The 71753-nt window shown below is 41.1% G+C and overlaps 3 protein-coding genes, 1 long non-coding RNA gene and 1 pseudogene across 5 annotated transcripts; all 5 read left to right on the forward strand.

Moving 5' to 3' along the window:
• Positions 1 to 7002: 7002 nt before the first annotated feature.
• Positions 7003 to 10723, forward strand: LOC148127126 (lysozyme C, milk isozyme-like). Its single transcript, XM_087925532.1, has 4 exons — positions 7003 to 7410; positions 8184 to 8345; positions 9406 to 9484; positions 10423 to 10723. The coding sequence occupies exons 1-4, from the start codon at positions 7275 to 7277 to the stop codon at positions 10481 to 10483; spliced, it is 438 nt and encodes a 145-aa protein (XP_087781658.1). The 5' UTR covers positions 7003 to 7274; the 3' UTR covers positions 10484 to 10723.
• A 4821-nt stretch (positions 10724 to 15544) lies between these two features.
• Positions 15545 to 16200, forward strand: LOC148127127 (uncharacterized). Its single transcript, XR_015741953.1, has 2 exons — positions 15545 to 15582; positions 16166 to 16200. It is a non-coding gene; the product is annotated as an uncharacterized LOC148127127 (long non-coding RNA).
• Positions 16201 to 24483: 8283 nt separating this feature from the next.
• On the forward strand, positions 24484 to 32363 carry LOC113443296 (lysozyme C, milk isozyme-like). Its single transcript, XM_026711413.2, has 4 exons — positions 24484 to 24627; positions 30050 to 30211; positions 31246 to 31324; positions 32255 to 32363. Exons 1-4 carry the CDS (start codon positions 24492 to 24494, stop codon positions 32319 to 32321), a joined length of 444 nt encoding a protein of 147 aa, XP_026567198.1. The 5' UTR covers positions 24484 to 24491; the 3' UTR covers positions 32322 to 32363.
• Positions 32364 to 44706: 12343 nt separating this feature from the next.
• On the forward strand, positions 44707 to 63401 carry LOC113443220 (lysozyme C, milk isozyme-like). Of its 2 annotated transcripts, XM_087925530.1 has the most exons (5): positions 44707 to 44842; positions 45409 to 45564; positions 57852 to 58007; positions 59048 to 59126; positions 62495 to 63401. In XM_087925530.1, the coding sequence occupies exons 1-5, from the start codon at positions 44707 to 44709 to the stop codon at positions 62556 to 62558; spliced, it is 591 nt and encodes a 196-aa protein (XP_087781656.1). In that variant the 3' UTR covers positions 62559 to 63401. The 2 variants fall into 2 exon arrangements, with proteins under 2 accessions (XP_087781656.1, XP_026567064.2); XM_026711279.2 differs by lacking the exons at positions 57852 to 58007; positions 59048 to 59126; positions 62495 to 63401 and adding exons at positions 48587 to 48665; positions 50264 to 50575.
• On the forward strand, positions 54481 to 54593 carry LOC113443455 (U6 spliceosomal RNA; annotated as a pseudogene).
• Positions 63402 to 71753: the final 8352 nt, after the last annotated feature.

Consider the following 71753-nt stretch of genomic DNA (forward strand, 5'->3'; position numbering starts at 1 on the left):
TCTTATCAAGATTTAACACATTTGGGTATATTGATGCTTCCATAGTTGATAACCAGATTGGAATTTTATCATAATGATTTCTTTTTAATCTTTTCCCAAATTAATAGAAATGCATTTCTTATTTGGTGTCTTTGGAAATAACTATGCATCTTGTTTTTCCCATCCCATAAAAATGTGTGCCACTCTATTTTTATTTGGAACTGCAATTGGTTATTTTACAACTAGAGATTAAGGTTTAGAAGAACCTTGAAGATTTTGAACTCCTCAAAATGAGTTGGAAATTCACAGCTCCTGGTTCTTCAACTTCCACTTCTTCCTCTCCACCATCTGGAGGACAACGCTCATCATACAGACAATATTAAGGCAAGAAAAAGAAAACTGACCCTGCAGATGATTATGCAAGGAATTCAAAATATTCAAACAAGATCAGAGGATATTGAAAAGAGAATATAGAAACATTGAACAAAGAACAGAGAATATTGAACAAAGAACAGGGAAAACCAATGAAAAGTGGAGAACATCCAAAAATGATGATGAAGTGCGATGAGAGACTCAAAAATTGAAGAAGATAAACAAAGAGACAAGAAGATTGAGACATTGATAACAGATTAACTGTGGTTGACAAGATAAAAGTGAAGTAAGTTGAGATGGGAGATGGACAGATCAGAATTTTATCTTAGATTCCAAAACATAGAGGAAGAAAAAGGACAAAATCTAGCTGAGATAATGATAGAAAAATATTGGCTGAAGCTTTGGAAATAACTGAAGAGAAGATGATGGATGGAATAAATGAGGTTTATCAAGTCTTCACAAGATACACAATGGAGAAATAGACTACCAAGAGAAGTTCACATCAGATTTACAAAGAAAGCCATTAAATGCAAATATTGCAAGTGGCAAGAGAGAAAACATTGAAATACAAAGATATGAGATTGTGGTCTTGAAACAAGTATCCAGAAGAGTGAGAGAGATGAGAAGAGAAGAGAATACCGATTCTTGACCAAATTGTTACTTTAAAAAGAGGTGAATTGTAGATGGCTGATTCCAGAAGGTTTAATGTTCACGTGGCAAGAACAGATACAGAATTGATTCATAGTTGAGAAAGCTGAATCATTTTACACAGAATTTTTCAGAGGGGAGGAAGAGGCAGAAAAAGAAATTTCACTAATTTTGAATTCCAAGAGGACTCCCAAATGACTCGACTGAAAAAGAAGAAGGTGCAGTAGGTGGAAAGGGAGGAAGTCAAAGAACAACATGAACCAAGATCCACGAGAGCTGTCAAACCTAATTACAAAATATAACCATGGAAGAGAAAAATTGATTACAATTAATATAAATGGACTTAACTCAGCTTTTTTAAAAGAAGGAAAATCTTTCATAAATTAGGAGAAATTAAAATTTGATATAATCTGCCTACAAGAAGTACATATTAAAAACAATGTGAGCAATTGTTGATACAGCCAAAATTAGGAAAAATATTGACTTCCTTGACACAGTGTAAGAAAAGAAGAGTGGTTTTATATATTAAAGAGACCATCTCAGCGAAATTGATTTATACATTATGACTACAGAAGAATATTAATGGTGGAAATAATGGACATAACAATACGAAAACACTCCTGATTGCAATCTATGCCCCAAATGACAATCAAGAAGAATTTTATAAAAATTACATATGAAAATACTTGAACTGGACTATGTTAATAAAGTTATGATGGAGATTTTAATGGAATTGTAGACAGTAAACTGGGCCACACAACACAGAGAAAACAATAAAGTAATATGAAAGACTTCCTCCCTAAATCTTTTTTTAAAATGGTAGATGAAATACACTTAAAAGATACATGGAGAGAAAGAAATGCTAAAACTAGACAATACACCTACTGGGCAAATAGACACTTATCATGGTCCAGAATAGATATGATATGGATATCAACAGAATTGTTAACTAATATTCCAGAAATAAATATTGAAACAAGTACTTGGGCAGATCACAATCCAATGACAATTAAATGGAAAGGACAAAGAAGAAGATCTAGATGGAGGTTAAATAATACTATTTTAAAGGAAAGACTTGGCAGTGGATGGAGAAAGAATTGGCCTTTTTCTTTGAGAAAACAAAAAAGAAGATACATCAATCCAGAATGTATGGGATACAATGAAGGCATATGCCAGAGGCTTGATAATAGATTATACAAGGAAAAGAAATACCATGAAAAGATTAGCCTCTAAGGCATTAGAAGATGAGTATAAAGGACTTGAAAAAGAGCTACAGAAAATGCCACAGAGAAAGGACATTAAGTTAAAAATGGATATAACCAAACATAAAATGGGTCTAATAGAAAAAGAAGAATTAGCACAAAAAATAGAGGTGCCAAATAGAACTATTTTGAAGATGCAAATAAACCAGGTAGATGGTTTGCATATAAATTGAGAAAGGAAAAGAATCAAGGAAAATATTGCAATTAATAGATGACCAAGTTTGCTATGGTAGTAAAGAGAAGAAGTAAATTATTCAAGATTATTATGGGAAACTATACACACAAGAGAATATTGATGAGGAAAGAGTTAAACAGTATTTACAGAATGCTAATTTACCCCAGATACTTAAAGAGATTGAAACAATGTTAGAAAGCAATATAACGATGATGGAGTTAACTGAAACACTTAAGAAACAAAATAATGGAAAGGCACCAGGCCCAGATGGACTTCCGGCAGAATTTTACAAACATTACAAGAATCATTGAATTTTCCGTTGCTAGAAGTTATGAATGAAGTTATGTTAAAGAAGAGGATACCTAAATCATGGCCAGAAGCTTATATCACACTTGTTCCAAAAGAGGAGACCAATCCATTACAAATCAAGAACTATAGAGCTATCTCCCTACAAAACGCGAGATTATAAAATCTTTTCTTCAATATTGTCAGAAAGACTTAAAAATATTTAAATAATTTTATCCATCCTGACCAAAATGGATTTCTGCCAAAGAGACAAATCAAAGGCAATATGAGAGTAATCTTGGACACTTTGGAATACTACGGGCACATCCCAAAAACAAATGGCTTTGATATTTCTAGATGCACAGAAGGCATTTGATAATGTGAATTAAGCGATTCATGTTATTACTGCTGGAACAGATGGGCTTTGCTAGAAAATTTATACAAGCAATAGAAGCTATATATCATAAGCAGACGGCAAAGGTAATGATAGAGGGAGAACTGACAGAATCTATTGATATGAGAAAAGGAACAAGACAAGGGTGCCCACTATCACCTCTGTTGTTTGTGTTAACTTTGGAAGTGCTAAATAGAAATATTAGAGATGAAAAGAATATAAAAGGGATGAAAATTAAAAAGGAAGAATTTAAGTTGCAAGCATTCACAGATGATCTGGTTTTTATCTTAGAAGACCCACTAGAAATAGCATCAAAATTGATAGAAAAGATAGAGACACATGGAAAAGTGGCTGGTTTGAAAACAAATAAAGATAAGACAAAGATCTTGACAAAGAATATGCTATCAAGACAAAAGGAAGAATTGGCAGACTTATTGAAAATTCAGGTCACAAATAAGATCAAGTACTTGGGGATGTACTTGATAGCAAGATGCAGTACACTAAAAGAGAATAATTATATCAAACTTAAACAGCAGATAGCGCTAGATTTGGCGAAATGGGAAAATTTATAACTGTCATTAATAGGGAGAATATCAACAATCAAGATGAATGTATTACCTAGAATTTTATATTTGTTTCAAGCAATTCCAATTAGGCTTCGAAAAGACTACTTTGAAGATTTAAATAAAATTGTGTTGAAATATCTATGGCAAGGTAAGAAAGCGAGAATAAAATTAAAACTTTTGCAAGATACTAGAATAAAAGGAGGATTTGGTTTGCCTAATTGGGAGTTGTATTACCAAGCTACAAGTTTGATGTGGGTTAAGGAATGGATAACATTAAGAAATACTAGATTGTTGACATTAGAAGGACATGACCTGTTGTTGGGGTGGCATGCTTTTTTATGGTATAAAGGAACTAAAACACAGGGGTACTTTAGAAGACATTATATACGGGAGTCTCTGTGGTTAAATTGGGAGAAGATTAAAAGAATGTTATTTGAAAATTCCAGTCTGGCTATCGACTATTGAAGCATTTTCTTATCTTATAATATACAAAAAGGAACACAGTTAGATATGGTGAAATATTGAATGAAAAGGATGAACTCAAATCTATACAAAAACTAGAGGAACAAGGTATAAAAATGAATTGGTTTTCATATGCGCAAATACATTCAAGGTCTGATGATTCTAAAACAGGAGGTTTCTATGATAAACTGACTGACTTAGGTAAGATTTTGACAGGTACTGATGAAAATGTGATTAAAAAACTCATCTTCTGCAATAGTTTGAATTCAATTTATAGAATACAAATTAAAGAACCCTTTTCCAACAGTGACCACAACATGATTGACCTTTGTCTTAACATACGTCCACACAAAAATCATCACAATGACAAAATCCCCAATTATAACTTCAAAAAGGCAACTATGATCTTAATGATCTCTCTTCCCTTGATTGGTAATTTCTATTCACTGGATGCAATACTGTTGAAGACCATTACAACATGTCCTTACTAGAAATAAAAAAAACATCAAACTATATGTACCAATAACAACTCCCAAAACCAGGAAAAACAGATTACCCATAACAATAGGGAAACTTCAATCCAAAAAGTGATCACTTTGGTGAAAAAACAAATCTGGTCACGTTGCCAACTTCAAAAGCCGGTACAAAAATCTATGCCACCAGATAAAAACTGAATGCACTAATTATCACATTAAACAAGAGGAAAACCTTCTATGCACAAATTCCACCCGTGCTTTCTACAATTTTGTAAACAACAAACTAAAAGACTCAAGGTCCATCCCACCCCTGAAAGGACCTAATGACAAAGACTGCAATGACGACACCATCAAAGCCAACCTCTTTAACACATTCTTTGGTTCAGTATTTGTAAACAGCAATGGATCAAGCCCAGTACTTCCTCGTCGAACCACAGACAACTACAATGATCTAATACATATTAATTTTACAGAAGACATTGTTGAAAAAGCACTGCGCAATCTAAAACCATCCCTATCTATTGGACTGGACAGAATATGTGCCTACTTCTTAAATGATCTAAGTGCTAGAGCCCACTGTAACTACTTAGCCAAAAAGGCATTAAGAGTTGTTAATCTAATCCTATGTAGCTTCTTCTCTGGTAATATCACACTACTAACTAAAGCATACAAAACATTTGCTAGATCTATACTTGAATAGAGCTCATCAGTCTGGAACCCATATTTTGTATCTGATAGTAACACAATTGAAAAAGTCCAGAAATATTTCATAAGAAGAGTTCTGCGCTCCTCTACTCATTGCAGAATACCTTATGCCACCAGCCTTGAAACTCTAGACCTAGAAAACTTAGAACTATGCCACCTCCAGTTGGATCAAAATATAGTATATAAAATCATACATTGCAATGTCCTATCTGCAAATGAATACTTCAGCTTTAATCATAACAATGCAAGAGCACACAATAGATACAAACTCAAGGTTAACCGCACCAAACTTGACTGCAGAAAATACGATTTCAGCAACAGAGTGGTCAATGTTTGGAATAACCTGACTCTGTGGTTTCTTCCCCAAACCCCAAAAACTTTAACCTTAGACTGTCTACTGTTGACCTCACCCCCTTTCTAAGAGGTCTGTAGGAGGCATGCATAAGCGCACCAATTGTGCCTACCATCCCTGTCCTATTGTTTTTTATTTCTCTTATAAGTATCTATCTCATGTATTCAAAACTATATTTATTCTTACACCTGTATCTTGTAAGCGATTGACAAGTCAAATAAATACTAAAAAAAAATACTAAATGCAAGGAATTTGCCTTGGTGCAAATGCTCTCAGTATACATAAAAGAAAAGATACATTCATCAAGAGTCAAGAATCATAAGGTACAACACTTAATAATAGTCATGGGGTACAATAAGCAATCAAATCATACTAGAAAATAGTCAATATAAATTGTAAGGACAAAGTTACAGTCATACAATAATAAGTGGGATGGGATGGGTGATAAGGAGTGATGAGAAGATTAACAGTAATAATAGTGCAGACTTTGAAAATAGTTGGACAGTGTTGTGGGAATTATTTGTTTAGCAGAATGATGGTGTTCAGGAAAAAAATGTCCTTATGTCTAGTTGTTTTGTGGTGCAATGCTCTATAGCATCATTTTGAGGGAAGGAGTTGAAATAATACAGCAACAGAGAGAGATACTCTCCAACCAATACATGACAATGTTTGTAAATTTGTAATTGCATCTATGGTATACTCAATGTCTTTTTTCTGAATAAAATGCTTCTTGCTTTTTGTCACAGCTAAGCAGAAAAGCACATGTGGACTGTGCACCATTGGTTTTGTGGGGTTAAATACAAAACTTCATACAGAACAACAACTAAACTGACTTATGTCCATTCCTGCCTCTGCTGCCCATTGTACTTTCTCGGTAGTCTTCCAGGACAGCCTATGTAGAGTTCACTGCAGTGACTTATACTGTGAATGATTCACAGAATCCAATTATAGAATTCAGCAATTTCAGATCATGGACAAAAATTATGTGGTCACAGAGAGTGGATGATGACTTGACACATGTAAGAAGGGTAAAACAGCAATAAAACCAAGAAATAAAATACTGTTCACTGGGTGATTTCAATATGTTGCATTACTCCACAAACTTCATCAGACCAAAAAATATATACTGAAACCAGAGTTGTATTGATACAAATAGAAACCTCAACTACATGTTGAGTTCCCCAGAGAGAGAGGAATGTCTATGGGATGGAGGTCTGAAAAGTCAAGAAGGCAGCAATCACCACACAATAAAAGCCCTCTCCCTTTTTCACATGCATCAAATGTGAGGCACATAAAAAAGCTTGTGGCTTCAATCACACAGTTGAAACCAGCACTTGTTCATTGAACCAATATCTGTCAAGCATTTTTAATTTGTTTGTTTTGGCTTCTGATAAAATTGAAAGTGGTAATTATTATTTCTCCTTGATCTTTGCCCTCAGCACTCCCTGCTTATCAGTTGATATTAATCTCAGGTAGGGGATTATTGCTACGTACCTTGTTTACCACTTCTCCAGAGGTGCCAGTTTCTCAAGCTGTGACTATAAAATCCTGTAGCTGTCCTGGCAAAGTCAGACATCGTCCTCCAAGGAGCCGCAGCAATGAAGGCAATAGTCCTTGCCGTCCTCTTCCTCTTTATTGCAGCCAATGAAGCCAAAGTGTACTCCAGATGTCAACTGGTTTCAATTCTGAGACGAAATGGCATGGATGGATATCGTGGCTACAGCTTGGGCAACTGTGAGTTTACTCAATTTTTTTCTCCACCTGAGCAAGTTCCAGGTTTGCAAGGGGGATCCAAAATGGAGCAGATCTTTCAAGAATTAGTTCAATCAACCTTCCCAATGAATCTTTTGAATCTTCTTAGAATGAGAATATATGTTTTCTTCGCATCCCAAATGATTAGAGATAGCTTCTCCAAGGACTAACACCCTTATTTTTATCAAGATAGTAGATTTCCAATTTGTTGCCTGATTGGAACAATTGCAGAACTGAGATACGGTTATGCCATCCTGGTCTCCGTGTAGGTTTCTTTTTTTTTACACTTATGGCTTTGACAATATTGTATTTCCTCTCTTAAGAATAAGGATTATTATCCCTACCAGGATAAACATCCTCTCAAAGGTAAGATCTTTCAAATTCCATCATTTAAATTTAGTATATGATTGAAGGCGCCATCATAGAAGATTTTCTACATATGCAGATTGCCAAAAGATGTACAATGAAAATGTACCTCGTCCCAGGAAGGCTCAAATTAGGAAGAAGGGGAGGTGGCTTTTTGCGCCATTAAGAACTCCAGGTATATTTTGGAGACAGAATCAGATTTATTCGAAATTTCCTGAAGATTTCCAAAATATATTGGACTTTTTGGGTCCTTCCTTGATTGAGGGAAGAATGAGAAGATAGTTAAGCATTATGTTCTAAATGTTCTATTTAAAAAAAAAATATCAGGATGGCTTTTTAATTTACAGCACAGATCTTTTATAGCCCATTCCCCATTTGCTTTCTTCCAGGGATATGTATGGCTTATTATCAGAGCAGATACAACAGCAGATTTGTGGGGCCACAAACTTCAAATGGCAATCGTCAATATGGGATTTTCCAGATAAGCAGCCGTTGGTGGTGCAACAATTACCAGGGTCCCACAGCTAATGGCTGTAATAAGCCTTGCAGTGGTAAGTCTGACAGGCTTCCAAAATTCTGTTGCTATTATGTTCTATGACACAATGGGGTAATATGCCTATACTCCTTGTTGGGTTTCAGATGGATAGGATTGATAAGGGCTCATCAACACTGTCTATAGAAATTGTTTTGAGTTCCTGCTTGGCTCAACAGTGATAATATCTAGCCACTCTGCTTTGTGTTGGCCTCTTGGCCTTTTTCTGTTTAATGTCCTGCTACCCAATTTGTCACAACTACTCTAAATTCCTCCACACAGTTATATCTCCATTTCTGTCCCCAGAACATCCACCACAGTATTATCTAAAGAGCAAAAGACTTCTATGTGGTGAAGTCCCCCTGTCCCTCTCACATTAACTATCTCACACTCTCTTCAGTGCTTTTTAAAGATTTCTTCACTTTTATTACTTTTATAAACAACTCAAGGCAGCACACATACCTCGCACTCATTCTTTCTCCTCCTCCTATTTTCTGTGAAACAAACTTAACTCTGTGAATTGAGTTGGGCTGAGAGGAAGAGACTGGCCCAAGGTGAGATTAGAGCTCACAGTCTCCTGGTTTGTAGCCTGGAGATTTAACCACTTGACTAAACCTGCTCTCCATGTTGTACAATGAAAAGTGTTGCTTATAAAGGAGCCACATGATCCTATCTTCACAATAATTAATATCTTGCTAGAGCAGGGGTCCCCAAACTTCGCAACTTTTAGACTTGTGAGCTTCAATCCCAGAATTCTCTAGCCAGCTATGCTCAATCCAGTGTTTTCTGCCCATTGTCAGAATTTAGCAGTTAAGTGAGATATTTCCTCTCTGGCTCCTTTCCAAGAATGCAATACTGCTGTCAGGATGCCTTCATATCCAGCATTTTCAGTCTAGAGTACAAACAAACTCTACATTTTTCAAACATGTTATTCTCCATGTTCAGAGCAGGAGAAAAGGCATTTCATGGTTTACACCAGCTGGGTAAGAATCTGTTTTAAACAATAAGTTTATGGAAATCTTTGGAAATACCTTTGAAACATCTGGAATTTGATAAATTCTAATTTGCTCTTTTGGCAGCTTTCATAAATGATGACATCACCGATGATATTACTTGTGCTAAAAGAATTGTGCGTGATCCCAATGGGATGAATGCCTGGTGAGTCAATATCTCATTATCATCTTATATTTGGAACATTGGCTAGCAACTGAACTTGTACTCATGAAATTTAATTAGTTTCTTTAGACTATTGTAAGACGTCTTAGCGTTGGTAGTGAAATATACTATCTGAACATTACAGATTGTGTTTTTATTGCTACACCTGCATTCTGGTTACTTTATAATATGGGTTTAAGAAGTCTTTTGAATCCTGGTTTAAAAGTAGCCTGAGACACAATTTAAGACACAACTGTTGATGCTGGTTATAGCTGGGTTACTCCTTCTCAGTCATTTTACTTAATTGTCCACTTCTGAGCTTGTCAGCTGTTAAAAAATCTAGGATTTAGTACTGAGTAGCAGAAGAATTAGGCAGAGGATCTTTTGAACCCAAGGATTCCGTGGACAAACTCCATGGGAACAGAGATCTGGTAGGTAAAGAACCTACCAGCAGTACTATGAGAAATAGGAAGAGATCATTCATGAAGCGTCCAATTATAGAATGAATAGTAAGGGGCGGGAGAGGCAGCAGAAGATCATGAGATCAAAAACTTTTCAGCTGAGTATCTAGAAGCAAAGAATAAAAATACTTTGTGGTAAATAATCTGAATTATATAAAAGTATTCTGTGTGCTGTTCTGAATAGAGTCCAAAGTATCTATTGGACATTATGGCATGTAAGCTTTATTATGAGAAATAAAAAGCCAGGACTTTTTTAGCTAAAACTATTGTTTTAATCTGAAGGATAGGAGATTTATTTAAACAACTAAGAAAAGAACTGTCAATGAACAGGAAAGATGAATGAATGATAGTTGCACTAGCTCACCTCGATGTTTCCTAAATCTTTCCAAGTAGAATTACGCCATTTGAAACTGTTAAAAACACTATCACAAGTGTGTTCTACAAAAATGTGCATTTTTCTTATTTTTATTCTTTCTTAAGGTATGCCTGGCAAAAAAACTGCAAAGGAAAAAATCTGTCAAGATGGACCAGAGGCTGCTAGCTCTGAGTTTGATGATCCTGCATTTCTCTTCCTCCTTCTGTTGTGACAATGATATTATTCCTTATATAACCATATTGAGCAGTTTGATTCCAGACCTGTGCTCCACATGTTGGGAAGAATGAGTTTCTTTGCACACAAAACAATGATTTTTAAATGATTTCTGGGTGGAAAAGAGGGAAACATAATGCTTTTAAAAAATCTTCAAAACTTGCTTCAATAAAACGAGTATTGTGCATTAAACCCTTCTCTGTATCATGATTTGTTTCCTTTCATCCTTCATTATTCCAACATAATTGAACTGGCTACCAATCATTTGCAAATGGTAGATTGGCATCCAAGCACGGCCAGACAAATTCTATGGTCAACGTCCAGTTATGTTAAGGCTTGACTTTTGGTCTTTGCTGTAAGAAAAAAATGAGGTCTGCAGTTAGAATTAGGTGGCCATTTAGAGTAGAGTAGAGTAGAGTAGAGTAGAGTAGAATAGAATAGAATAGAATAGAATAGAATAGAATAGAACAGAACAGAACAGAACAGAATAGAATAGAATAGAATAGAATAGAATAGAATAGAGTAACAGAGTTGGAAGGGACCTTGGCGGTCTTCTAGTCCAACTCCCTGCCTAGGCAGGAAACTTTACACCACTTCAGACAAATGGTTATCCAATTTCTTCTTAAAAATTTCCAGTGTTGAGCATCTAGGAATATCAAAGCCATTTGTTTTTCAGGATGTGACAATGTGAATTGGAGATTTATGTTACTTCTATTGGAACAGATGGGTTTTGCCAGAAAATTTGTCCAAGCAACAGAAGCTATTTATCATGAGCAAACAGCAAAGGTAATGATGGAGGGAGAACTTACAGACTTTATTAATATAAGAAAAGGCACAAGACAAGGATGTCCCCTATCTCCTTTGCTATTTGTATTGACTTTGGAAGTGTTGAATAGAAATATTAGAGAAGACAAAAGAATAAAAGGAATGAAAATTAAAAAGGAAGAATTTAAATTGCAAGCCTTTGCGGATGACCTAGCCTTTATTTTGGAAGATCCTTTAGAAACAGCTCCAAAGCTATTGGAAAAGATAGAGACATATGGTGAGTTGGCTGGTCTGAAAATAAATAAAGATAAAACAAAGATCTTGTCAAAGAACATGCTACTAAGACAAAGAGAAGAACTGGCAGACCTGTTGAAAATCCAAGTTACGAACAAGGTCAAGTATTTGGGGATATACTTGACATCAAGATGTAGTACATTAAAAGAGAATAATTATATTAAATTTAAACAACAGATAGCCTTAGATTTGAAGAAATGGGAAAACTTACAATTGTCATTAATAGGGAGAATTTCAACAATCAAGATGAATATTTTACCCAGAATCTTATTTTTGTTTCAAACAATACCAATTAGGCTCAGAAAAGACTATTTTGAGGACTTAAATAAAATTGTGTTGAAGTATATGTGGCAAGGTAAGAAAGCGAGGATAAAGCTAAAGCTCTTGCAAGATGCTAGAATTAGAGGAGGTTTTTGCCTGCCTAATTGGGAGTTGTACTACCAAGCTGCAAATTTGATGTGGGTTAAGGAATGGATAACACTAAGAAAGACTAGATTGTTGACATTAGAAGGACATGATTTGCTGTTGGGTTGGCACGCTTTTTTATGGTATAAGGGAACTAAAACACAGGGTTACTTTAGAAGACATTATATACGGGAGTCTTTGTGGTTAAACTGGGAGAAGATAAAAAAACAATGTTATCTGAAAATTCCAGTTTGGTTATCGACTATTGAAGCATTTTTCTATCCTATGATCTATAAGAAGGAACAAACAGTTAGATATGGGGAATTATTGATTGAAAAGGGTGAACTTGAATCGATACAAAATCTAGAGGAACAATGTATAATGATGAATTGGTTTTCATATGTGCAAATACACTCAATGAAGATTCTAAAACAGAGGGATTTTATGATAAACAGACTGATTTAGATAAGATTTTGACAGGTACTGATGAAAAGGTGATTAAAAAACTGTATGGTTATTTACTGGGAATTAAGCTAGAGGAAGAACAAGTTAAAGAAACTATGATTGCTTGGGGGAGGAATTTTGGGTATGGGATTGATTTAGAGAAATGGCAAAAACTATGGTCGCAAAATTATAAAATGACAAGTCAACAGCTTATAAAGAAAATCTGTATAAGATGTTTCACAGGTGGCACTTTCCCCCGACAAGGATAGCAAGAATGTTCAAGAATAAATCTGAAAAATGCTGGAAATGTCATCAGATACCTGGCTCATACTACCATATGTGGTGGACCTGTGAGGATGCTAGAAAATATTGGAATAAAATCCGCATGTGGTTGGAAAAAATGACAAAGAAACACATAGATTTGAAACCGGGGTTTTTCTTATTGGGAATCTTACCAGATGCATACAGTAAAGACTTGAAATATTTGATTGTAAATGTATTAACTACGGCTAGGATTGTATTTGCTAAAAATTGGAAAAATGAGAAAATTCCATTGCAGGAAGAAATTATTAAGAAAATATTGGAATGTGCTGTGATGAATAGATTGACATTTGAAATTAGAGAGCAAGAGTATAAACAATTTTATAAAATTTGGGACCTTTTCTATCAATGGTTGGATGATAAAATACAATAATAGAATATTTAGAATGTTAGATAATAAGGAATATCTTTGTTTTTTCTTTTTCTTTTGTTATTTGACATCATATCTATAAAGTGTTTTTTAGGATAGATTTGGTATGATTATATGATTTGTTATAGAATAAACTACTTAAATTATAGTTATCTCATAAAGTATGAATGAATAAAATCATAGTCAAATGATTTTTTAATAATGATATGAGGACATATAAGTTTGGATTGATAATATGAGTTATTATGTAACATAGCCGTAATTGAGACTACGAAATGAATGCACAAAACTGATGAACCAACTGACACACTGCTTGTATATATGTATGGAAGAGAGCTGATGTTTTTATGTTTTGTTTGTTTTTTTAAAAAAACCAATAAAATTGTTTTCAAAAAAAAAAAAATTTCCAGTGTTGGAGCATTCCCAACTTGGCAAATTGTTCCACTGATTAATTATTCCAACTGTCAGGAAATTTCTCCTTAGTTCTAAATTGGTTCTTTCCTTGATTAACTTCCACCCATTGCTTCATGTCCTGCCCTCTAGGGTTTTGGAGAATAACTTGACTCCCACAAACAAATGTCTGTGTTTAACAGACTCTACAGTCATGGAATTGCTTGACTCTCTCTTCTTTGTGGCAGCCCCTGAGATATCGGAGCACTGCTATCATGTCTCCCCTGGTTCTTCTTTTCATTAAACTAGACATACCCAGTTCCTGCAACGATTCTTCATATTTAAATCCCATTAGTTTACCTGCCAAATACCAGACATCTAAACAAGAAAGCAACATTAGCAAATTAATGACACAGATCAAACCATTGTGATGTTTGCTATTCCAAAATCCTTTTCACATCTCTTCTCATAGTCCAGATATACTAGTCTGTTAAATCTAGTCTACTCTGTGCATCCTCAGTTCCAGTACGTATAACAAATCATGGTCCGGCTGTGATACCTGCACATGCAGAAAGTTGAGAAGTCTGCTGGAAACTCTGCTGGAAACTTTTATTTATTTTTTATTTATTTATTTTTACTTGTCAATTGCTTACAAGATAATAGGTATCAGTAAAAACATAGTTATGAATACATGGATACATATAAGAAAAATAAAAAAATATAAACGAAATAATAGGACAGGGACAGGAGGCACGTTGGTGCACTTATGCACACCTCCAACAGACCTCTTAGGAAAGGGGTGAGGTCAATAAGGCTAAAGTTTTTGGGGTTTGGGGAAAGTAGAGTATTCCAGACATTGACCACTCTGTTGCTGAAGTCGTATTTCCTGCAATCAAGTTTGGTGTGATTAACCTTGAGTTTGTGTCTATTGTGTGCTCTTGTGTTGTTATGGTTGAAGCTGTAGTATTCATTGACAGGTAGGACATTGCAATGTATGATTTTATATAGTATACAGTTCACTCTGTTCAGATAAACATACTCTGCTCAGGTAAACATACACAGAAAACCACAAACAGAAGATGGCAGAAAAAAGCTAATGGCAGTTCCTGGCTAACTTGGAAAATATTAAGCAGGGTTTTCCTGCAAAACCTCCCAATCTGTAATAATTTTATCCAGAAAGAATCCACACTCCTTTTTGAGATCTCACTCGAGGGGATTTGCAACACTGGATTCTACTGAGAACCCAGGGTCAAGCTATTCTGTATTTGAAGGATCCAACATAAGGAGGATTCAATTTTTTTAATTTCAGGAGGGTCATAATTTCCCACAGCCACTTGGTGGGCCATTTTGTTCCCAAAGCCCTCCAAGACCATGCCTCAAAAATAAAAAGCTTTGTCACAAATGTGAGTTATGAAGATACCTGATGTACCAATAAATGTACTTCGTTATGGATGTTTTGTGGAATTATCTATCTGCATCTGCATAGCCACAAATCCACCTCTGTGCCATGAGACAGGACAGAAAAAACATTGTCTTCTGTAAAATCGATATGTATTAGATCATTGTAGATGTCTGTGGTTTGACTAGGAAGTACTGGGCTTGATCCATTGCTGTTTACAAATACTGAGCCAAAGAATGTGTTAAAGAGGTTGGCTTTGATGGTGTCGTCACTGCAGTCTTTGCCATTAGGTCCTTTCAGGGTGGGATGGACCTTGAGTCTTTTAGTTTGTTGTTTACAAAATTGTAGAAAGCGCGGGTGGAAGTGGTGCATAGAAGGCTTTCCTCTTGTTTAATGTGATAATTAGTGCATTCAGTTTTTATCTGGTGGCATAAATGTTTGTATCGGCTTTTGAAGTTGGCAACGTGACCAGACTTGTTTTTCTGCCAAAGTGATCTCTTTTTGCATTGAAGCTTCCTTATTGTTATGGATAATCTTTTTAAACACAGAGTCAACATTGCAGTTAGCAACCAGCTGGGGCTGGTAGCAGAAGAATTTGGCCAAGGGCCATTTAAACACCAGGACTCTGATTGCAGGAACGAGCTCCATGGGATCAGAGATCTGGTAGGTAAAGAACATAGTAATGAGAAAAGCAGGGAGAGATAGTTGTGAAGCCTCCAATCATAGGATAAATAGGAAAGGGGGCTGCAGCAGCAGACCATTAGATGGAAATCCCTTAAGCTGAGCATCTATAAGCAAAGCATAAAAACATTATGGGCTCAATAATCAGAATTATTTAGAATTTACTCTGATGTGTGCTATTCTCAAGCATTCTAAGATTTTGGATAGAATTTTGTGAGCTTTTTAGTGCTTACCCAATACTCCAGATATTAACTCCTCTGAGTATTGACTGACATGGACTCTGGGAAGGTTATTTATAGTCCAAATTATCTATTGTGCAGGAGTGGCATATAAACTTTATTGTGAGAAATAGAAGATGAGGACTATTTAACTAAAACAATTGTAGTTTCTTTCATTTTAACCCGGAGAGAAGATTAACAATTAAGAAAGTCAAAGAATAGGAAAAATGCATGAACAAGAGTAGCCACTAGCTCACCACCCTCAATCTCTTCAAGGAGACTTGATCTTTGTGATCTACAAAGACATTATGCATTATGCTTATTTTTAATTTGTATTTATGCTTAAGGTTGCCTGGAGGAATCACTGCAAAGGAAGAGATCTGTCACAGTGGACTCGTGGCTGCCAGTTCTCAGATTGATGCTTCTGTCAGAAATTGTCAAAGACAAAGAAATTAAAAAATAAGGATGAATTGGACTAAGTATGGGATAAGTTTTATGCTTGATTAGATAAGAGGAAGAATCAATACAATAAGAAATGATTTGATGTGTGTGCGTGTGTGTGTGTATAATGTAAACATGTATTATTATTGTTATGTCTGTGGAACTGGTTGGAGTTCCCAACCAGGTCCGTTGTTTGAGCGGGAGCATCAGCAGCTCCCATTGGTTGGCTCCGTTTGACAGCCGGCTATATAAGCCGGCTGTCGAGCAGAGCCAGCCTGTTGTCGCCCACTGGTCTGCAAGTTAGCTAGCAGACGCGACAACCCTTTATTCATTGCAATAAAGCCTGTTAGTTGTACGCTCTGGTCTCATGCCTCTTCCTTACCATCGCTCCACAACACTGGCGACGAGGATAGGATGGTCGAAGGCTAACCAGACGCGTTATTTCAAAGAGCTGTAGTCACAGAGAGAGAAGCCAAGGGCGCTGTAGCCACAGCCGCCCACGCTCACAGAGAGCGTGAAATTCAAACTGATACTGTTTGAGCTGATTCGCTGAAACGAGCCACAGGCACAGCAGCCGAGGCCGCCCACGCTCACCAAGAGCGCGATTTTCAAAAAAGAGCTAAACAGCCCAGAGAGACAACCGCAGCCGCGTTCTTTTAAGGGCGCAAATTCAACAGCGATTCGAAGCAAGCGAACCTGTTTCCTTCTCCACGATGAGCGCGAATCCAGCTTTCCCTCCATTCAAGCCAAACGAGGAGACATGGGACTCCTACAAAAATCGGTTCAGCCATTTTCTTGACGCCATCGGTCTAGCCAACGCTGCGGAGCATAGGAAGAAGTCCTATTTCCTGAGTTACTGCGGAGCCGCCGTCTTCGACACCGCTACAGCGTTAGTTGTGCCCCGCGCCATCAGAAGCGTCCCATGGGACGAGCTACAGGAGATACTTTCAAATCACTATTCACCCAAACCGTCCCAAATAGCCAGAAGGTATGCCTTCAGAGTCAGGAAGCAGGCAGAGAGGGAGTCGATCAACGAATACATGGCCGCCCTGAGAACAGCCGCTTTACAGTGCGGATTCAAAGAATATTTGGAAGACATGATGCTGGAACAGATCGTCTGTGGGGTGAGAGATTTGAGACTCCAAAGGCGTTTGCTGGTGAAAAAAGACCTGACTCTAGCCTTAGCCATGGAGGAAGCCCTGGCTGCTGAGCTCTCGGCCCAGTCAGCAGCCAAAATTCAGGGCAATCAATCTAAACCCAGCATGCAAACTGTCCATTCCGAAGAGGTAATCAATGAAGATGACCCCACAGACACGTCTGACATTAACCGACTAAATCATCAGAAGCCTTCACAGGTAGGAGCGGGGCAGAGAAACAACTCCACCCCCAAACAACCTCCCATGTGCCTAACCTGTGGAGGCTCCCACCCCAGGGCATCCTGCAGGTTCAGAAACGCCACCTGCCTGAACTGCCAAAAGAAGGGTCACATCGCTAGAGTCTGCCAAGCAGGGCGATCCTTACCTCAAAGACCTCCACCACCTTCTAACTCCCAAAGGCAAGTGGAGGACTGCTATACCTGCTACCACGCTAACCATACTTCCCAAACCCCTGATAAAATTAAAATTTCTGTTTTCCTAGAAGGTAAACCCTGCAGGATGGAGGTGGACACGGGATCCGCGCTCTCAATCATCTCCTGGGATACCCTGAAGAGGATCCAGCCCAGGCTGTCAAGGAAACAGCTACAAAGATGCCACCTGACGCTGCGAGACTACCAGGGCAAGAACATTCCTGTCCTCGGGAAAGGCAAGTTCCTTGTTCAATTCCAAACCTTTAAAGGCCATCTGCCCCTAGTGGTTGTTAATGGTACCCTCCCTAGTCTATTAGGACTTGATTGGTTTCCTTCTCTCGGCCTTAGTGTAACCGGGATCCATGCTGTCTCAACTTCTGATGTAGACACACTATTTTTAGATTTTTCCGATGTTTTTAGCAATGAGCTGGGTTGCTATTCAGGCACCCCCATATCATTTTCAGTAGACCCCCAGGCAATCCCTCTTCGTTTAAAACCACGTAGGGTGCCTTTTGCCATCCGTCCAAAATTGGACGCAGAACTAGACAAACTACTCAAACAAGGGGTGTTAGAACCCACTGATTTCGTGAAATGGGAGACCCCCATAGTCACCCCACTCAAGAAAGATGGCAGTTTGAGAATCTGTGCGGATTACAAAACCACGCTCAACCGCTATCTGCAGGTCAGTGCTTACCCTGTGCCCGTTATTCAGCATCTGTTACACACTTTCGAACCCGGCACCATTTTCGCCAAGTTAGATATGTCCCAGGCATACCAACAGTTCCCTGTCGATGAACAGACAGCGGAGTTACAAACAATAGTCACACACAGGGGGGCATTCAAATATAAGCGCCTCCAATTTGGGGTCAGCGTGGCCCCAGGCATTTTCCAGTCACTTATGGAGAGGATTCTCCAGGGTCTCCCAGGAGTAGTACCCTACTTCGATGACATCTTAGTCTCAGCCACGAACTGGCCCCAGCTCATTCAGAGAGTCAGGACAGTGCTAGAGAGGTTCAGGAAGCATGGCCTTAAACTTAAGAGGGAGAAGTGTGCCATCGCCACCAGGCAGGTGGACTTTCTGGGTTATAGAATAGACGCCTCTGGCATCCACCCCATTGAATCCAAGGTAAAGGCCATCCATGAGGCACCCACACCTACCAACAAGACCGAACTTCAAGCGTTCCTGGGACTCTTGAATTTTTACGCCTCATTCCTCCCATACAAGGCATCTGTCGCTGAACCATTGCATAGGCTACTAGATAAAGACTCACCCTGGCACTGGGGACCCAAGGAAGCCCACGCCTTCAAATCAGTCAAGGCCTTACTCACATCAGAAGCGGTCCTAGTTCAATTCGATCAACGTCTTCCCCTGGTCCTGGCTGCTAACACATCCCCTTTTGGCATTGGGGCTGTCCTGAGCCACAGACTCCCCAATGGTTCCGAGGCACCAATTGCTTTCTTTTCCAGGACTCTTTCTCCTACCGAGAGGAACTATAGCCAGATCGATAAAGAGGCCCTGGCTGCAGTGGCTGCAGTTAAGAAGTTCCACGAGTTCGTGTTTGGCCACCACTTTGAGTTAGTGACTGATCACAAACCTCTTTTAGGACTCCTATCTGGAGATAAGCAAACTCCGCAGGTACTTTCACCCAGAATGACCAGATGGACTTTGTTTCTGGCCGCTTACTCATTCAAGTTAGTGCATCGTCCTGGCAAGACCCTGAGCCACGCCGATGCCCTTAGTCGCTGCCCCCTGCCGGTCCCGGTCGAAGACCCAGCACCTATCCATGCCATTTTCGAGGTCAACGAACTCAAGCTTCCAGTGACAGCCGAGGACATCGCGGCGCACTCGAAAAAGGACAAAATCATCACCCAGGTTCTGGACTGGGTGGGAAGGGGGTGGCTGGAAACTCAATGTACAACTGATTTTGTCCCCTTTAAAACCCGCCAGCAGGAGCTGTCAAAATTACAAGGTTGCCTAGTCTGGTCAGAGACTTCGCCCCACAAGACCTGGTATACGCCAGGAACTACGCGGGAGAGCCGTTGTGGGTGCCAGGACAAATCGTGTCAGTCACAGGTCCCAGATCCTACCGGGTCCTCCTAGAGGATGGACGTTTGTGGCGGAGACACGTGGATCAACTCAGAAGGTGACGGATAGGCGAGACAGACACCAACCCGTGCCAACCTGCCAGCGCCAACGACGCCTCACCCGCGCCTGATGCAGATCCCCTGCGGAACCTGGTCTTCCCTGATGAGCGAGAGGGCTGGATGGAGGACCCGAGACTCGGTCGGACCAACCTGAGCAAGGGTTTGCACCAGCACTGCCGGACACCACACCAGGGCAAGCCCCCACACCAGCAACCGCTGAGGTACGACCCGAGAGCCAGGACTCGACACCGGCCGACAGTTCGCCCGAACTGCGACGCTCTGGTTGCCAGCGTAGACAACCCACGTATCTACAAGACTATGCATGTTCCCAGCTGGGGGAAAGGAGTGTTATGTCTGTGGAACTGGTTGGAGTTCCCAACCAGGTCCGTTGTTTGAGCGGGAGCATCAGCAGCTCCCATTGGTTGGCTCCGTTTGACAGCCGGCTATATAAGCCGGCTGTCGAGCAGAGCCAGCCTGTTGTTGCCCGCTGGTCTGCAAGTTAGCTAGCAGACGCGACAACCCTTTATTCATTGCAATAAAGCCTGTTAGTTGTACGCTCTGGTCTCATGCCTCTTCCTTACCATCGCTCCACAACAATTATTATGTATTATTTTTATATGTGATTTAGCAATGTAAAACAAAGATGCAGGTTAGGAGGATTGTACCATGTATCTTTTTGCTTTTGTTCATGTTTGTTTAATAAAAATTATTTTAAAAATTAAAAAAAGAAATTGTCAAAGAAACAAACATATATGTGATCTACAAAGGCATTATGTATTATGCTTATTTTTAATTTGAATTCTTATATTTAGGGCTGCCTGGAGAAAGTACTGCAAAGAAAGAAATCTGTCAAAATGATAGGGAGGATTCAGTTTTTTAATTTCAGCAGAACTAGACATGTCTTCAGTCTTAATTTCCCCTAGCCAATCATAGCCTCATTTTGTTCCCAAAGACCTCCAAATCCGTGTCTCAATAATTCAGGACCACTCGTTGCTGTTGCTGGGGGATTTTGAACACAAGTTACAATGCTTAAAACAAATGGTAATAATTTGGAATCATATAAAATTTGATATGGAGATGTACAAAATACACACATTTTCATAACAATGATTCCAATTCAGAAACAGTGTCAGGTCACTGCGGTGCAGCAATGAGGAAGTATTAAGGGGTTCAAGGTCTTTTAAAAGAGAGCAGGGTGGGGGCTGTGTTGATCTCAGAGAATGAGGACAGTATCCAAAACAAGGAACTTGTCCTTGGTGCATAAGCTCTCAGTGTCCACAAAGAATACAGTCATCAAGAATCATAACACTTAGTGATAGTCATAGGATAGTAAACAAGCAATCAAATTATACTAGGAAACTAAATAAAACAATATAAATCATTATGATACAAGCAACAAGGTTATACTCATAAGTAGAAGGGGATAGGTAATAGGAAGGATTAGAAGAATAATAGCAATAATGAGGCATCCTGTGACCACATAGGGCTTTTTCAGTTCAAAATTATCACTTTGAATTCCCCCAGAAACCAAGTGGCAATTAACAAACAAAATCCCTCCCTCTGCTGCCCACCTCTGGACCAGATCTGGCTTCTGGATAGCCTTCCGGGACAGCTTATATAGAATTCACTGCAGTGACCCATACTGTGAATAATTTACACAACCCAGTTGTGGAATTCAGCAATTTCAGATCATGATGAAGAAAATTATCCAGGAGCCATCACAGAAGATTTTCCACAGGGACCGCAAAGCAAAAGATTCACAATGGAAATGTATCTCCTCCCTGGAAGGCCTGGATAAGGAAGAGAGGAGAGGGGGCTTTATGTGCCATTAACCACCCCAGGAATATATTGGAGAGAACTATCAGACTTATTCCAAATTCTCCAGAAGGTTTCCAAAATGTATTGAACTTCTTGGGTCCTTCCTTCTTTGGAACAGAATGAGAAGATAGTTCAATATTCTGTCTTAAATGTTCTGGGTGAGAAACCAGGATAACTTTTTCATTTATAGCACAGGCCTCTTGTGGCCCTTTCCCCATTTTGTTTCTTCCAGGGGTCTGTATGGCTTTTCATGAAAGCAGTTTTGACACCCACAAAGTGGGGCAGCCAAACAGGAATGGCAGTCGTGACTATGGGATTTTCTGGATAAACAGCCCTTGGTGGTGCAACAATTACCAGGGCCTTACAGCTAATGTCTGCAATAAGCTTTGTAGTGGTAAGATATGTAGGGTCGAAGATATATAATCTTGATAAAGGAATGCAAGAATTGTTAAAAGAACTATTAAGAGATTAATATTAATTAATATTAATATTAATTAATATTAAGTTGATGAGAAAAGAATGACGACTCAGTCCTGGGAAAGAAGGAAGCATCTGAAAGAGATTGAAAATTACCTGACCTTGATCCTGTTTGTGTATGAGGTGGGAGAGAGAAGCTTTTAAAGTTCTATTCTTATTATTGTGGTCTATAACAATGAAGTAGTATAGATTCCCATAATCCTTGTAGTGTTTTTTTTTTTCCTGACCTGATCTACTACCAAGGGCTGACACCTATTTCATTAGAAAAGCAAAAAGGTGAAATGTCCGAAAGAACTCAATTGAAAAGTTTGTAGGGAAATTCTAATCCTCTTTCTCTTTTATCCGTCTTTCTAATTGTCCAATTGCACCCATCACTTCATGAAGATTCATGCTTAATCATCTTGTCTCTCAAAACTGTTTCAAGTTCCTACTTGGATCATTGTGATAGTACCTACTTACATTGCTTTTTGTTGTCCTGCTATCGTTCTTCAGTCTGCATCTCTACTTAGTATCCCATTTCTAAGCTTCTCATAAGTTGTCTACCTACCCCCACAAAGACATATCTGACTTTGTGCCTCCAAGCCACCCAATCCAGTGTAGTCTGATATCTAATGAGCATCAGATCCAATTGGAGGCTGTTTGGATCTCAGGGAAGCCAGATTCTTGCTTCTAAAAGATACTCTTACTGTTTATATCAGATCTGAAATAGTCTAATCCTGGATAGACAGACAAAATTGGAGATGAGTTAGTCTACGGGGATCCTGTCAACAGGTACGGCTTTTGCAGATAAAAACCAACACCCTGAATTTCCCAAGAAAACAATGGCAACTGTTGGAATATAGTGTTCATATATTTTATGCAACAATAAAGCAGCAGAGAGAGATATTCTCCAACCAGTATATGACAGTGTTTGTAAATTTGTAGTTGCATCTATGGTATACTCGATGTCTTTTATCTGAATTAAAAGTTTCTGGCTTCTTGTCACAGCTAAGCAGAAAAGTACATGTGGACTGTGCACCATTGGTTTTGTGGGGTTATATACAGAACTTCATACAGAACAACAACTAAACTGACTTATGTCCATTCCTGCTTCTACTGCCCATTGTACTTTCTGGGTAGTCTTCGAGAACAGCCTATGTAGAGTTCACTGCAGTGACTCATACTGTGAATGATTCACAGAATCCAGTTATAGAATTCAGCCATTTCAGATCATGGAAAAAATTATGTGGTCACAGAGAGTTGATGATGACTTGATGACACATGTAAGAAGGGTAAACAACAATAAAATCAAATGTCAGCCTCTTTGATGCTTGTTTGCTATCAGCTGCCATAGTAACGGAGAGTGGGGAAGATTGCTATTTGAGTGGGGAAGTGAGCTCCAGAGAAGATGGCCTGTGTGTGAACCAAAAGGGAGGGATGCTCTCATGATCTATTGCACAGCTAAATGGACTTGTTTATACCCAGTCAAGGTCAACCATCTTGGCACACTAGATGGGGGAGAAACACCTGAAGATGTGCCCCACATGACACCACACAATAAAAGCCCTCTCCCTTTTTCACATACATCAAATATGAGGCGCATAAAAAAGCTTGCGGCTTCAATCACAGTTGAAACCAGCACTTGTTCATTGAGCCAATATCTGTCAAGCATTTTTAATGCCATCTACTATTTGTTTGTTTTGGCTTCTGATAAAATTGAAAATGGTAATTATTATTTCTCCTTGATCTTTGCCCTCAGCACTCCCTGCTTATTAGTTGACATTAATCTCAGATAGGGGAATTCTAGAGTTGTAATTGCAGGAATGTTCCAATCTCGGATGGCAAACCTCAGATAAGAATGTTTCCAAGCAAATACAACTCAGGTAAACAAAGTCACTAATCTAAAGGAGGATTAGAGAGAAGAAGTAAACATATGTTAGACTTTAACTACAGATAATTAATTGTATGGATTACTGTGCAAAACAGCAATGAAAGTTAAGCAGTAACCAAAGTTAACCAATGATGGAGGATAATTAAAAATGTGTATAAATACAAGACTAGACTCCAATAAAGATCATCATGATTCAGTTGTTCATGATAAAACAACTCGACTGCCTCATCATTACAACAGGGAATTATTGCTACATACCTTGTTTACATCCCTCCAGAGGTGCCAATTTCTCAAGCTGTGACTATAAAATCCTGTCCTGGCAAAGTCAGACATCGTCCCCCAAGGAGCCATAGCAATGAAGGCAATAGTGCTCATCCTCCTCTTCCTCTTCATTGCAGCCAATGAAGCCAAAGTATACCCCAAATGTGAACTGGCTTCAATTCTGAGACAAAATGGCATAAATAGATATTATGGCTACAGGTTGGGCAACTGTGAGTTTACTCTTTTTTTCTCCACCATAGCAAGTTCCAGGTTTGCAAGGGGGATCCAAAATGGGGCAGATTTTTCAAGAATTACTTCAACCCAGGGGTGGGATTCAAAAATTTTAACAACTGGTTCTGTGGGCATGGCTAGGTGAGTGTGGCCATGTGACTGTGTGGGCATGGCTTTTTTTGCAGCAAATCCCCCCCCCCTTCTTGGGCCTTCTGGGCCTCAGGGAAGCCTCCTGGGGTGGGGTGGGGGGACATTTTTTCTCCCAGATGGCTCAGGAATAAAGAACAGAGCCTAAGGGGTCATTTTTGCTCCCAGGAAGTTTCCCTGGGGCCCAGGAAGGCAAAAAATGGTGTGTGTGGGTGTGTGTGCTGTGCTGTGCTGTGCCCCCCCCCCTTAATTTTTACCTTTCTGGAAGTCTCCTGGGTAAAGAAGTAAGAGGAGGGGAATCCCAGCACAGCTGATCATAGGAAGTTCCTGTTCATTAGAGACAGCTGATGGTTGGGGGGGGGAGAAATACCTTAAAGAGTGACCAGGCAGGGAAGAATCCAGTCAGTGATGTTGGGCATGTGCATGACGTTGCACATGCGCAATAAGGACTGACTTGGCGGGGTGTGGAGGGATGGGCAGAGAGGGGCAAGGCCAGCCAGGGGAATGATTTGCCTGCAGAATCATAACAATTGGTTCTATAGAACCAGTCCGACCTGATAGAATCCCACCCTAGGTTCAACCAACCTTCCTAATGAATCATTTGAATGTTCTTAGAATGAGAATATATGTTTTCTTTGCATCCCAAATGATTAGAGATAGCTTCTCCCAGGACTAACACCCTTATTTTTATCAAGATAGTAGATTTCCAATTTGTTGCCTGATTGGGACAATTGCAGAACTGAGATACGGCTATGCCATCTTGGTCTCCATGTAGTTTGATTGTTTTACAATTATGGCTTAGACAATATTTTATTTACTCTCTTAAGAATAAGGGATTATCCCTACCAGGATAAACATCCTCTCAGAAGTAAGATCTTTCAAATTCCACCAAATCATTTAAATTTAGTAAATTTGGGGCCATCATAGAAGATTTCCTACATTTGGAGTGTTAAGTTCGGAAGGTCGGGTTCCTTTAAGACAAGAGACTTCGACTCAGTAACAACAGCTCTTTATTTACTGGCTAGAACAAGCTTAAGAAGCAATAGCAGCCGCGGCAGCTCTTCTTGACTTGCACGCTTCATTTAGTCTCTGATCGTCGGCCGGTTCGGCTGGGCTCCGCGTCGCTCTCAACTCTGCTGATGGAACTGCCTGGAAGGGTGAGCCGGGCCTATAGCTGCGACTCCCACCTGGTTCACCCAGGTTGGTCGAGTCGTTCGCTCCGCTGCTCCTGCCTGGATTTTCTGGGCTGGTCGAGCTTGTCCAGTCATTCCTTTCAGGTGAAGCACCTGTCTGCAGCGGTTCTGAGTTTTCAGGTGAGTTTGGTTGGTTTATTTTGGGGGTTTGGTCAGGGGGGTGTTCTGCTTGCATTGAGTTTTTTCTGTTTTCAATGTTTGAGGTTTCCCCCCCCCCCCTCTGATTTCTTTATTAAGGTCTGGACTGGCTAGCCTTGACTGTAGCTGGTTGATATGGCATTTCCAGCTACGCCCATCAGTTGTTTCTAGGCAGTAGGACCGGGGGGTGGTTATTTGGGTGATGCGTGCAGGTACCCAGAGAGGGTCCCCGGTGAAGCTCTTCACGAAGACAGTGTCACTGATGTTGAATGCGCGATGTCAGCTGGTGGAGCCTGGGGGTTTCTCCGGGTTATAGGTGGGGTGTAAACGGTCTAGTGGTGAACGGAGCTTTCTGCCCATAAGTAGTTCCACTGGGCATTTATTAGTGGTTGTGTTCGGCGTGATGTGTTGTATCAGTAGCATTTTATTGATTTTTTCCTGGATGTTGCCATCTTCAATTTTTTGTAGGGTTTTTTTGTAAACTGAACCGCCGGGTAAGCGGGCGATGTCAAAGCATGTCTGATGCCCCGGGCAGATATTGTTCGAATGCCAATGCCATGAACTGTGGCCCATGAACTGTGGCCCTATTACATCAGGCAACCCGTGTGTGGCAAAAAGTTTGTTGAGTTTAGTTATGATGGCCTCTGTGGTTGTCTTTTTCATAGTGCAAACTTCCAGCCAATTAGAATAGGCATCGACGGTTATCAGGAATGTGTGTCCGTGAGTGGGGCCAGCGAAATCAAGGTGGATTCATGACCAGGGGCCTCTGGGTGTTTCCTATTCCAGAGGTGGTGCTGTGGGGGGGGGGTGGATCGCATTTGTTGACAACTGTTGCATGCGGCGACCCATGTTTCGATCTGTCCATCCCCGGCCACCAAGTGTAGCTTCTTGCCAGGGCTTTCATCCAGACGATGCCCGGGTGCCCTTCGTGCAGCATGTCCAATACTTTGGTTTGTAATGTTTCTGGTATCACCACCCGATCTCCCCAAAGTATGCACCCTTTTAGAGCTCAGTTAGCCGGTTCCTGAAAGCTTTAAAGTGTTCATCTTTGTTATTTTCTGGCCAACCTCGTTCTACCCAGCTCAAGACTCGCGTCAGCCACCTGTCTTTTTTTGTCTCGTGGGCAATGTCTGGCGCAGTGAGGAGTGGGCTGGGTAGGGTTTCTATTTGGAGAACTTGAGAGGTGGGTGCTGGGTCATCTTACACGTCTGGGAGGGGTGAGCGGCTTAAGGCATCGGCGTGCAGAATGTCCTTGCCGGGGCGGTGTATGAGCTGGTAGTTATAGGAGGCCAAGAACTCAGACCAACTCGTCATGCGAGGTGACAGAATGTTGAGGGTGGCCTTGTTGCCTGCCAATATGCCTAGCAGGGGTTTATGATCAGTAATGATTGAAAAGGTCCTACCGTAAACGTATTCGTGGAACCTTTTCACTCCGGAGATGATTGCTAGGGCTTCCTTGTCTAGCTGGCTGTAGTTTCTTTCTGGCTTGGACAGGGTTCGTGAAAAGAAGGCAATGGGTGCCTCTTTTCCATCTGGTAAGGTATGACTGAGGATTGCCCCTACTCCAAAAGGTGATGCGTCACATGTCAACGTTAGTGGTAGAATTTCACTATACTGGATGAGGACTGCATTGGAAGTTAAGAGATTTTTTATTTGTTGAAAGGCGTTTTCCTCCTGTTTTCCCCAAATCCAGGAGGCAGTTTTGTCCAGTAGTCTATGCAAGGGTTCCACCACGGTCGCCTTTTGGGGTAGGAAAACATTATAAAAGTTAATGAGTCCAAGAAATGCTTGAAGCTCCACTTTGTTTTTCGGTCTGGGGGCTTCCTTGATGGCTTTAAGTTTTTTCTCGGTGGGGTCAATTCCGTGTTTGTCTAGGAGGTACCCCCAAAACTCAACTTTCTCGGTGCATAGTTGACATTTCTCTCTTTTAACTTTCAAACCAGAGTCTTTAAATTTTTGGAGTACAACCCTTAGGCGTTTTTCTAGTTGTTTTTTATTAGCCGCTGCCACTAATACATCAAAGTACGGCACTACTCCCTTAATGCCTTGCAGCATTCTTTCCATGAGGCTTTGGAAAACCCCAGGCGCTACGCTGTCGCCGAATTGGAGGGGGTTGCATTTAAATGCCCCTCGGTGTGTTACGATCGTTTGAGCTTCGGCTGTTTCTGCATTGACCGGTAGCTGTTGATAGGCTTGTGCCAGGTCAAGCTTTACAAAGCCCCAGGCCCCCCCCACACCCCCAGTGAGTGCAGGAGGTGTTGGACTACTGGTACAGGGTAGGCACTTTGCTGCAGGGCATGGTTGAGGGTGGTGCCTCGTTGAATAACTTGGTCCAGCTGTCTCGGTTCCATCGGCTGTCAGGCTGGCGGTCCCGATGCTTTGGGGGGGTGCCATCTCATCATCTCGAGCTACTTCCTCGACACCGGGGGCTGAGGTTGCGTTTATTTTGACATACTTTTGTGATGTGCCCCCCCTTCTCGCAATGCTGACAAATGGCGTCAAGAAAATGGCATTCAGAGTGGGGGTGATCACCTCCGCATCCGGCGCATTGAAACCCTGACTTACGACACCGCCGGTCTCGTCGATCACGTTCTGACTGGAGCCAGTGGATTTCTTCCTCCTCGTAGTCTCTGTCAGAGGGGGATTCGGTGTTGCCGTGCTGGGTGGTGGTAGTATGCTTCTCCGATGTTGAAGCTGTTTCGCTGACTGGGCGGCGGCCGGCTCTGTTTGATCGCCACATCCGAGCCGCTGATTTGCGTGTGGCTTCTGCTGCTGTTGCTTCAGCTATGGTGTCAGCGAGGGAGATACTGCCCTTTGCCATCAACTTGCTTTGTAGAGTGGGGTCTTTTAGGCCGAGGATGACCCGATCTCGCATGGCCTCTTCTAGGTCAGTGAATCCACACAACCCTCCAAGGTCCCTCAGATCAGCTACGAATTCGCTAATGCTCTCACCCTCGTGCTGATCTCTTTGGTAAAAGTCGTGCCAGCGAATGAGGTGGGCACGGCCGGAGCATAGTGGTTTCGGAGGATGGGTGCGAGGTCGTCCCAATCCATCGTTTTGACGTCTGCGGGTTTTGCCAAAGCCTTGGCCATTTTAAACACGGCGGGCCCGCAGTGTGATAGGAATATAGCCCGTTTCTGGTTGCCGTTGGCGTCTTTCAGGTTGCTGAATTCCAAAAACATCTGAAACCAGTCGATGTAGGACTCCCAGTCCTCAGTGGCCAGATTAAAGGGTGCGGGTGGCGTGGCATTGCTGACCATCTTGATGGTCATTTCGCGCCATTTGCCACATGCTGGATTGTCTCATTGTCTTCTTTATCCCACCCTCGTCGCCAGTGTTAAGGTCGGAAGGTCGGGTTCATTTAAGACGAGAGACTTCGGCTCAGTAACAACAGCTCTTTATTTACTGGCTAGAACAAGCTTAAGAAACAATAGCAGCTGCTCTTTTATAGAGCTCACCACAGCTAGGCGGCCAATGATGCTGCTTCAAGTCTGCCATGCTTGGTTTTAGCCAATCGTGGCAGACTCTTAGCAAGCCAATCAGAACTGTCCAAGCTGTCCAATCAGGTAGTGGTCTAAATGGGCCGATGGGAATGCGAGGCTTCAAGTCTATGAATATGGAACATGGAGATTGCCAAAAGATGCACAATGAAAGAGTATTCCCTCCCGGAAGGCTTAAATTAGAAAGAGAGAAGAAAGGGGAGGTGGCTTTTTGCGCCTTTAAGAAATCCAGGTATATCTTGGAGACAGAAACAGATTTATTCCAAATTCCTTGAAGGTTTCCAAAATATACTGGACTTTTTGGGTCCTTCCTTGGTTGAGGGAAGAATGAGAAGATAGTTAAGCATTATGTTCTAAATGTTCTATTTAAAAAAAATCAGGATGGCTTTTCCATTTACAGCACAGATCTTTTATACCCCTTTCCTTGCTTGCTTTCTTCCAGGGATCTGTATGGCTTATTATGAGAGCGGATACAACAGCCGAGCTGTGGGGTCATCAAACTCAAATGGCAGTCGCAATTATGGGATTTTCCAGATAAGCAGCCGTTGGTGGTGCAACAATTACCAGGGTCCCACAGCTAATGGCTGTAATAAGCCTTGCAGTGGTAAGTCTGACAGGTTTCCAAAATTCTGTGGTTATTATGTTCCATGGCACAATGAGATAATATGCCTATACTCCTTGTGTTTCAGATGCATAGAATTGATATGGACTCACCAAAACTGTCTTTCAAAATTGTTTTGAGTTCCTGCTTGGCTCAACAGTGATAATATCTAGCCACTCTGCTTTCTGTTGGACTCTTGGCCTGTTTATCATCCTGCTACCCAACTTGTCACAACTACTCTAAATTCCTCCACACAGATATATCTCCATTTCTGTCCCCAGAACATCCACCACAGTATTATCTAAAGAGCAAAAGACTTCTATGCGGTGAAGTCCCCCTGTCCCTCTCACATTAACTATCTCACACTCTCTTCAGTGCTTTTTAAAGATTTCTTCACTTTTTTATTACTTTTATAAACAACTCAAGGTTGCACACATACTTAGCACTCATTCTTCCTCCTCCTATTTTCCTTGAAACACCTTAACTCTGTAAAGTGAGTTGGACTGAGAGGAAGAGACTGGCCCAAAGACACCCTACCAGCTTTCGTTCCAAAGGTGAGACTAGAACTCACAGTCTTCTAATTTGTAACCTGGAGATGAAAAGTGTTGCTTGTAAGAGAGCCACATGATCCTATCTTCATAATGGTTAGTCAATATCTTGCTAGAGGAAGTAATTAAAGATGCCAATTTCAGCTCCAGAATCCCACCCAGTTAAAGAATTCAATCTAATGTTTTCTGCCCTTTATCAAAAGTTAGGACTTCAAGTGAGAGATTTCCTCTCTGGTTCCTTTCCAAGAATGCAATAATGCTCTGGGGATACCTTCATATCCAGCATATTCAGTCTAGAGCAGAAACAAACTCTTAGTACTCCACATTTTTCAAACTTGTTACTCTCCATGTTCAGAGCAGGAGAAAAGGCATTTCATGGTCTACACCAGCTGGGTAAGTATCTGTTTTAAATAATAAGTTTATGGAAATTTTTGGAAATACCTTTGAAACATCTGGAATTGGATAAGTTCTAATTTGCTCTTTTGGCAGCTTTCACAAATGATGACATCACAGATGATATTACTTGTGCTAAAAGAATTGTGCGTGATCCCAATGGGATGAATGCCTGGTGAGTCAATATCTCATTAACATCTTACATTTGGAACATTGGCTAGCAACTGGACTTGTACTCATGAACTTGAATTAGTTTCTTTAGACTACTGTAAAATGTCTTAACATTTATTGTGAAATATACTACCTGAACATTACAGATTGTGTTTTTTGTTGTTATATCTCCATTCTGGTTGCTTCAAAAAATGGATTTAAGAAGTCTTTTGAATCCTGGTTTAAAAATAGCCTGAGACACAATTTAAGATGCAGCTGTTGATGCTGTTTATAGCTGGGTTACTCCTTCCCAGTCATTTTACATCAATTATCCATGTCTGTGCTTGTCAGCTGTTAAAAAATCTATGATTTAGTACCAAGTAGCAGAAGAATTAGACAAAGGGTCTTTTGAACACAAGGATTCTATGGACAAACTCCATGGGATCAGAGATCTAGTAGGTAAAGAGCAGTAGTGTGCAAAGCAGGGAGAGATCATTCCTGAAGCCTCCAATCATAGAATGATTTACTATTGAGTAGTAAGCAGCAGGTCATTAGATGAAACACTTTTCAGCTGAGTATCTAAAAGCAAAGAATAAAAATGCTTTGTGATAAATAATCTGATTTTTTTAAAAGTATTCTGTGTGCTGTTCTGAAGAGAGCCCAAGATATCTACTGGGCATTATGGCATGTAATCTTTATTAGGAGAAATAGAAAGTCAGGACTATTTTAGTTAAAACTATTGTTTTAATCTGGAGGAAAGGAGATTCATTTAAACAACTAAGAAAAGAATTGTCAATGAACAAGAAAGATGAATAAATGAAAGTTGCACTAGCTCACCTAGATGTTTCCTGAATCTCTCCAAGTAGAATTACATCATTTGAAACTGTTAAAGAAACTACCACATGTGTGTTCTACAACAAAAGTGCATTGTTCTTATTTTTATTCCTTTCTTAAGGGTTGTCTGGAAAAAATACTGCAAAGGAAAAAATCTGTCAAAATGGACCCGTGGCTGCCGGCTCTGAGTTTGATGATCCTCTTCCTCCTTCTGTGATGACAATATTATTCCTTATATAACCATACTGAGAAGTTTGATTCTGGACCTGTACTCCCCATATTGGCAGTATTGCAGCAGAAATGGTATCCAGAAGTATTCCACTTAACAATTTCATAGTGGGATAAGATCAAAAATGCATGAGTGATAGATGGCATGTGGGTTGAATGTACCAGTGAGTGACCATTACAAAGTAAATTGTAATGTACTGTGATTTGGGTGGGTAATTTGTTCATATAGAAACAATGAATGAGGATCAAATTGCAAAATAAATCCATGAAGGAAGCGTACTTGCCCAGAGGAGTTGCAGATACTAGCAACAATTACAATCCTTGTTGATTTGAGCTGACAATTCAGAGATCCGGAGATTTAAAACCCATTCCCATGTAACTGCATGTCAAAAAGATGGCTGAGAGAGAAAGACTGACCCAAGATGACCCAAGACTGGGACTGACAGTCTCCTAGTTTCTAGCCTGTGGCCTTAAACATTAAACCAAACTGACTCTCTTTTGTTTAGCTTACATCATAATAAAATGGAATAAGTACTTTCTTCTACCGCTTTCTTCAAAGGAAGGAGAACACCTCAATAGTCTACTCAAGGTGGCAACTGACTGATTTATACCCATCCCTGCCTCTGCTGCCCACTTCTGGATTACATGGCAATTCTGAGTAGTCCTCCAGGCCAGCCTAGGTAGAGTTCACTGCACTAACTTATACTGTGAATAATTTACATAATCCAATTGTAGAATTCAACAATTTCAGATCAGATGGATAAAATCCATCTACATATTCATAGAGGCTGGATGAAGACTTGATGATACATGTAAGAAGGGTAAAATGGCAATAAAACCAAGAAATAATATACAGTTCATTGGGTTATTTCAGCAAGTTGCATTATTCCACAAACATGATCACAAAGGAAAAAAAATGCCCCGAAACCAGAGTTGTATTGAAACAAACAAATGGAAACTTCAGCGAAATGTTGGGTCCCCCAGAGAGAGAGGAATGTCTTCAGGGTCCAAAAAGTCAAGGAGGCTGCAGTCACCACTCTATAAAGTCCTTTTCCTTTTTTACATACATCATATGTGAGATACATAAAAAAGGTTGGGGCCTCAATCACATAGCTGAAAGCAGCACTTGTTCATTTCTGGAATCTCTCATACAGATTCCTTGACCCAGATTCACACCCACTTTTAGTTTTGTTTGGCTTCTTATGAAATGGAACATTACAATTATTTCTTTCTCTTTTATCTGTGCCTCAGCACTCCATGCTTCTTAGTCCAAATTAACCTGAGATAGGGGAATAATTGCTACACACTTTGTTTGCCAGCTCTCCAGAGATGCCAGTTTCTCCAGCTCTGACCATAAAATCTGTTAAGTATGGTCGGTGGGTCCCATAAGAACAAGGCGTGAGTAATGAACAAACAGCTCTTTATTTAACAGGAAGAATTCTGAGACAAAACCCCTAGCCGCGGCAGCTCTTTTTATAGAGCCGGCTGCAGCTAGGCAGCCAATGACAGTTCTTTGAGTTTGCCATGCTTGGTTGTAGCCAATCGCAGCAAACCCTATACGAGCCAATCAGGGGTGTTTAAAGAGTCCAATGACGGTCCGGCTTTTCTGGACCAATAGGAATGCAGGTCTTCAAGCCGGCTAATATGGAACAAAATCCAGTAGCCTTCCTGGGGAAGTCAGACATTATCCTCCCAGGAGCCACAACAATGAAGACATTAGTGCTCATCCTCCTCTTTCTCCTCACTGCATCCAGTGAAGCCAAAATATTTTTTAGATGTGAATTGGATTCAATTCTAAAACAAAATTGCCTACCAGTTGGGCAATTGTAAGTTGACTCTCTCTCTCTCTCTCTCTCTCTCTCTCTCTCTCTCTCTCTCTCCCTCCCTCCCTCCCTCCCTCCCTCCATCTGAGCAAGATGCAGCTTTGCAAGGGGAATGCAAAATGGGGTGGATCTTTCCAAGAATGAGTTCAACCAGCCCACCCAATGAATTAAAAGCCATTTTCAATGTTCTTAGAATGAGGGGATACACTTTCTTCTCAACTCAAATGACTGGGGAGACCTCAGACTTCACCTGCACTAACAGCCTTATTTCTATGAGGCTGATTGATCTCCGGTTTGTTGCCTGATTGGGGCAATTTCAGAACTGAGATATGGTTATACCACCTTGGTCTCTATGTTATCTTTTTACAATTATGGCTTAGCCAATATTTTATTTACTCTCTCAAGAATAACAGGTGATCCCTATCAGGATCAGCATCCTCTCCAAGGTTAGATCTTTAAATTTCACCAAATCAATTAAATTCAGTATACAATTGAAGAGGCCATCACAGAAGATTTTTCCACATGTGCAGCTTGGCAGAAGATGCACAATGAAAAAAAATACCTCCTGCCTGGAAGGCTGGAATTAGGAAGAGAGAAGAAAGGAGAGGTGGCTTTATGTGCCATTAAGAAATCCCAGAATATCTTGGAGACAAGAATCAGATTTATTCCAAATTTCCAAAATGTTCTGGAGCTCTTGGGACCTTCCTTGGTTGGGGGAAGAAAGAGAAGATGGCTAACCATTCTGTTATAAATGTTATATTTAAAAATGAGAATAACTTTTATATAGTATATAAATAACATTTATAGTACCAGTCCTTTATAGTCCATTTCTCATTTTCTTTCTTCCAGGGTTCTGTCTTGCTTACGATACAAATGAGTACAACACCCAAGCTGTTGATGGGTCAAACGAGGATGGCAGTAGCAACTATGAGATTTTCCAGATGAATAGCTGTTGGTGATGCAACAATAACCAAGGCCATAAGCTAATCACTGTAATAAGCTTTGTAGTGAAGACACATCTGTCAAATCTTTAACAGACTTCAAAATTCTCTTGTAATTATGTTCTACAACACAAGATGGCAGTACACTCCTTGTGGTGATTGTTTCCGGACCTGATTTACTAGGAAGGCTCACACCTACTTCATTAGAAAAGCAATAAAATTGAAACGTTCCAAATATGTCAAATCAATTTTAGTCCTTCTTCTTCTCTCTTTTTGCTCTCTATAGGGGATTGCTCTCCATGAGGATTAACATTGAATCACTGACACTGTTTCTCAAAATTGTTCTGAGTTCCTGCTCAGGTCAACAATGAAAATATCTAGCCTTTGTGTTTTCTGGTCTCTTGGCCTTTTTCTGTTTAGCGTCCTGCTACCCAACTTGTCACAACTATTCAAAATTCCTTCACACAGATATATCTCCATTTCTGCCCCCAGAACATCCACCACAGAATTATCTAAAGAACAAAAGACTTGTATGTGTTGAAGTCCCCCTGTCCCCCTCACATTAACAATCTCACACTCTCTTCAGTGCTTTCTAAACATTTTTTTTATTCCATACTTTTATTATTTTTATAAACAACTCAAGGTTGGGTGCATGCCTAATATCTCTTCCTCCTCCTATTTTCCTTAAAACAATTTAAATCTGAAGTGAATTGAGCTGAGACGATGTGACCAGTCCAAAGTCACACAACCAGCTTTTATTACCAAAGAACTCACAGTCTCCTGGTTTGTAGCAGGGAGCCCTAACCACTAGTCTAAACTGGGTCACCACGTGCAATGGAAAGGGTTGCTTGCTTGGAGAGCCACCTGATCCTATCAATACCTTGCTGGAGGCACAAGTTAAGGGCAGCAATTTCAGTTTCACAACCCCATCTAATTAAGGAACCTGATCCTGTTTTTTCTGCCCTTTGTTAGAGAAATCTAGGTCTTGGACACAGGCGAGAGATTTCTTCTCTCATTCTTTTCCAAGAGTGCAATGAGACTGTTGGGAAGTATGCATATCCAGCATATTCAGCTCTAGAGTGGAAATTGATTACTGGTCCACCACATTTTTCAGAGTAGTTACTCTGCATCAGAGGTGGTATTCAGCAGGTTCTGACCAGTTCTGGAGAACCGGTAGCGAAAATCTTGAGTAGTTCGGAGAATCAGCAAATACCACCTCTGACTGGAGATTTTACAGTACCCTTCCCCTGCCATGCCCACCAAGCCACACCCACAGAACCAGTAGTAAAAAAAATTGAATCCCACCACTGCTCCGCATGGTTTACAACAGGGGTCACCAACCTTTTGGACCTTAGGGACCACCAAACTCATAATTTTAGATCCCAGGGACCACTAACTGGTTCTGTGGGTGTGGACTAATTTGTGGGTGTGGCTTGGTGGTCATGTGACTGGCTGGGTGTGGTTTGTATGTAAATATTATAAATATTTATATAAATATTGAATTATTTATTAAAAAATAGCAACTTTTACCAAAATCAGGCAAAGCAGGCAGGCAGGTTGAGTTGCTCACAGAATCACATTTTCATTCAGAAATCTATCTGTCTGCCATTGGCTAGCTTAGTCTGTCACATATTTGCTTGCAAGCAAACTCACAAAATTAACTCACAACACACCGTGTAGGTAATTATTGATTTTTTTTAAAAAAAGAGCAAGTTTTACCCCAAATCAGGCAAAGCAGGCAGATTGAGTTGCTCACAGAATCATTCAGTGATCTATCTATCTGCCATCGGCTAGCTCAGTCTCTCAAGTTTGCTTGCCGTAAGTCTGCACTGAATTTGCTTGCAAGATAACCTTCAGTCCTAAGGGAGGTTCAGCTGTACTTAAAAGCAGAGCCAAAGATCTAAAGACTAGTGAGAAAGCAAGAAATCGAATTATTTCCTGCTTCCTAGCTAATCTAAATTTTCCAGCACAGCAGAACAGATGATGGTCGGAAAAAGGAAAAATAACAACTTAGCAGGCAAGTTTGCTGGGTAAAGAGTGAGTGGGCGGGGAGGGTTCCCTCAGGCCATGTGAGCGACACAGCCTTGTGTTTCTGTGCAGCCTGGATTAATTGCTTTGGGGGGGTGCTCTGGGGGTGAAATTTTTCTGCGGCCCACCAAAATTTTCTCATGGCCCACCAGTGGTGACCACTGGTTTAGAACATGAGAAGAGGAAATTCATGCTCTACACCAGTTGTACAAAAAGTAAATGATACCAAGAAGGACATGAATATATCACATAATGTGCACAACTAGTGAAATCCTATGATTAAAGGGCCTTTTAGGTAAGAATCTGCTTTAAATAATAATTTTATACAAATCTTTGGAAATACCACTAAAACATCTGGAGTTGGACAAATTCCAAATTCCAATTTGCCTCTTTCTGCAGCTTTCACAGATGATGTCACAGATGATATTGCTTGTGCTAAGCAAATTGTATGTAGTAGTGATAAGGTAAGTGCCAGGTGGGTCAATCTCTCATTAACATCTTCCACTTGTAACATTGGGTAGCAACTGTAGTCATAGAAGTTAATGGCCTTTCTTTGTATAACTTTTAGCATTGATGGTAAAATATGCTTTCTGAATATGGCTGGCTGCATTTTTATTGCTATACTTGTGTTGAAAGAAAAATCAGGTCCAGTTCCAAGCCAGGAATAAAATGGAGGCTGCTTAAAAAAGAAAGTTTATTGATGTGCAGAACCAACAATAGCATGCAATTCTGGGACAGCAGACAAAACGGCTGAATGAGTGGATGGATCTTGATAGCTTTCTGTGGTTTTCTGTTTGAAATGCTCTAGGGGGTTGTGCAAGATAGTGAGTTTTGTGTCCTTTGCTATTTTAATGGTGGTGAGTTAATCCTATTATGTCCTAAAAGTCATGTCCTGTCTTTCTTCATCTTAATCAGTTGGAACAAAAGGTGTTTTGTTTATGAATAGATTGTCCCCTGTCTCTCTTAATGGGTACAAAATTTCCATCTCTAAAGGCTTGAGGCTTCTGCTGGAGGCTATTAAGACTGGGGCTGCTTTCTGCCTTTAAGAACATGTTTTCTCTATTTTCCTTTGGAAAAATATTCTATCTCACCTCCTTTAATATTAAGAATAAAGAATATTTTAATCTGGGGAGAGGGTGCTTCCTACATTTGCATTCTAATTGCTTTAAAATATGGGTTTCTTTTTTGAAGTTAGGTTTAGCGGTAGACTAAGACACAAAACTGATTGGGAAGGGCTGTTGATGTTGATGCTAGTTGTATTATTCCTTCCCAGGGATTTTACATACATTATCCACCTATGTGCTTTAAAACCTGTAGGGACAGGTTGCAGAAGGATTTGGCAGACAGCCTTTTAAACACCAGGATTTTGATCCAATGCACAAGCTCCCTAGGATCAGAGAACTGGATCTGTAAACAGCATAGTAGAGTGAGAAACAGGGAAAGACCATTCATGAAGCCTCCAACAGGATGGGTAGGAAAGGGGGCTGCAGAAGCAGATCATTAGATGGGAAACTCTTGAGCCAACAATCAGCATTTAAAAGCAAACTATAAAGACATTATGTAGCCAACACTTGAGTTATCTAAAAGTTACTCTGCTGTGTGCTCTTTTGAAGCATTCTCAGATTTTGGCTGGGATTTTATGATCCTCTGGTGCTCACCCAATATTTTGGAATTTAACACACAAGAATATACAACAAAATTGAGGAGCATCTAAGTAGCACACAATTTGGTTTCAGAAACAATCTTGGTACACGAGATGCCATATCCAGCATTCAAGTTCTTGTACAGCGTTGTATAGATGTCAGTCACAGTGTTTACATGTGCTTCATTGATGTTCAAATAGCATTTGATAAAATAAGACACAGCAAACTGTTACAGATCCTGAAACAAGTGGGACAAAGATGACACAGACATACAAATCATAAAGAATCTATACTGGCATCAGGTAGCAAATGGCCAAAAATACTCAGATGATGGAGAAATATGAAGAGGGGTCAGACAAGGCTGTATTTTGTCTCCACTATTGTTTAATATTTATTCTGAATCAATTTTCAGTGAAGCACTGGAAAACATTGATGGCGTTCAGGTCAACAATTTAAGGCAGGAGTTAGGGCTTTGAGTTTGACACCCCTGATTTAAGGTATGCTGATGATACAGTTATGCTTGCCAGTAAGCATGACCTTCAGCTCTTCATCAACAGAGCCACAGAAATATCTTGAAAATACAGCTTGAAGCTTAACACCTTAAAAACCAAGATCACAGTCAACAGCAAACAAACCATTAATTTACCACGAATAACTTCGGAAGGAATACCACTAAAAAAAAGTCAAAAGGATCACATACCTTCTAATACGTTCTAATTTACATGAAGGCTGGGACATGGCCACTGAAGTAAAGACAAGGATAGAGAAAGCTCGAACAGCATTCTTCAAAATGAAAAATGTCTTCTGCAGTCACGACATAAGCCTAAGATTGAAAATCAGGCTTGTCAGATGTTAATCTTTTCTAGCCTGCTTTACGAAGTAGAGAGTTGGTTGCTAATAGAAAGCCACTTAAAGAGACTAGAAGCAAGTAGTCCTTTATGGGTCTAAGTCTACATGGAGGGAAGTAAGCAGTGGGGTGCCACAAGGTTCTGTCTTAGGCCCAGTACTCTTCAATACCTTAATTAACGACTTAGATGAGAGAATAGAAGGGGAACTTACCAAATTTGCAGATGATACTAAACTGGCAGGAATAGCCAACACCCAAGAAGATAGGCTCAAGATCTGGATGGATCTTGACAGACTAGAACACTGGGCTGTATCTAACAAAATGAAATTCAATGTAGAGAAAAGTAAAGTCCTACACTTAGGCAAGAAAAACCAAAAGTACACATATAGACTGGGTGAAACCAGACTCAATAGCAGTAACTGTGAGAGGGATCTTGGAGTCTTAGTGGACAACCAGCTAAATATGAGCCAGCAGTGTCCAGCAGCCACCAAAAAAGCTAATGCAATTCTAAATTGCATTAACAGAGGGATACAATCAAGATCCAGTGAGGTACTCATATCATTCTATAAAGCCTTAGTAAACCACACCTAGAGTACTGTGTCCAGTTTTGGTAACCACACTATAAATAAGATGTTGAGACTCTAGAAAAAGTACAGAGAAGAGCAACCAGGATGATTAGGAGACTGGAGACTAAAACATATGAAGAACGGTTACAAGTGGGCATGGCTAGTCTAGTGAAGAGAAGGACCAGGGTAGACATGATAGCAGTGTTCCAATATTTGAGGGGCTGCCACAGAGAGGAGGAGATCAAGCTATTTTCTAAAGCATCCGAAGGCCAGACAAGGAATAATGGATGGAAACTGAACAAGAAGAGATTTAACCTGGAAATAAGGAGAAACTTTCTGACAGTGAGAAGAATCAACCAAAGGTACAGCTTGCCCTCAGAAGTTGTGGGAGCATCATCACTTGAGACTTTCAAGAAGAGACTGGACTGTCATTTGTCAGAAATGGTGTAGGGTCTCCCGCTTGGGCGGAGAGTTGGAGTAGATGACCTACAAAGTCCCTTCCAACTCTGATTATCTCTGATTATCTGTTATCTATTAGAAGCATTTGAAATGTGGATTTATAGGCAGCTGTTACATATAAGCCAGGTTGACAAACTCAGAAATGAGAAGGTGATAAGCCACCTTGGAAAAACAAGGGAAATCATCAAAACTGTGAAAAGCAAAAGTTAGATTAGTTTGGACATGTAACAAGATGCCCGGAAAAATACTAGATATTTCACTTAATCCTCCAGGGAAAGATTGAAGTCAAACAAAATCCAGGCAGAAGAAGAACATCATAGCTTCAAAATCTAAGGGACTGTATGGACAAAACTCAGCAGGACTTTTACATGTGGCTGTTGATAAAAATAGGATTGCCAACATGATTGTCAATGTCTAATGATGGATATGGCACAAGAAGAAGAAGGAAGCACCTGAAAAATTAGCTCTTGGTTTGTTCCTTCCTTTTTGGTATTTATTCTCCAGTCAAATCAATAAAGTTTAAAATAAAAAACTTCAAATCTATTTTGAAATATCATTGAATCAAAACTGATGGTGGTGGTGGTGGTGGTGCTGGCTGGTTTGCTGTAGTGGTTAAGGTGCTGGCTTAGAAAGCAGGAGACAGTGAATTCTAGTCCTGCCTCAAGCATGAAAGCCAGCTGGATGATTTGGTGCAAGGCACACTCACTAAGCCCAATCCACCTCAAAGAGTTGTTGTATGGAAAATAGGAAGGAGTATATCCCTTCAGATGCTTATTTATACCCCCTCTGTCTTCCTAACTCATCATGGATGTGGTTGCTAGGAGTGATGGCACATAATCAATTAATCCGTCAATTTTCATCGTTCTCCTCTCTTCTGGTTGTAGAAAAATCATTCTCCATTTTCCTCCCAGGCAGCTGATCATGCTGATTATCAGTCCAATGGGAAAAACAGATGGAGTTTCCTGTAATTCAAAGGTTTTACTTTCTATGGTCAAGAATTGTTCTGGGTGTCTGGATTGCAGACTCTCATCTGTTTTCTAAAGACAAAAGTAAAGGTTCCTTCGCACATACATGCTAGTTGTTTTCGGTGCTCATCTCCGTTACAAAGCCGAAGAGCCAGCGCTGTCTGAAGATGTCTCCGTGATCATGTGGCAGGCATGACTAAACGTCAAAGGTGCATGGAACGCTGTTACCTTCCCACCAAGGTGGTCCCTATGGTTCTATTTGCATTTTTACATGCTTTCGAACTGCTAGATTGGCAGAAGCTGGGACAAGCAATGGGAGCTCACTCCACTATGCAGCGCTAGGGATTCGAACCACCAAACTGCTGACCTTTCTGATCAACAAGCTCAGTGTCTTAGCCACTGAGCCACTATGTCCCTTTCATCTGTTTCCTAAGTCAAGACAAATGTTGCAGGCAATAGAAACATTTCTATTTTCTCAACTCAGAAAAGAAAATTGATTATCTTGGCCAGTAGCTGTAAATGGACACATCTTTTTAATAAAGCTGCTGAAAGGAAGTGTCCAAAATCTCTCACAATTGGCCATCCTGGTTACTGGATTCAGCAAAACCTGGGAAGTCACAAGTTCCTTATTCCTGATTTACCTATTTTATTAAAGTGCCACCTAAGCTTGTTATTGCTGCCAAATCTTCATTATATAAATTGCATGCAATAGGTTAAACACTGGAGAAAGTGGGAAGCAACTTCTCTGGAGTGTTTTCCCTTTCTGTTGCTGGTACTTTGCTTGTGTGAAATGACCATTCAAAGTTACAATGGCACTGAAAAAAGTGACTTATGACCATTTTTCACACTTACGACTGTTGCAGCATCCCCACAGTCATGAGAGGCCAGGCGAGGAGATGTGTGCCTCGATGTGAGTGATGTTGAGTTGGCCATGCCCAGCCAATAACATGACCACCAAGCCAAGTTCACCCAGTCACATGACCACCAAGCCACACCCACCACCTAAGCCAAGCCCAAAATTTTGAAATCCCACCCCTGTGTGGAACAACAAGAACACGATCTTCCCACTTGGGAGAAAGGAAAAGAAAGAAAAGAGAGGGAGGAAGGGAGAAAAAGAGAGGAAGGTAGGAAAAGAAAAGAAAGGAAAAAGGAAAGAAAGGAAAAGGAAGGGAGAAACAGAGAGGTTTTCTCCAGCACCTCCAATTGCCCACCACCCTCTGCAATCAATGCTACCTACCCCCTGCTGCCCTCACCAGTCACCCCACCACCACCTTACATCACCGCCCCCCACAGTTGCCCACTGCCTGATTGGCTGCCAGGAGCCATGGCTTCTGGTCCCGTGCAGCGAATTCTCCTGGTAAAACTCTGCCTTGGGGAATCAGCTGGGATGAGGGGCTGGGAGTGCGGGGGGGAATTGGCAGTGGAGAATCACCAGCAGAGGCCAATCGAGGAGGAAAGCCCACTGTGGGTTGGGTGAGGCAGGTGCCCAGGAGTGAAGTGGGCACAGAGAAGTGTTGGCACCTAATTGTCCCATTCCGGCGATGGCTGCGTGGAGCAAATTTTCACTGACATTTATACATTCTAAAAAGGGAAATTTTACTGCATCCAATATGAGTAAGAAAATAGCAAGGAAATAGTTGTGACATGCCTTGGGGATTGTAAAGATATTTTGATTACTTTAATATAATTTAGATGTGCTTGGTAAGTAACTATATAAATATCATACACTTTTAACCATTTTGTTTGTTTCATTTGAATCAGGCCTGCCTGCTGCAAATACTGGATCTATGATATTAGATACCATGTCAATGTGAACTTTGTTCCTAACTTGAATGTGAACTTTGTTTCGATAAATTTAAACACACACAGAGAGAGAGACAGAGACACACACACACACCCACACCCACACCCACACCCACACACACACACACACACACACATGCAGACTTTCCTTTGAAACCTCGATAAACCAGACTTGAATTCTCTACTAGATCAAAGAAGCCTGTTATTTTAAATAACTACAAGCAATACTTTAACCCACATGCATTTTTTGTGGGATAAAATGAGTCAGTTTTATCAGGAAAACATCAGAATATCTATTTAGGAGGATGAAAGAAGAGAACAGTCTGTTTACTTGTCATTATTTGGAGATCTTACATTCCCAGCAAGCAGCCCACAGCTTTAACAACATAAAACAAGAACATACTCTATAAAATCTGAATATCAGAAACTTTTCCAACATTTTTAATAATCAGTATTTAACTTCAGTGTCCAGGCAATGAAACAGTACAATTGTAACAATATTCAGTGAAAATGGATAAAGCAAATGCCCGGAAAATGAAGGATTGGGTATAAAACGAAGCTTTAACCTCTTCTTTTTAAAATGAGGGAGAGAGGGACACCTCCAAACATCCTAGAGCAGGGGTGTCAAACTCGATTTCATTGAGGGTGGGGTGGGTGTGGTCAGGGTGGGCGTGGCCAGCTTGATGTTTATTTATTTTTTATTTTATGTATTTATTTTTGTCAATTGCTTACAAGATAATAGGTATAAGTAAAAACATAGTTATGAATACATGGATACATATAAGAAAAATAAAAAATAAAAATAAATGAAACAATGGGACAGGGACAGTAGGCACGTTGGTGTGCTTATGCATGCCCCCTACAGACCTCTTAGGAAAGGGGTGAGGTCAGTAGTAGTCTAAGGTTAAAGTTTTTGGGGTTTGGGGAAGAAACCACAGAGTCAGGTAGAGTATTCCAGACATTGTCACTCGTGTTAGGGCCGCCTGTGGTGGCCTGAGCACTCTGCCAACGAAAACAGGCTCCCAATCTCCGTTTTCACCTGGGACAGCCTCCTGCAACCCTTTGCCAGAGAAAATGGAGCTTGCAAGAGCTGCTGCATGCCCTAATTCTCCCTACTTCAGTCTTTTGAGGGAAGGAAATCCCCTGCACCAAAAGGTTTTGAATGAGAGTTTGAATAGCCAATAGTCACAAGGGCAGCCTAAGGTTGCAACTTCCATGAGCTATAAATAGAAAGTGTTCTGAACACAGAAGTTTTCAAAGACCGGCAACAATGAAGGTGATTTTTTTCACCTTGTTCTGCTTACTCATAGCAAGACAGAAGGCTAAAGTATTTGATGTTTGTGACTTATATTACATTCTGAAGTTTTTTCAAATGGATCCTTTCAAAGGCATTTACTCAGAGCAGTGTGAGTTCTATTTCAGATCCTCATAATTCATTTCCATTGTTAGGGTTAATCAAAATCTAATTTTCAATCATCTACTATATTTTCCCAATCTCTCTCTCTCTCTCTCCCTCCCTCCCTCCCTCTCCCTCTCTCTCTCTCTCTGATTGAAGTACATTTCAGCACATTTATTTTTTTGTTTCTTCCAAATGTTTCCTTTAAAGCTAGGAAGTTTCACTGTCGTCAGGAAATGTTTTCAAATAGAAGGGTGAATATGGAACATAAGAATGAAGAATGCAAAAAGCAAAACACATCAAGATACAATAAAGGAAAAGACAAATCCAAAACATTGTATAAGTTTCCCAGTTTCTTAGTAATCTCTGATTGCACTGCTTTCTAGTTTACAAGATCCTAGTGGATAAAACTAAACATTTGAAAAGTCAATATTAAAACATCAGCATCTTGAAAATGCCAACTGATGAACTGAGTTGCCAAAAGATAACAGGCACTTTTCTTGCTTTCTTGTTTTGCATTTGGGGTCTGATTTTTGAAAAAAGCAAAAAATCCTTTTTCTTTCCTTCTCCCACTAGTTGTCTGTGCGGCTGATTACTCAAGCAGGCTTGATACTTTGTACTATGAGAACATTCGGGGTGTTCCCCGTTATGGAATATTCCAACTCAGTGGCCTCGAATGGTGTGATAATGGAAGGCACCCCACTCAAAACAGATGCAACATTAGCTGTGATTGTGAGTGATTTCTTCCTTTCTTTCTTTTGCCTTTGCTTTTGCTTTATTGTTCAAACAGGAAATTCCAACCAGAAAGCCAAACAAAATGTTCTGTAAACTATTCTCCCAATTTCTAAATATAAATGATCTAGTTACATTCCATTGTGGCTTTTCCCTAATTGCCTCTGTGATACAATCATGCCCCAGCAACAGTGGTGGGATTCAAAATAATTTAACAACTGGTTCTCTTCCCTAATGATTTCTTCCAACAACCAGTTTGCCAAACTACTCAGAAAGTTAACAATCGATTCTCCTGAAGTGATGTGAACTGGCTGAATCCCACCACTGCTCAGCAACCTCTTTTCAGTTTCATTTTTTTGCTCTACAGCCTTATAGTAAATGAAGTTTCTTTTTTTTTCTTTTTTCTTTTGCCATGTCCCCATGATGCTGTTTTGCTTTTGTCCTTAGCCCCTTATCAGACAGACTTAAGTCTTCCTTAACTGTATAGGTAGTCCTCGACATATGAACATAATTGAGCCCATAATTACTGTCATAAGTAGTGGTGGGATTCAATTTTTTTTACTACTGGTTCTGTGGGCGTGGCTTGGTGGGCGTGGCAGGGGAAGGAGACTGTAAAATCTCCAGTCAGAGGTGGTATTGGCCAGTTCTCTAAACTACTCAAAATTGTCACTACCGGTTCTCCAGAACTGGTCAGAACCTTCTGAATACCACCTCTGGTCATAAGTCATGTCAGTCATTAAGTGGGCCATCGCCTGATTGCACCTGATTTTGCCATCTTTTAATGCAGTGGTTGTTAAGCAAATGTGCTTGTTGCTAGGTGAATGCTAAGTCATTAAGTGAGTGCCATGGTTATTAGGCAAAGCCATTTTTCACTATAAGCGGGTTTTTTTCTGGAAGCTAGAAAAAAATACTGATTTCTGGGGGGGGGGGGACAACCCAGCATAAATAGTGGTCACATGACTGCAGGGTGCTGTACATGTGGCTGATTGTCAACCACCCAAAGGGGGGTTGTCACATATTCATTGGGAGGGAGGCAGCCATTAGAACTTTAAATCTGGGTCATAAGTATCTTTTGGAGGTTCATCATAACTTGGAACATTGGAACTTCAGATCAGGTTATAAATTGGAGATTACCTGTTCTGATATTAATGTAGTGCTCCCCCTCCCTTTATCCAATGCAATTCAAGGGCAGCATCAAGATATGTTACACTTTCTCACCCACTAGTTTGTATGGAAATCAGGTGGGTTGCTTAAGAGAAACAGCTAACAATGGGGACATCTATTTCACGCCAGTATAGTTTTCGGACAATCTAAGAAAGAGGAAAGGCCCTTGATGGTGGCAGTGGTCACACTGGGGACTGAACCTCCTGGTTGCTGAAAGGCCATTTCCCCACAAATGGTTAGAGAAATTTCTGGAGTCATCCTTGCGACTACACAACAATAATGAGAACAGGCTTTCTATCACTTCAGTGATCTAGGTGATCTATGAAGAGATTGCATTGGGGAACTGTCCAATGGCATTCTTCCCATATTTACCAAATATATACCATACACAGCAAAGTTCAAAAATGCCTGAAATCAAAGGCTTTAGGAATTGCTACCTACTATGTCCCAGTTGTTTATTACTCCTTCATCAGTTCTTCTATACATGCCCTTGATGCTGAAATGCCGAAATAGCATTAGGAACAATCATCCAATGGAACAGCTTGCCCTCGGAAGTTGTAGGAGCGTCATCACTTGAGACTTTCAAGAAGAGATTGGACTGCCATTTGTCAGAAATGGTGTAGAGTCTCCCGCTTGGGTGGGGGGTTGGACTAGATGACCTACAAGGTCCCTTCCAGCTCTGATTATCTGTTATCTGTTAACTTCATAGACAAAGTTGCGGCCCAAGACAAAACAAGATTAAAAGTATCTCTATGTTATTATGGACCACTATTTACTAGTCAAATACTTTCTAATCAACACAATAATATTATTTATTTCAAAGTCTAAGTAAAATCTGAGAGCCAAGTGCTATTCTGATATGCTTGAGGAGACCAGAAGTCACAAAAGTGCACAGGATCAAAACACAAAAAATACCTAATATAATTTACAACCGAATTAATTAATTAATTAATTAATTGTTTATTTATTTATAAGCATTTATGCCACCCATCTTTCCTATAAGGTGACTTTGGGCAGCTTATAAGTTATAAAACAAGTAGAAAAAATTAAAATATTAAAACTACACAGGTTAAGATTATTCAAACTATTCTGAAACCAGAAGGAAGGACAGGATGGGGATGAGGCCTTCTTACCCCGTTATCCATCTCTAGCAGTGATCACTTTCACCAGGCTGCAGGCCAAACAGCAAATCCATGTTTTAATATCTTTCTGATAGACCCAAAAGGTGGGAGCAGTTCTCACGTCCAGTTCCATAGAGATGGAACCAGAGCAGAAAACACGCTGTTAATGGTGATTAGTTTTGAACATAGAGATACTTTTGAATATAAGACATAGAGATCTGATGTTAGGTGATTCCCTGGTGAAAAATTGTACTTTGCAGCTACCTTATTTATTTTAAGATCGGTTATTAAAGTACTGTAAATTGAAAACATTTTAGCAAATGCTAAAATAATTTATTACAAAGGTTTCCTTAGTGTCTTTTCATGTCTACATCGCCATTCCTGGACGGCTAGCTATATTGATCTTTGTTGGCATGCCACCAAGGAATTAAATCAGAATAAGTCCTATCTTCTGTCTCCTCATGTTTATTGGCTGGCCCATGGTCAGTATATTACTTGAAGACATTCTTGGGCTAAGGAACCCAATCATATTCTCTCACACATGGCTTATCTCACAAGATCGTGAATTAAAGGTAGGAATACTTCTAGAAGAAAAAGTAGATATGAGTAAGGAATAGATTAAAAACAGCACAGCCTCTCTATGTCCCACTTCAAGATGAAGTTCTGATATCTTGGATAATCGGTTGGCATATCACACTTTCAGATTTAACATTCTTCCATTGAAACTATCTTCACAGTGTTCTTAGATGATGACATCCAAGATGACATTTTATGCGTTAAAAAAATAGTTCAAAGGACGAAGGATATGAAAGCTTGGTGAGTGTCAAGTGGCACTTTTCTCTCCTTTCAGTTAGTGCTTTCAAGGGCTTTTCTGCATTGCAGCTTTCACCAGCTTCTCTCTTCTGAAGAAACTGGCTGGAAATGAAATCTATACATTGACCATTGGGTTGGTCAAGTGTTGTATATGGATGGCAGATAATGTGGCTCTGATTGGTGGATTTACCTACTTCTCTTCCAAGTTTCCTCTTCTGCTTGGCCTCAAGAGAAAATTTGGCGTTTCTCAGCAATTTCACGCTTTCATTACTAAACTTGTTTAAAAGAAATGAAGGAAAAAGTTCAACCTTTCACTGTAGGCAGCCTAGGAACTCATTATGAAATATCCAGTAGAGAACAGCAGAGGGAGCAAAGGGGAGGCATCACAGGACATACAAGCCAATTAGAAGAGTTTTTTGTGTAGGGTAGAAGGAATCACAACAGGCATAATTCCTGTTTGAACCAGCAAAAGTGGAAAAACTATTTTTGATGCAAACCCAGAAAGTTTAGATGGAGATCATCTGTCCAGCAGATGAGAACAAGTTGAAAACTTGATCTTCTATTCCTGACCTTCTAAAATTCTAAAATTGAATTGGCTCAGTGGTTAAGACGTTGAGCTTGTCGATCAGAAAGGTTGGCAGTTCGGCAGTTCAAATTCCTAGCACTGCGTAACAGAGTGAGCTCTCATTACTAGTCCTAGCTTCTGTCAACCTAGCAGTTTGAAAGCATGTAAAAATGCAAATAGAACCATAGGCACCCCTTTGTGGGGAAGTAACAGCATTCTGTGCGCCTTCGGCATTTAGTCATGCCGGCCACATGACTACGGAGACATCTTCGGACAGTGCTGGCTCTTCGGCTTTGTAACGGAGATGAGCACCACCCCCTAGAATCAGAAATGAATAGCACATATGTGCAAGGGGAACCTTTACCCTTTAATCTTGTGCTGGGGCAGATAGAAAGTCTGGATTAGCCTCAAGGCACCAATCAAATGAATTTTATTCTGGGAGCAGCTTTTCCAAAATGGTGCCCTGGATTGGATTTCACTTCTTCTTCAAATTGGAATCTTTTTTAGGACTTTCTATGGCCATTGTAGCTGAGGAGATAATAATTGAACCAACTTGGAGGAAGCTATCAAAAAGGGGTTTAAGTGAAAATTATAGTCATGCTACATGTGTTTGAAAACAATATATATTTTTTTCATTCAGTGGCACTTTTGAAAACAATTTCAACAATTTTGGATATATTTGAATATTAATTTTTTAATCCATTTGCTTAGATTTTCCTATTTTGAGGTGAGAATGTAGAAAGAGGAGCTAATTGGAGAGGAAAGATGAGAGGGTTACAAATAGAAAGCAGTGACCATCTATAACTTTCTACATTTTCATGAATTTGACAATAAAATCCTTATTGAAACGTATCACTAATATCAAAATAAGCTAGTCTTTATGCTGGCAAAATAAGCTACTCCTCTATTTATTCCTCCTTTTGTTTGAAAGATGTTACTGAGTTGATGAGACATAAATTGTTCAGAGCTATTTTCTTCTCACTTATATAAACAATTTATAATAGCTAATTGAACTTTTCCCCCATTACTTTTTCAGGCCACTTTATCTGAAATACTGCAACAAGCAGACTATCAGCTATTATTACATGCAATGCCTTTTTGGTAAGAATCATGGTACACCCAAAAAGAGAATTCAACAGAAGACAAGGACATTTAGATTGGTGATGGCTTTAAAACAGCTTCAAAACTTCAAAAAGAACTTCTAAGGAAGTGGATAGAAGATAGATGACAGACAGACAGATGTTATAGATGATAGAAAGATAGATGGATGATAGATATGATAGATAGATAAATAGATGGATGGATGGATAGATAGATGCTATAGGTGATAGAAAGATAGAATATATATATATATATATATATATATATATATATATATATATATATATATATATATATATATATATATATATATATGTTTTCTGAGGTTCTCGCGGTATTTGTATGTGGATCTTTGGTTGTTGGTTTTCTCGCGTAAGATTCAAAGTATCTGGCAACGTTTGATGAAGTCTCATTCATCATCATCAGGCCTCTGTCTTTGGCTCTTGCTTTTCACTCTGAAAAGCAAGAGCCAAAGACAGAGGCCTGATGATGATGAATGAGACTTCATCAAACGCGTGCCTAGATACTTTGAATCTTACGTGGAGAAAACCGAACAACCAAATATATATATATATATATATATATATATATATATATATATATATATATATATATATATATATATATATATATATATATATACACATATACACACACACACACACACACACAAAGAGAGGGGGTCGTATTTCCTTTTTAAATATCATATTTTATCATTCTCTCTGAATGAACAATTGGTTTCCAAGAGGAAAGTTCTTGATATCTTTCTCCTTAAGCTCTTTATGGGTATCAATTATCCTTGGTGGCGTAGTGGTTAGAGTCCAGTACTGCAGACTACTTCTGCTGACTACCAGCTGACTGCAATTTGGCAGTTCAATTCTCACCAGCTCAAGGTTGACTCAGCCTTCCATCTTTCTTATTAAATTTGTTTACCATCCAACTCACCATGAAGAGATTCTGGAAAGTGTATAATATTAAAAAGAAGACTATACAAAAACATGTATATAATAAGAATAAAATACTATGAAAATGCAAATTATCAGCTATAACTAAAAGATAAGGAGAGAGGGGGAGGGGGGATCTGTTGTTGATTCATCAATCATCTCCAGCATGACATTCACCATTGGAGCCCCAGGCCAACTGACAGAGCCAGGCCTTCATATGCTTGTGGAAGGTCAGGGGAGTGGGAGCTGACTTCACTTGCGGGAGGAGGGAGGGGCAAGATGTTCAAAGGGCCCAAATGATGGCAGAGAAGGCTCTATTTCTGAACCCCACCATCCAGAATTCCCTGGCTGATGCCTCGCCTGCCATCATGGGTGGGCAAGCCAATCCCACTGGGATGAGATAGTTTCTCAAGTAACCTGGATTCATGCCATGAAATGCTTTAAAGGTGATAACCAACACCTCGAATTGCACCAGAAACAAACCAGCAGCCAATGCAGCTTGCAAAACTGTGATGTAACATGGAGGCTTTCACCATCTACAAGGGGTAAGGAAGGATCTAACTGAGAGGGGGTTGCACTGACAGCATCAAGGACCTGACCACATCCTCAGGTCCAATGGGATCAAATCATTCCCAGTTCACTAAGCAATATTTCACACAGAGGCCACGCAGGCAAGATCCTGTTCAAAGTCTTGGCTGCCCTTAGGCTTTTGCCGGGAAGCAAAACTTCCAGGACATCCCCCAGTTCCTTCTGGAACCTGGAGCCAAACTCCAGAGTCTCCAAGGGGATACTGTCCATGAACTGGGAATTAGCTCAGGGGGTGAGAATATGCCATTAATACTATACCTTGCATGGTCTCCTCTGCTGGAATCTCATCTATTGCCCACCTGGCTCAGGCCCCACAATAGGGTGTCTCTTGGCATCTTCGGGGCAAGCCATCACCCCAACCTTGGTCTCAGCCTCATCCCTCAGCCTCTGCAGCTCAACTCCAATCACTACCATCATCGTCGTCTTCACAGAGAGACTAGAACTCCAAATCCAACCCAGGACTCTGATCCACATGAAGGTATCACCATCGCCATTGCCATCACTACCACCAAGCAGCTAATATTCTGCACTGACCTTCTGAGCGAGCACAGCAGTCACCCAAACTCCACCAAACTGACCAGATGAGCTCTAAACTGTTCCTACTCACTCTACATACAGGGTACAGGTTCAGGATCAGCTCTGAAGTGTCACCACTGCTGCCAAATTGCTGGTCTCTCATGCCACCAAACAGCTGAGCCAAAATGCCACCAAACAACTGAGCCAGGTGCAGCAGCTACAGTTCTTGACTGGCCCTCACTGTGACCAGGCAGCCATGTCCAAAGTTGCTCACCCAGTGATTGAGACTTGGACAGAAATTCAAAGTAAGCACTGAAGATAAGGAGGGGGGAAAGAGGGGATGGGGGAAAAACTGCCCCCCCCCCACAATATTCCAGCATTTTCTGGGGGCAGGACAGGGGTGGGATTCTACCAGTTCGCACCTGTTCACTAGAATATTCTAAACAGTTCAGATAACCGGTTGTTAGAAGAAATTACTGGCCTAATCCTGTAAGGAAGGCAGGAAGGAAACATTCTTTTTTTTAAAAAAAAATTATTGGTTTTTAAAAACAAACACAAACAAACAAAACATAAAAACATAAAACATCTTTTTTGAAAGCAGCATAATCCCGGGTTACATCTCTTTGTACAGACACAAATTCAAGTTCATTCTCATTTTTATATTCCATTCCATATCTTATTACTATTCTACATTTTCTGTATAGCTTCTCCCCTCTTTTAACTTTCTTAATTTTATTTTATTTATTTCATCTCAATTCAAATCATTATACTTATATTCTTTGTCTGTCCTGTTTCAACTGTCTACTATCTTTTCTCATTAAACAAAATTTCTCCTGTAATCACTGATTACAGGACGCCTTTATATCTTTCCCCTAAAATTATAACACTTAATATAATACATAACTTCCATTCGGATTCTGCTTGGTACATTCTAAAACTACACACTGCATTTTAAAAAAAGAAAAAAATTATAAATGTATAATATAATTAAATCAACAATCCATTCCAATTCAGTTCTATCATTAATATTAATATTCATTTAAATCTTAACATTTTGCATATTACTTTTCAAATAAATACCATACCTCTATGGGAACAATTATAAACTTTTCATAGTTAATTCCCCCCTCTCTTCACTTATATTTTTTAAAATATTAAAATGTTTTAATTATAATGTTCCTGTTAGGAAGGAAACATTCTGAATCATTTCACCAGAAAGTTCCTCTCTGTTAACCCTTATTACGTTCTTGGCAGGAGTAGACTTCCTGTCTCAGGAATTTCTCTGGAGTTTTTTTCCCCTCCTTTGCTGGTTCTTTGCTTGTGTGGAGTGACTATTCAAAGTTACAATGGCACTGGAAAAAGTGACTTATGACCATTTTTCACACTTACGACTGTTGCAGCATCCCCACAGTCATGAGAGGCCAGGTGAGGAGTTGCGTGCCTCAATGTGAGTGATATTGAGTTGGCCCCACCCAGCCAATAACATGACCACCAAGCCTCGAACACCCAGTCACATGACCATCAAGCCATGCCCACCACCTAAGCCATGCCCACAGAACCAGTTGTTAAAAATTTTGAATCCCACCCCTGGGGGAGGATATTGGGAGCTCCACATCAGCTGTCTGCTCCCATCCACCATCTTCCATGTAATCTTTGGTTATTTCCCCAATATGATCCAAAATGTCCAAAGAAGACACTCTTAGTCTGAATCTATTGCCAGTAAAATTAAGACGAATATATGGGTAACAGGAATAGGAGAATCAATATCAGTTTCATAACATTCTGGTTTTTGTCAGCTTTCTGGTGCTACTTTGGCAAATACTGCAAGGTGAACTATAAGGTTCCTATTAAACAGATTTTCCCCCTAAGGTTAAAAACTTACATTCCCATCAGCAAATAATGAAACTGAAATTTCACAGTGTACTTAGATCAGGGATGTCAAACTCGCATCGTCACAGCAGTGTCACGTGACATATCAGGACTTTTTCCCCCTTCATTAAACCGGCTGGGGGCGGGGCCAGTACGTGACGCCTCCAGCCAGTGGGCCGTGAGTTTGATACCCATGATTAAGACCATCATTTTACTCCTCTTTTATCATTATATATTGTTCATTTCAGCAGCTTAAATATCAAAATGTGAACCACACAAAGAAGATAAGCATGGCCTTTGCATCAGAATGGCACGCAAATCTGGGTAGCAAGACAGAAACAAATTTATCTGAGTTCATGAGATTGCTTCTGAGTAAGTGTGTATGTGACTGTAAATTATATTTTAGTGAGAGTTTTATTTGGCTTATGGAAGTAAAAACATATTTTTCAATACACAGATTATTTACCTATGAACTGCATCTTTCAATCATTCTGATAGCATTAGAACTTACACTTTTAGCAATTCACAAAGTTTAATTGTAATGTCAAGTTACATAATTTGCACATTTTATTCTTACTGTTCTTAATTTCTACTCAAAGTTAGGATGAGGAGGAAGATAAAGTAAAGAGTAGCTGCATTTTTATTCCCTTATTTGTTCTGAAAGCATTTCCGTTGGTTCCTATCTAAACTGCCTAATGAAATTATCCACCACTTCTACTACTAAGTGTAACCACATTCATTTTTCAATCAGACTACAACTCGTATATCTGGCCATGCTCTCATTGCATATTTTTCTTCTGCCCACTGTTCACCCAGAATTGGATGAAGTTTAAAGGCCTCATTTAAATTGACCCTAATTTCCCAATGAGTATCAGTGTATTTTGTTGCTATTTAAAGAGGACAATCCATGCTCCAACCCCCAGATACATTGTAGGATGTGATGAAAGCAGATTCTTGAAAGATCATCGTGGGTCTATTTGTCATCTTTTACAATCATCAAGAACACCAATGTTAGTTTGCTTAGGAAATTGAATTGTCGTGGTTTAGAGTTCTTATTGAGAACATTCAAAAATATGTTGGAAAACAAATTGGAAAACAAAGATCTCAATGTCTCAAAGCATGAGAATCTGCGTAAGAAACCTGCTAGAGTTATGGTTGAAATGGTCATCATCATTATTTTAGCCATTATCTATCCACTGCAGGATGGAGGCCTCTTCCACACATTTCCAACCTATATAATCCTGAGTTTTCTTTTGCGAATTAGGCCCGTAATATTTGCTGATGTCGCCAGTCCATCTGGTTTTTAGGTCTGTGTAAATGTACATCTATGAGGAGGTGATAAGCCACTGGGAAAGCCAAGAGAAGTCATCAAAACCATAAAAAAGCGAACACTAGCATATTTGGGAGATGTGATTGAATTGAATTTATTGTCATTGTACACAGTATACATACAACGAAATTCACATAACAACCAGAGGCTAGGCTCAACATGCACACACACAACAATCCCCAAAACACCTCCCCACCTGTCAAAATTCCCCGCCTTCTAAAAACACCCAAGCATCCACACAACAGACCAAGTAATACTGTCCAACAGCTCACTGATGGTGGTCCTTAAGTTCATTGTTAAGTGCATTTATAGCTCTGGGATAAAAACTATTCAGAAAACGTGTGGTCCAAGTTTTAATTGTTCTGTATCTACTGCCAGAAGGCAACAGTTCATAAAGATTGTAAAAAGGATGGGAAGAGTCTCTGAGAATGTTGTGCAACTTCCACAAACTGCTAGGTGTGAAGATGTCATCCAGGGCTGGTAGTTGGAGCCCAATGATATTCTGGGCAGTTTTAATGATTCTCTGTAGAACCTTTTTGTCCACTACAGAGCTGCTCCCGTACCATACAAGAATACAGTATGTCAGGACGTTCTCAATGGTGCTGCGGTAGTGGGACAGACGTAGATACTGAGGTAGATTTATGCAAGGTTATAAATACAAACATTGGTCAAAAAGTTAGTTTTTAATCAGCCTTATGATAGTGAACAGTCACTAAACAAGGCAGTTGCTGAACAAAAACTACCTGTATATGTCTTTAAGGCTGTGGCTAGAAATTTTCTAGGATTTCAGCTCCTCAAATTATACTGTAGAAGCTGAAATCTCACCTTCCTTTGTTCTGCATAGAAGATGGTACCCCACATAACACTCATTTGTTTTGTTTTGTTTTTTTCATTTATTACTTCCAGGACTTAAGAAGTATTTGATTACATCCCTTCCTCATTTGTGGATGGATATACCCAGAGGTGGTATTCAGCAGATTCTGATCAGTTCTGGAGAACCGGTGGCGGAAATTTTGAGTAGTTTGGAAAACCGGCAAATACCACCTCTGGCTGGAGATTTTACAGTATCCTTCCCCTGCCACTCCCACCAAGCCACACCCACAGAAATGGTAGAAAAAAATTAGAACTCCATCACTGGATATACCCCAAGACTATGCCATATGCTTCTGTCTGATAGTTCCATTTTTAGGCAGACGGAATATGCTGGCCAACCTTGGTTACTCCATTTCTTCAAGTATGCCCCAAAGGGATTATTCTTATTACCTTTTTCCTTTATGAATTATGGTAGGCCATTCCATGCTTTTAGAAACTTTTCCACCCATTACAATTCCTGCAAGGAAATGCCTGGATTGTGTAAACCATTTTTCCCACAATAAATGCATCAAATGTGGAAGCTAGAAACGTGAGCACAAAGGCCCATGCACACAAAGCACATCTCTCCAGAGGGTTAGCTATGAGGTTTGGTTTTAATTTCTCTACTGTACATTTGCATAATTAGTAGTTAAGCCAAATATTTATATTCTTCCTCTGTGTTGAAAAAAAAACAGTGGTATTAATGTTACTATTTTTATCTGAGGCATGTAGCTATCCAAGATCTTTATGAATGCCAACCTGTGACTGCAGGAACATAACGATCTAAACTTTATCTGACCACGATAAAAATAACATTAGTGGAGAGAAGAGGCAGCCCCCAATTAAAACAACTAAAGCAAGCCTATAAAAACTTTGCAAGTCAAAAAACATCATTTTTCAGACCTGTACAGCGATGAAAGGTCTGTGGTTTGCCTTCCTTTGCCTGTTTGCTCAAGCAAGCGAAGCCAAAATATACTCCAAGTGTGAAATGTATAAAGAATTGAAAAAACATGGAATGGAGGATTACAATAAAGTTGGCCTAGGTCACTGTAAGTTTTCTTCTTTGAATGCACTACTTCTTTCCTTGCTGGAGGCTTTAACTTAAGTCCAATATGATGATCATCTAACTGTATATCATTTCAGTTTTATTTTGGAGGAAGTTTCTTTTTTCTTTAATGTCTAGAATTTAAAAAGAACATTCATATTAAGGTCGAAAATTAATTAATATGAGTATGCAAGTTCCAGTGTTTAGGCAAAATTATCTGTAGGGCAGCAGAAGAAGGACCACCCATAACTATCCCCCACCCCTTGGTACATGAATCATGCACATGAGACATTAAAAAGGAGTGGGTTTGTCACAATCACAAGTTTTCCTTTGACAGTGAATCAATTATTCATCTTCAATTGCTATGATTTCCTCCTAGGGTTATGTTTGATCCTATTTAGCAGTGGGTTCAACACTGAACATTATGTGTATACTGAAGGACAGCCATATTATGGTTTATTTCACCTGAGTGGTCTAATATGGTGCACAGATGGGAGACATAACAGCCAGAACATTTGCCGAATTGATTGTGAGCGTGAGTGACTTCCTTCATACTTTTGCATTAATTGACCCAACAACCTGGGTTCCATTATCAAATGAATTGAAGTAAAAATTACCCTGGAAATAAAGCCCTAAGCCCATTGAACTTTCTTTTATCAAGCTACTAGCTTGATACCTGTGCTTCGCTACAAAACTATGTGGTGGGCCTTAGTTTTGGGGGAGGAAAATAAAGGGAAAAATTTCTGCCTCTGCCTACCAGTATCCATCAGTATTCATCTGGCTAGTGTCCTGTCAATGTGTGAGAGAGTTGAGGCTGTTTGTAAACTGAAGCAGTATTTGCTGTGTGAGCAAGAAGGAGGCAGCAAGGAGCCTGGGCGTGGCTTAGCTGAACTGTTCTGTACTAAAGCTGCTTGGTGCTGTGAAACTAAAACTGAAATAGAAACTCCTTTGCTTGTGTTTTGCATTTGGAACAGATTTCTTTTCAGGTGGAGAGGGGGAATAGAACTCTTTAGCATCAGAGCGTGTTAATAATAATATAGGAAATATTAATGCTCTGATGATCATTTTGAAAAATCCTTTCTTAGTGAGCACCTAGAAGCCAAGAGGAACTTACGTGCCAAATTTCAAGTTTGTAGGCTTTACGGTTCTGGAGATTTTGTCATGATGTGGTATTTCACTTTTATAGAGAGAGAGATATAATGATCTGTACACAACAACCTAAGGTATTCTCCCAAAGATCCCATTCCCAGCATTTTGGACATCCCTAATAAATAAAAAATTTGAGAGCCTGTGTGGGATCTAGTGACTGAAATGGAAGGCTGGCTCTCATTAATACAGAGAACCAGATCACAATTGAGATGTCCTTGAATGAGTGCACTGGAAACTACTTGCCATGAAATTCTAAATCTCTTGCAAGATCATCTTAAGCCTGGGAGATTCCACCATCACTGGAAAGCCAAAGGTCAGCATAGAAAGACTATTGGCATTTTGGTGGATAGTTCATTACTTAAAATCCCAGTTTTATCATGGAAGGAACTTTGATTTCATTAAAGCTTTCCTTCTCTTCTGCCACAGAATTCCTCGATGACGATATTACAGATGACATTAAATGTGCTAAGATAATTGCCAGGACTAGCAAAGGGATGTTGTTTTGGTAAGTAACGTCTACTACGTTAATTCTAGGGAAAAAAATAAAAAGTGGTAGAGAATATTATTTAATCTTACAAAATCTTGGTAGAAGTCCCTTATTATTAGGGGGTAGTATTATCTTTGTGTATGAAATGCAACTCTTGAATCTTCTGTATTTTGCTGTGGGCCCTGATTGTTTTGAAAATAAGTTGGGGGAAAGAAATAGAAGAATGCAGTTGTGGAAGCTATTAGATAACAGGGATGTGATGAGCCAGTTTGGTCTAGACTCTAGAACAGGGGTGGGCAAACTACGGCCTGCAGGCCACATACGGCCCATTGGTCATTTTAATACGGCCCGCCTCTGAAAAAAGAAATATTCCCCTCTGAAAAAAAAATTGGGGCCGGCCAAAAGAGACCCCGTGCCACATGCCAAAAAATCGGAACTGGGCAGCCACTTCCCTGGTGGCAGGGCCGAGGTCGCCGCCCGGGGAACGCCCACTGCTTTCCCTTGCCAGGGCCGGGCGGTGGCGTGTTGCCCTGCACCGCATGGCCCCCACCAGGCAGCGCGCTTCAAGGCTGGTCTCCTCCTCCTCGGCCATACAGAACAAACAGGCAGAGAAGGCTGGTTGGGGGAAGCTTTCTACGCCGAAAGAGGCAGCTACTAATCTCCAGCTTTGCTCCGCTTCTCCAATGGTCCGGCACCACCCTATTCTATGCGCTGGCTGTTCAGACTTGCTGGGCCTGACACATAGAACAGGGCGGCGCCAGATGTTGGAGAAGCAGTGCGGAGCGGGAGATCATTAGCCGCCTCTTTCGCAGCACAAGAAGCCTCCCCCAACTGGCCAGCTGCTCTCCTCCTTCTCTGCCTGTTTGTTCTGTATGGCCAAGGAGGAGGAGACCAGCTGGCTGGTTGAGGGAAGCTTTCTGCCCCGAAAGAGGCAGCTACTAATCTCCGGCTTTGCTCCGCTTCTCCAATGGTCCAGCACCACCCTGTTCTTCTTGTGCTGCAAAAGAGGCGGCTAATGATCTCCAGCTCTGTTCTGCTTCTCCAACATCCGGTGCCGCCCTGTTCTATGTGTCAGGCCCAGCAAGTCCGAGCAGCCGGCGCACAGAACAGGGCAGCGCCGGATGTTGGAGAAGCACAGCGGAGCCGGAGATCATTAGCCGCCTCTTTCACAGCACAAGAAGCCTCCCCCAACTGGCCAGCTGCTCTCCTCCTTCTTTGCCTGTTTGTTCTGTATGGCCGAGGAGGAGGAGACCAGCCAGCTGGTTGGGGGAAGCTTTCTGCGCCGAAAGAGGCAGCTACTAATCTCCAGCTTTGATCCGCTTCTCCAATGGTTTGGCACCACCCTGTTCTATGCGCTGGCTGCTCGGACTTGCTGGCCTGACACATAGAACAGAACATGCTGCAGGCATCTCACGACAAGCCCCAGGACGTGTGGTCACCTGCTGGCTGGCCGGGCCAGGCCGGGCTGGAAGAGGCACGTTCTCCAGAAGGAAGAAAGCGTGCTCCGGGAGGGCGGGTGCCGGGCAGGTGGGCGGATGTTCCGGGACCACTTAAAGGTCAACTTTAAGAGTGCCCCCATGGAAGAAGCCGAGCAAACGTAGTGGCAGCAGGGGTGACGGGGCATGTGTGTCCCTCCACCAGGAGTATGAAGGGAGGCAGACACCGCACCTCTCAGGAAAAAAGTAGGTGCCAAAGCCCTGGCTGTCACCTGGGAGGGGACCGTGGAGGGACCCATCACATGCCCTTGTTGCCCCCGCCGCCTCTACTTTTGTTCTTGTTCTTGGCTTCTTCCATGGGGGCGCTCTTAAAGTCAATCTTTAAGAGCTGGAAGACGTTTTGTTAGATTGCCACCAACTCATCGTTGGGAGAGGTGTAGCCCCTGAATACATGAGAAGCCTTGGGCAAAGTTCTCTGACTTTTAAAATGCATCCGTGCGGTGTTTGCCTCCCTTCATGCTCCTTGTGCATGCCGGGAGCACCTAACTGGAGCAAAAGAGAGCGAAGTTGACTGCTATGAAATGAGCACCTTGGCTTCCCCTCTTGCTCCTCACAGTTGCCCTGAGCTGGTGCGGTTCTTTACTTGGGCAGCCAGACACCCGCAGCAGCAACAGGCAGTTCTGCCCGGGCTCCGCTCAGGTGTCCGGCTGGGGCTCTCAGGAGTTGCTACTGCCAGCGCAGCTCTGCACAGCTCCAGTCCCGCGTTGCCTTGGGGAGGGAAAGGCAAAACCAGGAGCCGCTGAGCCTGAGCCTCCAGTGTCGCTGCTGCCATTGCAAAGTGCCGCTGCGGCTCTTCCTTTTTGCCTCCGAGGGGAGGGGAAGGAGGAGAAGAAGGGGGGGTGATTCCCAAAAAATCTTGTGCTGACCCGGCCCATCTGTCAAATTTTAAAAGTCAATGAGGTCCCCGAGCCAAAAAGTTTGCCCACCCCTGCTCTAGAGGTTAAGGTGCTGGCCTTAAGAACCTTAGGCTGTGAGTTCCAGTCCAACTTTAGGCCAGCTGGAGGACTTTCAGCCCGTCATTCTCTCTCTCAGCCCAACCCACCTCACAGAATTGTTGTTGTGGGAAAAATAGGAAGTAGTAGTAATAGATATGTTCACCACTTTATTTATAAGCAATAATAATGATGGGATTAAAAAAAATCAAATAAATAAAATATATGAGATTTCTCATAGTGCCTCCAACATGAAGGGATGGAGTGGATTTATTTCCAAAATATGCCAACCACCCCCAGAATGACAGAGGAAATGGAATGTGTGTTCCAAAATTGTACAGAATATTCTGTTCCCAAATTAATGAATTTTGTTCATCAATATAATTTCTATGAAATGTGAAGTCCACTATGGGATAGTTAAAAGCACTGAAGTCAGGAGATTCAGAGTTCTCTGAGTTTTCTGAGCCATGGGAGCTGACTAGGTAACTTTGCCCCAACTATGAACACTCTAAAACAGCCCAAACTATTCACAAGATTGCTGTAAAGGGGACCAATAACAGAAAGGAGCACTATGTATGCAACCTGAAGCTTTTGGAGAAAAGATTGGATATAAATCTGAATAAACAAATAAATCTCAAATAACGCAAAATAATGAGAAAGCAAAGACATTTCCAATCTATATATTAAGATCTGGTCTGAGCAGTTGCCCTACCAATGCATATTTTTGTCATTTCTTCACAATATTGACCATTTTGACCTGAGAGTCTTCTTTTATATTGCTTCTTGCATGGGCTCTGAAAAGGAATCGTTTGCACACTGTAGATGCAATACAAAAGCACATTTTGGAATGTACTTGTTGCATTAAAATCCATTGCTGCAAAGATGCCATTTTTTAAAAAAACAGTGACATCTTTGTTATGTATTTAACCTATTCTGCTCTCCTCTCCTATTTCTTTAGGACACGCTTCTACGAATACTGCACTCATCCTGTGCCCCAAATATTATATTGGGAATGTGTATGAAATACAAGAATCAATGTACCATTTTGTTTCCTTTCTGCTTTTGGATGACTCTGTCCAGTCCAAACAGCTTCTGGAATGACTGTACCTGTACCTGTCCCATCTGAACCTCAGTCAGTCAGAATCACAAGTTGTTTGCCTTCTAAACCAGGGAGACAGGAAACTGAAATCTAATCCATTTTCAGGAAACAATTTTTGTAACCCTCAAATTTTATGAGCTTTGGAATAGTATGTTAGATCCATCATCTGAACTCTAAGAACAATTTTAAAATTTAAAATTTTAAAAATAGTATAAAATCTACTTAAAAGTACATGAAACAGCCGACTGATAGGAATATTTATGTTTCCAATGTATGACTTGAAAGTATGCAAAATGTAAGGACAGAGTATAAAAATAATATTGTTTAAATGTTGACATATTCTATACTTCAGATGAAAAATCAGACTAGGTTACAAGTTTTAAAATTCACCTTTGTCTCATTTAATCCATCACATATCTGGTCAATTACTGAATTGAATGCTAGAGGTCTTGCTGGCCGTGTCTTGGATCATAGTCCCCACTTATGGCTACTAGGTAAGAGGGATTCCTCTGTGGTTGAACTTGTGCTCAACAACCATCTATCTACAGTTACATCCTTGAGGTTCTTGTATGCCAGTACTAAAAAAATATATCTCCACACCCAGATACACAAGATCGTAACATGTATGCCTGTGGATACCAAGCAAAAAATTTGACCAGAGTTTATAATACTTTAAATATTATATGATGCATATAATACTTTAAAAATACTAGAAAAATGTATTCAGCATCTGGTAAAAAGCAGAACAGGGGAACTACTGCACTTTATGGGGCAAGATATTTCATAAATTATTTGATTCATCTTTGGATCTAGACTCGGCAGCTCCCATCCCTCTGGCTATTGAGAAGGATGTGGGTAAGTGTGGATGGGTGTGAGGTGGGATGCATGTGAGAAAGAGCAAATATATATATTGTAACAAGTAAAGATTTGCTGCTATTTTAAATTCACTGGGTCTCCATGTATTCTAAAGAGCCAGTTGTGGCTCAGTGTTCGGTTGAAAATTATTTGAGTGTGGCTATTTTTCAGGGCCATGAATGTTGAAGAAAGTTAGCACCCACCCCTCTCCTAAAAGAATACCGCCTCTGACACACACACACACACACATTTTCAAATTTGGGGTTAAGCCTTTCTTTCAGTTGCACATATCAAGCAGAGAAAAATGTATCCTGATTCCAGTTAACTCATTAAGTTTAAATCACTCCTTCCAGCTTATCTTCATGGAGTAAAATCTTTTTCTTCTCTGGATGTATCAAAGACTGGCAGGCCTTTCTTTTTTACCACAACATCCTCAACCTTGTTAATGTCCTTAAAGAAAAAGTCCCAGATATGTCTTTTTTCTCGATGCTCTTTTTTTTCAGTTGTGTTGAGAGGGTTACATCTGAACCATGGTAATGAGGACAAAAGTGAAAGTTAATATTCAGTTCTTCCAAAACTGCGATAAACTCCTCTGCATTTTCAACTACTTGTGAAATTGCCTCAGCAGTTGGTAACATTCTCCACAGGATTTTTTTTTTTCATCAGAGAATGACTGGTTAATGAATTGGCGTATTTTATAAAATCAGCATTCAACTAATCAATTCATATTTAAAAGGAAAAAAGTATCAAAATGTGCTAAAACCAAGGTATGATTAAACAAATAAACAACTGAAAGGATACCCAACCCTCTGGCTCAGGGGTGTCAAACTCAATTTCATTGAGGGCCACATCAGGGTTGTATTTGATCTTGGGGGCCAGGGTTGGTGTGGCCCAGTGGTGGGATTCAAAAAATTTTACTACCGGTTCTGTGGGCATGGCTTGATGGGTGTGGCAGGGAAAGGATACTGTAAAATCTCCAGTCAGAGGTGGTATTTGCCGGTTCTCTAAGCTACTCAAAATTTCCACTACCGGTTCTCCAGAACTGGTCAGAACCTGCTGAATACCACCTTTGGTGTGGCCTGGATGGACATGGCCAGCTTGATATCACTCGTATTGGGTACGCCTGTGATGGCCTGAGCACTCTGCCAGCGAAAACAGGCTCCTGAGCTCCATTTTTAGCCATGATGGCCTCCTGCAGCCCTCTGCCAATGACAACAGAGCTCGAGTAGACCACACATGTCCCCGCAGGTCCCATTTTTGCTGGCAGAGGCACTGAGGGGCGGTCATTCACTGTTTCCAGAGCGGCTCTGAGGGCCAGATCTAAGCACCCTGTGGGCCAGATCCAACCCCCGGGCCTTGAGCTTGACACCCCTGTTCTGGCCTCTCATATTGAAAATTGCAACCTTCAAGATTTCTCTTCTCAGATAGGTCCTCCGTTACTCCTAATTGGTAATATTCAAATCTCTAGAATACAGCAACAGCAATTCCAGCTACGAGGTCGAGGAGCTTCTGGATTGCCTAGAGAAGATACAAAGCAAGAATGATTAACTAATTAGGAAGAAAAGAAAATGGATCTTGAAGTCAACAAAACATATAGAGTAAACTCCAGGTTTGCCACCATGAAAAAATTACCAAGAGATGTTTTAGTCCATTTTGTAAGAACAAGTGGCTATATTTTGGATTGTCACTTCAAATCTAAATTAAGGATGGAAAATATGAATATCATTGTATTGAAGGAAATCCCTCTTTTTGTGAAAAAGAGAAGCTTACACCTTCCTAACAGATATTCTGACTAGGACAAACTTGAAGATGTGTTATTTACTTACCATGAACAAAGATGTAGATTATGGAGAAACCTAAGAATTTTTTAAATTAAACATAAATTAATATTGGACCCAGCTGAAGAAATAGATACATTAAGCAATAGGAGGTATATCAATTTCAGAAACTTGAAATATGAAAGACTGACTTAAAAATGTGGTTTTAAACTGGGGGGAAAAGGTGACACACCTAAAGGTTATATTGTCAAACACAAATGCTAAACTGTTTCAAAATAATTTTCTGCCTGTATGGATTGATATTTTTAAAAAAAAGATTTATTAAAATTGGACAGATTGTAATTATTATTGGAGAGACTTTCAGTGATCAAGATGAATGTTTTACCAAAGATGTTTTTTGTCTTTCAGACTTTACCAGTACTTATAACTGATAACTTCATTTAAACAATGGGATATTGTTTAATAACAGCAAGGGGAAAAAACCCCCCAAGACTTAGATATAAATTATTGCAAGATGATAAAGAAAGAGGAGGTTTGGGTTTATCAGATTTGAAATTGTACTTTGATGTTGCTGTTTGCTCTGGCTGAAAGAGTGTGTGACTCTCCAAAATAAGAGGTTACCGGAGCTGGATGGCCATGAATTGAGATTTGAATGGCATGGCTATTTATAGTATGATAAGGTTAAAGCAAGAATCTCCAACCCTCAGGCCGTGGTGCATTACTAGGCCAAGGCCTACTCAGAAATACCCTGAGCAAATAAATGGTGAGCTGGCACACATGCATGCAGCTCAAGTTCAGCTGCGTGCACTTGCCACAACTGCCCAGTACCCCTCTTTCCCCCAGGTTATGCTGTTCAGACTTTGCCTTATATTTGACCCAAAAGTGCATGAACACACTATAACAATGATTAAGGATAAGATTGATCCTACAAACTGTTGGAAGAAAAATCCTTCTGGGTTCAGTTCTAAGTGGGGAAAAAAACACTGGAAACATGGAGGCTGTTTGGAAGGTTTAATGGTGGACAGGACCACGTGGCCTGGAGCTCCAGAGTGAAAAGGAAGGATGATCACATGCTTCAAGGTGAAGGAAGAGATCAAGAAAAAGGCTGATATGCTGAGAGTGCCTAGGTTTTATAACCTTTGTTGGGATTTGAATTGGAGCTTGTATTCTGATTGGTTGTCAGACTCCCATGGCGCCATGCAGGGGCAACTCTGTAGGCTGTCCTGAGTTCCAGGCTCGGTTGAGCCTTGCTGGATGATGATGCACTGAAAGGGCTTTTGAGTAATTGCTATAGCTTTACCTGGAGATCTTTGTTATGTAAAGTACCTTAATGGCCCCACCCATTAACAAAGGTGGGGGTGAATTTCTGCTTCTGAGGCGAGTTTCTGCTTCTGAGTTTCTACTCTTTTTAGAGGAAATATTCTGCCTTTTTAATATTTCCTAGGATATTTCCATTTTCTAGGAGAGGGGTGGGTGCTAACTTCCTACAAATCTGTAAGAGGAAAGAAGAAAAGCTACATTAAGAATAACACTCCAGGAATATAATCCAGAATTTGGGGGGGGTGGGGGGAATAAGCAACCCTGTGCTTGATATCCTAGAGGCCCAATAGTCATATAGTTCTTTTAGTGGATTTACATTTATTTGTGGGCTGTGTCACCAAGAAAGCTAAAGTTTTCCTCGAATGCATGCAACAATAATTATATAGAATTAGAGTCAGTGTTTATTTCAATGGGCTGTTTTTACTGTACATTTGGGAAGCAGTTTTTCATACGAGACTTCAAATCAGGACAAAAAGAAAAACAAATCATCAAAGACTCTAATGACAACGAGGCTGCTATATGGCAACTGTGTGTAGAAATTGATCTGCTTGTATCAGAATTATTGAAACTACAGAACTTGTGGAATTCCCCTTTCGCAAAAATCTTTGATTCATCTCTCATCCTCCAGTTCCTATGCTGCAGTCATACTAACAGGTCTTTAAAGGGGACATTAAATTTGATGTTTTTTTTACCTCTCTCCATCTCTGCAATTACTCTGCAAGTGTTTGGGGGCAAATAACAGCCTGTGTGGTGGGATAGATTCAGTTCAAGTCCACTGTCAAAGCTGGAAGATCTCTGGATGTCCCCGGGCTGTTCACTCCCTCTCATTCCAACATATCTGGTGTTGCAACGGTATGGCGTGTGATCTTGAAGATCCTAGATCGCCGCCAATATCTTTGCTTCTGGACGGTCCAAACGGATCTAAACCGTCCCAAAGAGATGGTGAATGTAAAGAGCACATCCTGTTGATCCCAGGGATACCGCAAAGTCCCTGGTAGATCCAGGAGAAGCTCTTTTTGCCAGTGGCAAAGTGGCAGCCATTAAAGCTGCTGAAGTTGGGACAGTCTGAAACGGAAGAGAATGGAAAGAGAAAGTGTTATGTCCTGAGGACTCTAGGAGTTCTCACTCAGGTCCACTCACTTGTGTGGGCGTTCTTCCCCCTTTCCTCATTGGTTGGTTCTCCCCAGCAGCCAGCTATAAAAGCAGGCTGCGGGGTCCAACCAGTTGCTGATTGCTGCGAGCCAGTCCCAGGCGTGGCAAGCACGGTCAGCCCTTTATTGTTATAATAAAGTATTGTTGCACTCATGCTCTGGTTCAGCCTCTCATTGCTCAAACTTAACACTGGCGACGAGGATGGGATGGCTACCAGAAGCACCATGCAACCGCTGAGTCACTAGCCGCCGATCCGCAGCCCAGAGAGAGCGATCGGCCGGCAATAAGAGAAACGCTGATCCGCAGCCAGAGAGAGCGGTCAGCCAAAAAAAAGAGCAAACAAAAAGAGCAAACGCTGACCTGCTGACAGAGAAAGCGGCCAGCAAGCGATAAGAAGCAAACGCTGATCCGCAGCCAGAGAGAGCGGTCAGAATCGAAAGTTAGAAGCGTCTGTAGCCGCTTGTTAGCCCAGCTACAGGGAAAGTGAAGCGCTGCGAGCCGCAGCCGCTCAGTATCAGGCACGAAATTCAAACGGTTGTCATTTGAATTTCAAACCTAAAAGGTACAGCACAGCGCTGTAGCCAGTCACTGATGCCCACTCAGGCGCGAATCCAAACACCATCAACGGCTAACGGCCAAACGTGGTTAACCCAGAGAGAAAGAGAGGATTGCAAACAGCCTCTCCTGAGCTGAAATCACTTGCCCACCACGGGCACTAAAACATTGTCTGCGGCCCCAGAGAGATTTTTTCCTCAGGTTGTTCAACCGGTTCCAGCACCATGAGTTCCAATCCAGTCTTCCCGGCGTTCAAACCAGACGAGGAGAAGTGGGAATCGTATAAGAACCGCTTCAATCATTATATCGACGCAGTTGGCCTGGCGGATGCGGGGAGCATCGGAAAAAATCGTATTTCCTAATCTACTGTGGAGCCACCGTCTCACGATACTGCCGCAGCGCCGTGGCTCCTCGTGAGTTGAAAAACGTTCCGTGGTCTGAGTTACTTGAAATTCTCACTAACCACTATTCCCCCAGGCCCTCACAGATTGCCAGGAGGTTCACCTTCCGTATGAGGAAGCAATCGAGCAAGGAGACCATCAATCAATATATGGCCGCTCTCAGAACAGCAGCACTGCATTGTGGGTTTGGAACCTACCTGGAGGACATGCTCCTCGATCAATTAGTCTGCGGGGTCAAGGACCTCCACCTGCAAAGGCACCTTCTCGCAAAAAAAGACCTCAACCTCGCACAAGCAGTCGAGGAAGCCTTGGCAGCTGAGCTAGCAACAAACTCAGCCACCGAAATCCAGGGCCCAAGTGCCAAGCTGACATCCCTCCCAGTCCACTCCGAGGAGGTGGTAGCAGAGGAAACCATCAGTGATGAAAACGAAGTCCACCGCCTATCCAACGACAGACGGCCGCAGGTAGGAGCCAAACAAGAAAACATCGGTCCACCCAAGCACATCACCCTGTGCCTAGCCTGTGGGGATCTCATCAGAGGGCCACCTGCAAGTTTAAAGGAGCCACCTGCAATAACTGCCATAAAAGGGGACACATCGCGAGAGTCTGCCAAGCCCCCAAAGCGCAGCACAAAGGCACCCTCCTCGCACTCGGGACCACAGAGGCAAGTACTGAACTGTCGCACGCACCACCTTGCCAAGCACACTTGCCACACTGTTAGTAAAATTTCTCTCCGTTTCCCTAGAAGGTAAACCGTGCCGCATGGAGGTTGACACAGGGTCAGCGCTCTCAATTATCTCGTGGAACACCCTTAAGAGGCTCCAACCAAGCCTATCCACTAGCCGGCTCCAGAAATGCCAGTTTGGCCTGAAGGACTACCAGGGGAAGACCATTCCTGTAATCGGCAGAGGCAAGTTTCTTGTCAGTTTTAAAGCTTTTAAAGGTCACCTACCTCTAGTGGTAGTTAACGGCAATCTACCCACCTTATTGGGGCTCGATTGGTTTCCCCATCTCGGCCTAGGGCTAACAGGAGTCCATGCTGTCTCAACCTCAGACACTGACTCCTTATTCGCTGATTACTCAGATGTATTCAGCGAAGAGCTGGGGTGTTATAACGGTACCCCCATCTCATTCTCAGTTGACCCCAAGCAGTCCCAATCAGGCTAAAACCGCGTAGGGTCCCATTTGCTATTCGGCCAAAACTAGATGCGGAATTGGATAAACTATTAAAACAAGGGGTCATTGAGCCAACAGATTTCGCCAAGTGGGAGACGCCCATTGTCACACCCCTCAAAAAAGACGGTAGCCTGAGAATTTGCTCGGACTACAAGACGACAATCAATAAATTTCTACAAGTTAGCGCTTATCCTGTGCCCGTCATCCAGCACTTATTACACACATTCGAGCCAGGCAGCATTTTTGCTAAATTGGACATGTCTCAAGCATATCAGCAGTTCCCTGTAGATAACCAAACAGCGGAACTCCAGACAATTGTCACTCACAGGGGTGCCTTCCGATGCAAGCGTCTCCAATTTGGCGTAAGTGTTGCCCTGGTATTTTTCAATCCCTCATGGAGCGGATTTTGCAGGGCCTCCCTGGTGTAGTACCCTACTTCGACGACATCTTAGTCTCAGCCAGGGACAGACCCCAACTCTTCCAAAGAGTTCGAGCTGTGTTAGAGAGGTTCAGACAGCATGGCCTCAAGTTGAAAAAAGAAAAATGTGCCATTGCCACTAGACAGGTGGACTTTCTGGGTTATAAAATTGACGCCTCTGGCATTCACCCCCTGGAGTCCAAGGTTAAGGCAATCCACGAGGCACCCACTCCAACCTCCAAAACTGAACTACAGGCGTTCTTGGGCCTATTGAACTTTTACGCATCCTTTTTGCCCCATAAAGCATCAGTAGCTGAACCCCTACACAGATAAAAAGTCACCCTGGCACTGGGGGCACAAAGAAGACCATGCCTTTCACGCCGTCAAATCACTACTCACGTCAGAAGCGGTACTTATTCAATTTGACCCTAACCTCCCTTTAGTACTGGCAGCAGACGCCTCCCCTTTTGGAATTGGGGCAGTACTAAGTCACAGGCTCCCCAATGGCGCCGAGGCTCCCATCGCCTTTTTCTCAAGGACGCTCTCTGCTACGGAGCGCAATTACAGCCAGATCGATAAGGAAGCCCTAGCAGCTGTTGCAGCCGTGAAAAAATTTCACGAATTCCTTTTTGGCCATTTTTTCAAGCTGGTCACGGACCACAAACCCCTCCTGGGCCTACTAGCCGGGGACAAGCAGACCCCTCAAGTCCTCTCCCCTAGGATGACAAGGTGGACTCTCTTCCTAGCAGCCTACTCCTACAGACTTATACACCGCCCGGGTAAAACACTGTCCCACGCTGACGCACTCAGTCGCTGCCCCTTGCCTGCCCCGGCTGAAGACCCTGCTCCTGTCCACGCTATTTTCGAGATCACCCAGTTGGACCTACCCATCACTGCCCTGGACATTGCTGCTAAAACCAAGGCAGACCAAACACTCGCCCAGGTGCTCGACTGGGTGAGGAGGGGGTGGCCGGGTGGCAATGTTGATAACAAATTCACACCTTTTAAGACTCGCATGCAGGAATTGTCAAGTCTGCAGGGCTGCCTACTATGGGGCACTCGAGTGGTCATTCCGGCCTCACTGCGTACCCGAGTTCTGGAAGCATTGCACGAGGGACATCCTGGCATCGTGAGAATGAAGGCGTTAGCACGCAGCTACGTGTGGTGGCCGGGTCTAGACGAGGACATTGTCAATTGGGTAAGTTCCGGCAACATCTGCCAGGAATCCCGTCCTGCTCCCCCCATTGCCACCCCTACTAGATGGGAAAACGCCAGCGCTCCTTGGTCCAGAATTCACATCGACCTAGCCGGCCCTATGCATGGGAAGATGTTCCTAGTGGTCGTGGACGCCTATTCCAAATGGATTGACGTAGCACAGCTATCCACGACCACCACACTAGCAATCACCAACGTGTTAACACGCCTGTTCGTTACGCACGGGCTACCCGACTCCATTGTCTCCG

Source organism: Pseudonaja textilis, chromosome 2 (assembly GCF_049901715.1).
Source record: "Pseudonaja textilis isolate UNSWEBS1 chromosome 2, rPseTex1.2, whole genome shotgun sequence".
In the NCBI taxonomy this organism is placed as follows: Eukaryota; Metazoa; Chordata; class Lepidosauria; order Squamata; family Elapidae; genus Pseudonaja; species Pseudonaja textilis.

Coding starts and splice junctions, on each gene's coding strand:
- LOC148127126 (XM_087925532.1), top strand. CDS start 7,275: ATGAAGGCAATAGTCCTTGCCGTCCTCTTCCTCTTTATTGCAGCCAAT. Junction 7,411..8,183: donor TGGCTACAGCTTGGGCAACT/GTGAGTTTACTC, acceptor GCTTTCTTCCAG/GGATATGTATGGCTTATTAT. Junction 8,346..9,405: donor CTGTAATAAGCCTTGCAGTG/GTAAGTCTGACA, acceptor CTCTTTTGGCAG/CTTTCATAAATGATGACATC.
- LOC113443296 (XM_026711413.2), top strand. CDS start 24,492: ATGAAGGCAATAGTGCTCATCCTCCTCTTCCTCTTCATTGCAGCCAAT. Junction 24,628..30,049: donor TGGCTACAGGTTGGGCAACT/GTGAGTTTACTC, acceptor GCTTTCTTCCAG/GGATCTGTATGGCTTATTAT. Junction 30,212..31,245: donor CTGTAATAAGCCTTGCAGTG/GTAAGTCTGACA, acceptor CTCTTTTGGCAG/CTTTCACAAATGATGACATC.
- LOC113443220 (XM_087925530.1), top strand. CDS start 44,707: ATGAAGGTGATTTTTTTCACCTTGTTCTGCTTACTCATAGCAAGACAG. Junction 44,843..45,408: donor AGGCATTTACTCAGAGCAGT/GTGAGTTCTATT, acceptor TTCTCCCACTAG/TTGTCTGTGCGGCTGATTAC. Junction 58,008..59,047: donor TTGCCGAATTGATTGTGAGC/GTGAGTGACTTC, acceptor CTTCTGCCACAG/AATTCCTCGATGACGATATT.